The sequence below is a fragment of the Ziziphus jujuba genome, chromosome 1 (assembly GCF_031755915.1).
Source record: "Ziziphus jujuba cultivar Dongzao chromosome 1, ASM3175591v1".
NCBI lineage: Eukaryota > Viridiplantae > Streptophyta > Magnoliopsida > Rosales > Rhamnaceae > Ziziphus > Ziziphus jujuba.
Window position 1 is genome coordinate 17,557,089 of NC_083379.1, and position 72,089 is coordinate 17,629,177.

The 72,089-nt window shown below is 33.4% G+C and overlaps 1 protein-coding gene and 1 pseudogene across 1 annotated transcript; both read left to right on the forward strand.

The window, feature by feature from the left end:
* Positions 1-3,850: 3,850 nt before the first annotated feature.
* LOC107418118 (cysteine-rich receptor-like protein kinase 5) lies at positions 3,851-13,069 on the forward strand (annotated as a pseudogene).
* Positions 13,070-35,914: 22,845 nt separating this feature from the next.
* On the forward strand, positions 35,915-40,129 carry LOC107418126 (cysteine-rich receptor-like protein kinase 44). Its single transcript, XM_016026804.3, has 7 exons — positions 35,915-36,784; positions 36,971-37,090; positions 37,392-37,531; positions 37,649-37,859; positions 38,004-38,241; positions 38,381-38,531; positions 39,615-40,129. The coding sequence occupies exons 1-7, from the start codon at positions 35,965-35,967 to the stop codon at positions 39,960-39,962; spliced, it is 2,028 nt and encodes a 675-aa protein (XP_015882290.3). The 5' UTR covers positions 35,915-35,964; the 3' UTR covers positions 39,963-40,129.
* The last annotated feature ends 31,960 nt before the right edge of the window (positions 40,130-72,089 follow it).

The window sequence follows — 72,089 nt, forward strand, 5'->3', positions numbered from 1 at the left end:
ATTCACATATTGGAACCTTTTGTAATTGTATCCCAAATGGAGATCCAATCTGGGGAAGTATTAGGCTTCATGCAACTCATCCAACAGCTCATCAGTAACTAGAATCAGAAATTTATCCTTCATATTAATGTTGTTCAAGGCATAATAGTCCACATAAAACCACCAACTACCATAAATCTTCTTGATCAATAACACTGGAGATGAGAATGGACTGCTGCTTGGGCTAATAATTCTAGTCTGAAGCAACTCATGAACTAATCATTCAATTTCAATCTTTTGATAGTGTGGATACTTGTAAGGTCCCATATTAATAGGGTGGTGGGTGGGCTAAAGAGGAATTTTGTGATCATGAACCTTTTACAAATATAGTCCTTCCAATTCCGAAAAAAGTTCTTAGAATTGTCCAAGTAGCTTAATAAAACCTTTAGGCATTTCTTGTGGTTGCTGTGCAGCATGGGTGAGAAAATTTTCATTGGAAAGAGCCCCACGCCATCAAGATGTTGAAGTTCCTTGTCAATTAAAGCTGCAACTAGTCTTGAATGGATACCTTGGAATATATACAGCTTCCCATCTGGATCAAAACTCATCGTAAGCCTTTTATAGTTGGTGCAGATGGGTCCTAAGATTTCCAACCACTATACTCCTAAAACCATATTATACATAGTCATTGGGGGCACATAAAAGTTGGCCTTCACTTGATAACCATGAATTTAGATCATGAGACTTTTACACTTGCTAGAACAGTGAACCTTCTCATAGTTTACCACCATCATATGGAATGGTTCCCTTGAACTACAAGTAATCCCGACTACTTAATTAGAGCTTGATCAATCAAGATAATGATCGGTCAGTTAAGCAATCTCTCAATGATTCGCAATGTCTATGGTTTGGTTGCACTAACCATGGCTTGGAAACAAATCCCCATATCAATTTTAGGTTCCAAAGGTTCCTCTGTAGCCTCAGGCTGAATCTTCTCCTGGTTATCTTCTGAATCCTTAACCATGAAAAACTTAGGATATTGACATTTATGCCTTAGTACAAACTTTCCATCACAATTCTAGCATAAACCCTTTGTTGGATGTTCCCTTACCTCTTGATTAGGATGTTGTCTAGCGTTGGTCATTCTTTTAGTAGTTATGACCTTAAAAACAGATGGGGGGACCTAAAATCTTGACAGTTGGTGTCAGAATCATTTGCAAAGTGTTCGATGAAACAATGATCCTATTCATATGTTAAGTCCTTTCGGGAAATGTCTCTTTTTCTTCCAATATCCTGACCATACCGATAGCTTATGAGAGAGTTTGTGGGTGTTTCATTTTAACTTTCAAGCATACTTCTTCCTTAAGTCTCGTAATAAAGCATACAATTAAATAACTCCCAAGTAAACCATTGATGCATCAAGAGAGATGCTCAACTTAGCTTGATAATTAGGTATTCGTTGTTATTTCTCATAGGTGAGTGAGGGCTTTAGTCGAATCTTCATAATTGGTTTCTCTATAATGGTTTGGTAAATTCAGTTCAAAAGAGAGGTCCCTTAATCTTGGTTACCACCGATGCCATTGGAGTACCGTTCTTTCCAAGTGGAAAGAGGCCACCTAAGCCTTCTAAGGTGAGGGAACACTTTGAAATTCAAAGTATTGCTCTGCTTTATAGGTCCACCTGCTAAGATTGTCACCGTCAAAGGTGGGAAAAGAGAGCTTGATACTTGAATGGGACTAGGTAGCATTAGTTTATCAAGAATTTTGGTTCGATGATGTCTCCCCAACTGCAAATGGGTTAACTCAAATTTAGAATGAACCATAGATTGACTAACATGTAGTGACATCAAGTCCGATAAGACAGTCTACAACTTCATGTTAATCTGCTAAAAGTTGGAATCACGTCTGGCCAAAATATCTTAGACTTCTGTCCCAAACTCTACATTTTTCTTCCCACGGGTATCCATAAATCGTTGCTTTGATACCAATTGATACAAGCCAAAGAAAGTAAAAAACAGATAAAAAGAAAAGAGGATAGATCTCAAAGGGAGGAAATATACTTCATTGATGCTTAATGTCCACCATTACAATTAGAAGGATATTTACATACCACTGCTTCAATATTTTAGGGGAATAACCACTAACTATAGTTATAAAGAACATGGGCCACTAATATAAGTAACAAGGAAAACAAATAATATACAGAACATCTAATAACTGCATATGATAAGTCACCACCACACTCCCATCCACATCCACATTGCATGAGACATTGCAGAGGCCCTTATAAGCTTGTTTGGCCAATTGTATTTAAAACAGTTTTCTATTTTTGAAAACAAAAAATTGATCTCTAAAATGCTTATAAAGTGATTGGCAGTTGTTTTTTGTGAACACTATTTGAAAACAAAAACAATGAAAAACCAAAAATTAGGAAACAATATATTGTTATTTTCTCTTACTCTGAGAACAATATTAACACAATAAAAGGTCATCCAAACCACTAATTTTGTATCATCCAACGAGATCAAGGCCCTGGATTATCCGAACAGGGTTGAACTCCGGGACCATCCAAATGGGATTGGAGCCCATATACACCCAAATGGATCTCGATCTATTAGGACTGCCTGAATAGACTTAGCGCTTAGAACTATCCAAATATGTCTAACGCATGGAACTTCTCGAATGGGCTAGACAGTTGAGACTGTACGAATGAGCCAAGCACCTGAGAGCGCCACAAGGGGCTCAAGATCCTGGATAGCAAAATGGCCCTTATCTTTCCAAAATAGTAGAAAATTATTTTTTGTTCTCCATTTTAAAAATAGAAAATTGAAAATTGACCAAACATGTCCAAGTTTTTTTTTTTTTTTTTTGTATTTTATTAAAACAATTTTATCCTCAATTTAAATATAACGGTTTTGAATGGTTTACAAACTAAACTAACTTGACTTGATAATTACTTGTAAGCATTAATACTTTGTTATTAACCAAATAATATGAAAAATAATTTTGAAAAAATTGATTTGGGAAAGCTAATTTTCAACCTCATAATTTTATTGTTTTATAAACGGTGCCTACATAGCACGTCTTGCCTAAGTGGGCTCGGGCTATTTTAGTCTGTAATGCGTAGATTGGAAAGTAACTGTCCGTAAGGAAATACAAGACTCAAGTGCATAACAGCTAGTAAAAATGAATTCATTCAGACAGGCTTCATCACGCAGTCAACAAGTCAACCCCATACGCTTTTTTGTAGATTAGTGTTAGATTTGAACACTGAAGTCAACATGGACCAGTTCATGGATGCGTGGGCACGTAATGATGTAGGAGCACCAGCAGAATATCATATTCTCCATATAAATTCCGTGTACACGAATTCCAGTTTCCACGATGGTTTGAAAATATTGATTTTGGCAGGTTAATTTTCAACCTCATAATTTTAACGTTTTATGAACGGTGCCTCCATAGCACGTCTTGCCTTAGTGGGCTTGGGATATCCTAGTCTATAATGCGTTGAATGGAAAAAGTAACTATCTGAAAGGGCATACAAGACTCAGGAGCGTAAGAGCTAATAAAAATGAATTCATTCAGACGGGTTTCATAACACAGTCAATAAGTCAACCCGATATTCTTTTTTATAGTCTAGTGTTAGATATGAACACTGAAGTCAATATGGACCAGTCCATGGATGCGTGCGCACGTGATGACGTAGGAGCATCTGCAGAATATCGCATTCTCAATGTAAATTTTGGGTATACAAATTCCAGTTTCCACAAGGGTTTGAATTATGTTGTATGCAATGTATTGTTTTCTCCGTATAAAATTTTGGGTTTGCAAATAAAAATCGATTAAGTTTTATTTATTTTGCCATAATTTCAATTATATCTAGTATTTTTTAAAAATATTAAGGCTTATGCTAAAAATCTAAAAATATATTTTCAATAGTTTTACCATTAGGTCAATTTACAAATTTAATTCATAGGAAATTAGTTTGATTCTGTTTTTCTAATAACATTCTTTCACTTATCTCTAATGCACGCAAGTTTTTAATTAAAAACTATGAAAAAAAATTGGTACCCATTAAATGCTTAATCCAGAGGAAACTAATTATGGGAGAATGGTTTCCTACAAAACTTTACCATGAATCCAATAGGTTCCATACACTTTCAAATTTAGGATTTAAATATTTTACCATGAAAGTAGTTTCCACAATTTTTTAAAAATAATTTTATATTAGCCTTGCCATTATTAAAAACGTTTTAAATTTTACTCTTATGTGAAAACTGTATAACGCATTTTGAAGTGTTAAGTGTTCCTTCTTTTGTTTTTTTGTTTTTTCGGATATATATATATATATATATATTTTTGATAAAAGTGTTGGGCATTTTTAAAATCTGTTTTTATTCCTCACAAACTAAAAATTCCTCCAAATATACAGTACGTCCAAAAAGAAAATCCAAGCAATGAGTCCCAACATTTTTTTATCCAAATATATTTTAAATTTTATATCAATACTCCATTCATACGTACATCAATCAAATAGCTAATGGAATTAGCTTAGTTAATAACATTGGGGTGGGAGAAATTGGTGTAAATGATCAAAAATCAAATAGCTAGTGGTCTTGTCTGTTTCTTGATGGTAGCATGAAAATATGTAACTGATTTTTAGTTATTTTAATTTTATTATTCTTTATCCTAAATTAGCGACATTTTTGAAACAGGGTAGTTTAATAGCAAAATTATTATTTTGTTAGACATGACGTCAAGTTAAAATCCCTCCCCCAAAAAATAAATAAAAAATAAAATAAAATAAAATCCCTCGTTTCCAATAAATTGCCCTTTGATCGTTTGAGATATGCGAAATAATCACTCAAAACTACAGAACTACGAATTGGAAGGGCAAATTTTTTCATTTTTGCAATATCAGAAGACCTACATTAAATATTTTAAAACCATATAAGCATTAATAGAAATTACTTTAAAAATCCAATTACAAAATAAAATGTAATTTTTTAGAATTATTGTACAATTATATTATCGATAATATATATTTGGCTCCACACTAGTGTGATTGTGAACACTATGAATGAAATGAACATTAGCCATGAGCTATTTTTTACTTTATATTTCATTTTATATATATATATATATATATTATAAATTGTGAAAGAAGACTATCTTAAAAGTTAGGACCTGAGAATTATCACCTTGATTATTGAAAATTGGGTTATTCCAAAAGAACAACCACAAGCTTTTAGCCATGATGAAATGTTGAGGCAAAAATCACTTTTACCCACAACAATTAATATTAGCTATAACAGTAATTGTGGCTAATTGAAAGTGTTTTTAGCAGCAATATGCAAACTTTTATGTAGAGAGTTATTGGCCACAACATAGTAACAATATTAATTATGGCTAAAAACATTTAGGCACAAAACATAGATTTTAGGGATTTTATCTCAACTTATCAATTTGTTATTTGTCCATTTATACTTTATAATCAAACTTATAATTATGTGTAGAGGCAATTAATTTAATTTTTTTTAATAAACATTTTCTGGATCCAATTATAGATTTCTTCAAAATATACTTTTCGAAACTTATATATTATCCCTACTGGGACAATTTAGTTTTGTTGGCAATCGTATTAAATTCGAATTTCCAGAATAAGGATTATAAGTTGGCGAAGTAGTATGTGTTTCAAATCTACACTTTTATAGTCGTGGATTCGAGTCATGCTTTCCTTACTTTTTACTTTGGATTATATTTTAATCTCAGGCACACATAAAGTTGATATAATGGTTTTAGCAGCATGTATTATTTTATTAGCCTTTAAATTGCTTTAAAAAGTGAGATTAAAAAAATCTATTGGTGGTGAATATGGATTTAAAGACATACATACTAAAAAGTTATTTGTGGAAAATAAATTATGTAGAAACCTATTAAATTATAAATGTATTTCAAATTTCACCTTTTAAAACAATAAAATATGGTTAATAAAAGAAGTTATAATGGTTTTACCATCATACCAATATCATGTAAGTTTGTTATAGGTATATGTATATAAATATTATGTTTTCAACAGAAATACCTAGCCATGAATGGCGGCTTTTTGGAAGGCTTGCAATAATAACATTTTTATCTCGGTATCTTGTCAACTTTCTCGTGTTACTATCTACTTTAATGGTACAATTAAAAATATCCAATAGTATAACTTCATTTCCGTGGTTGGTATTAAATCATTATCATAAAAGTGGTATTATATTTAACTTCCAACCGAGAAAAAAATCGTAGTTAGTGCACATCCGCTCAAACCGAACCTATTCAGAATCAATAATCCAATAGTATAAGTAACATCAGGCCTGGCGATGGTTGGTAGTCATTTGTTATCATACAATGATACGAAGTGCTATTTTATTTCCACCGAGAAAAAATCATTATAGTTGTGCTCAGTGTTCACAGTAATCCCTTTAAGTCTCTTCAATTTCGTACATAGGGTTGTCATTGATTACATTGTGGAACCGAAAAAAAAATGCGTTCCTCCATGCTACTGGGAGTTTTCTCTGTTCTAGCTATTTTCATGCAGCTCCTAATCACTACAACCATTACCCTTGAAGGCTGTTCATCAAAAGCTGAATACTGCTTGAATTGTAATTCTGATGCGGAAAATTACATTAGTACCACCACCTACAAAAACAACCTCAACAAACTTCTTACCTCCATCTCCTCAAACACCCAAAACAATTACGAATTTTGCAATTCCTGTTTGGGAAACAACTCCAACAAAGTCAACGCAATTGATCTGTGCAGAGGAGACATTAAATAACTTATCAAATTGTTATTTGTGCATTTAAACTTTATAGACTAACTTATAATTAGTGTATAGAGGCAACTAAATTAATTTTTTAATAACATTTAATTATTAATTATAACATTTTGTGGAATCCAACTATAGTTATTTCTTCAAAATATATTTTCCCAAACTTATATACCATCCTCTATTGGGATAGTTATTGTGTCGAATTTGAATTTCTTAAACAAGGAAAGAGGTTGGACATGTGATATGCTCTTTGTACCCATATTTTTTATAGCCATGGATTTGAGCCATACTCGTCTTACCTTTTATTTTAGAATATATTTTAATCTCAAATTCAGATAAAGCTTATTTGATGGTTTAACATCATGTAATATCTTATTAGTATTTGAATTTCTTCAAATGAATATTAAAAAGATCTAATAATAATATAATATAGATCTAACGATATATTAAAATTCTATTTATGAAAAATAAATTATGTAGAATCATGCAGAACTATAAATGTATTAATGGTTTTACAATCATATAAATATGATGTGAACTTGGTTATATATATATATATATATATAGATAATATTTTGAACAAAAGACTACCTAGTCATGAATGGCGGCTTTTTTGGATATCTCGGAATCTTGTCAACTTTCTATTGTTACTAGAAAGTGGTATTATTTTGTGCACTTGCGCTTACACCAAACCCACTTAGAATAATCCAATAGTCTAAATAACGTCAGGCCAGGCCCTGGTATTCATTTGTTATCATACAAAATGATATTTTATTTCCAAAGAGGAAAAATCATGGGTTTCAGTGCTGACACGAATCCCTATAAATATCATCACTATCGTACCTACGGTTGTCATAGAGTGCATTGTGGAACCAAAAAAAGGGGGGAAAAAACAAATGAGTTCCTCCATACTACAAGGAGTTTTCTCCGTTGTAGTGATTTTCATGCAGCTTCTAGTCACTCCAACCATTGGCCAATCAAAAGCTGAATAATGCTGGAATTGTAATTCCGAGGACGGAAATTTCACTAGTACCACAACCTACAAAAACAACCTCAAAAATCTTCTGACCTCCATCTCCTCAGACACCCAAAACAGTCACGGATTTTACAATTCGTCGTTCGGAGAAAACTCCAACAAAGTCAATTTAATTGCTCTTTGCAGAGGAGACGTTACAGCGGACAATTGCAGGACTTGTCTGAATGATACCAGTTACAAGTTATTGGAGCGTTGTCCTAACAAGAAAGAAGCAATCATTTGGGACGAACGATGCATGGTGAGGTACTCCAACAACTCTATAATTTATAAAAGGAAAGATGCCCCTCTAAAGACATTACCGAGCCCAAATGCAGCAGCCGATCCGGAACTGTTCAAGCTGGTGCTGAAGCCTCTGTTAGATGGCCTAAAAATCGAAGCTGCTTCAGGTAATTCTACTGCCAAGTGTGAATTCGGAAATGATACCGTCCCTAATGCTGAAAGAATATTTGCACTTGTTCAGTGCACACCGGATTTGAACGAGGGGGAATGTAACGGTTGCCTAGATGACGCTATCTTACAAATTCCAGACTGTTGTGGTGGAAAACAAGGGGGACGAGTCCTTAAACCAAGCTGTAACCTTAGGTTTGAGTCGGGACCTTTCTACAATGAGCCTAAGGGCAATTCAACACAGGGAAGTGATGGTACTTGTTCCTAAGATGTCAAATATTGTTGGAAATGCACCGAAAATGGCAACTCTTCAAACAGAACCTGAACACCCTCCTCTTCTTCAGCTCACTTCTAAAACCGAAATAGGTTACGGGTATCTGCCACAAATGCATCAACGAGTCGAGCCGTAGGCTGTTAGAAAATTGTCCAAACAGGATGGAAGCGATCATATGGGAAGAACTTTGCATGGTTCGATACTCAAACAAGCCCATATTTTCAGTAATGAAAGATGAGCCAATCGTGAAAGCTCCGAGCACGAATAAAGCATGGGATCCAAATAAGTTCATGCTGGTGCTGAAACCTATGCTGGATAGCCTGACTAGTAAAGCTTCATCAGGTGACTCCCAGAGGAAATTTTCAACAGGAAACGAAACTGTTCCTGGATATGAAACAATATATGCACTTACATAGTGCACTCCTGATATAAGCAAGCAAGAATGCATAGACTGCCTCCAAAGGGCTGCCTTAACTCTTCCAGAATGCTGTGATGGAGTTCAAGGAGATAGAATTGTCAAACCCAGCTGTAGTTTAAGGTACGAGGTATATCCTTTCTACAATCATACTGCAGATGATTCGCCAGCAGCTTCTCCACCTTCAAATGGTATTTGTGGATCACTCTGATTTATGCCTAACACACAAGTTATTTTTCTTGCTTAGCTTTCTGTGTCCCTTAAACCCTAAGGCCCACTTGAAATACTGAGATTGGATTGGATTATATTGGGCATTTTGAAATGTTTAATAATATTGGACTAAACATGAACGAGGCTGGATTTAAAATAGTTCACCCAGTCAGTGTCGCATCTCAAATGAACACACCCCCGTCCCCCTCCCCTTTTTTTCATTCACAATTTAATTGTTTATTTTTGTGTAATTATTACCGCTTAACTGTGATTTTTCAGGAAGCAAGAGTAACAAAACGTTAACCATTGTGCTTATTGTTGCTCCGAGTGTTTCTGCTTTAATCCTTTTGGGCATATGCTTCTTCTTAAGAAAGAGGAGATCCGCAAAGAAATATTCCCCAAGTAAGTAATGGATTTAATTTGTCCTTTATATTCCTCCTTTTTTTTTTTTTTTTTTTTTTTTGCCCTTTTTGGTTAACAAACGGTTTTGGGCGAAGCTGCTTACGGTAAGGATCATCGTGTCCCGAACATCTATCACCATAATATACATAAGGTCCATAACGAGTAGAGGCATGAGATCCAACAACTTATATATTACTTTTCGTGTCCGTAACTAATTGGGCCGATTCTTTCAAGTAAAAAGGTCCAGTTGATCATCATCCAATTGAAAAGCAGGATGGCTCTTTCTGCATTCCGAAAGAATTATATACTCACAATTTTTTTTTTTTTTAAAAAGACCAAATACCAAAATTTTTCACCACATACTGTAATCCTTCCCCCATTTACTGTTGCATTTTGTAGGTTGCCGGCCCATGGAGGCTTTAAGATTTTTGTATTTTTATAAAACAATAACCATAAAAGTATTTGCTTAACCTTTCAAAAAACAAAAAAAATATACTTATAGTAGTTTAGATAATAATGTTATAGTTACTAACTCTTTTGCAACATATGTGGCAATGTTTTTGGCTCATATTGACTTTATATTTTACAAAATGAAGTTACAAAATTCATATAAATTTTGGATACCAAATAATGTAATATCATGTAGGGTTACTTTCTAAAATTTAGGTTATGTGTCATTTTTTTAATATATATATATATTTTTTTACCTAAATTGCATATAATTTGGTATCTAAAATTTGGTAAGATGTTACATATATATAGTTTTGATATGATCATTATTGTATGCCTTTCACATTTGAATCTTATTAGCTTTTAGATTACTTTAAAAGTTGAGATTTAAATATATATTCTAGTTTAATGCTTAGATAGGTTTCACTTTACCTTTTTAAAATTTTAGCATTTCATTAAACATATATTGTTTATCAAGACATTTTTAAATATTAGTCATTGAAGCAATATAATAGCTAATCATTAAAGTGTTGATGGAAAAACTATAACAACATTAATATAGGAGAATGATTGATATTTATATACTATAAAGGATTGAATTAATGTGTTGTAAGAAAGGAAAAAAAAAGTTTAACCTTTAAATTAAATCTTATTATATGAAAAAAGATCGCTTTTAGATTGTATTCAATATTAATTATTCTAAGGTTATCTTTCATTTGATATTCAAAATTATGCATTGAATTTATGTGATAGAATACATGCTTACTTGTCCCTACTTTATTACGAAGGTTCTAATGAAATAAGTTGGATGGAATCTTTGCAATATGACTTTGGCACTATCGAAGTTGCAACAGATAACTTTTCTGATGCAAATGAGCTTGGAGAAGGTGGATTTGGAATTGTTTACAAAGTAAGACTATTCGAATAATAGATAAGAAAAATAATAGAGGAATTTCTAATTAAAACCATTATCTTGAATATCATTGTCATTTTGGATTGTTTCTTTTGTATATTTTCAGGGAAGGCTGTCTAACGGACATTCATAGCCGTGAAAAGGCTGTCCATGAATTCCAATCAGGGTGATCTCGAATTTAAGAATGAGGTTATGTTAGTTGCCAAGCTTCAACATTGAAATCTTGTTAGGCTCTTTGGTTTCTACTTAGAAGGATGTGAAAGACTTCTTGTCTATGAGTTTGTTCCAAATGGAAGTCTTAATCACATTATATTTGGTATTATTTCATTTCTATATTTGTTTCCTGCTTGGGTGGCATGCCATTATATGGTGTTACAGTGTGTGTGTGTGTGTGTGTGTGTGTGTGTAACATTATTTATTAATTTTGACAAAACCATGCTTCTAATGTAGATCCCATTAAAAGAGGAATTTTGGATTGGAAGATGCGTTACAAAATTATAGGAGGCATTGCTCGTGGATTGGTTTATCTTCATGAAGATTCTCGCCTAAAAATCATTCATCATGATTTGAAAACAGGTAACATTTTGTTAGATGAAGATATGAATGCTAAAATAGCAGATTTTGGTATGACAAGGTTATTCATGGTTGATCAGAGTGAAGAAAGCACAAAACAAATTGTTGGAACCTAGTAAGTATATCACACAATAGACAACAGCTTGGCTATTGAAATACATATTCTTATGACTGAAACAAAACAAAATTTAGTGTTTTGTTTAGAATATTAATGACTTAATATAATCATTATGATGAAACCTCTACCCTTAATGTTTTGTAAGCTGACATTGTTTGTTGGCAGTGGATATATGGCTCTAGAGTATGCAATGCATGGACAATTTTCAATCAAATCCAACGTATATAGTTTTGGGGTGTTGCTTTTAGAAATATTGACTAGACAGAAAATTAACACTTTCCATCAATAGGAGAGTAATTCAAAAGATCTTCTAACCTATGTAAGTTCACACACACACACATTATATATATACTCTTTTTTGGCTATGATAATATAATTTTATAAAATCAAGATATATATCAAGTAATAATGTTGTGAGAAGTACACCTTTATACCATGTTGCCTGATATTAATATCTTAACTTATAAAGGCAAGACTTGAAAGTTTTTTGTATATATAATAATGTTATGCTCATGCCAGGTCAACGATGATTTTACAATCATGAATTTTCCTTTACGAATTAATATTGGACATTATTAAGTAGTGGTCTAATATAAGTTTAGTAAAATACTAAAATCTTACATGTAAAACTATTAATTTCATATAATCTGAGCTTAGTTGTATATGTATATGTATATACGTATGCTTTTTCAAATTTTCATGTCTGGTTAGGCTGCAATATCATTGGCTATTTGAACCAAGGATATATATGTATGTTTTTTCAAATTTTCATGTTTGGCTAGGTTGCAATATCATTTACTATTTGAACTAAGGATATGTTTAGGTCCTTAGTTGTTTTTCATTTATGGTAAAACAACAACTATTTGAACCATATAAATTTAGTTAAATTTTTATTTTGCAGACATGGTTAAATTGGAGGGAGGGGGTAGCTATGAATATTGTATATCCAATGTTGAGATCAGATAGCTCAAGAAATGAGATAATGAGATGCATCCACATTGCATTGTTGTGTGTGCAAGAAAATCCAGCAAACAGACCTACCATGAATTCAATTGTGGCGATGCTCAGTAGCGACTTTGTCACTCTTGCACGACCTTCAGAACCAACATTTTGTATTCATAGCAACACTTTACCCTACATGTCTTTAGAAGCATATCATACTTCCATGGCCATAGAATCAAATACATCCAAAAGTTTACCCTACACTTTACCCTACTAGCCTATATCCTTGCTAGATCTCCAACATTGAAGCTACAAATATAATATGTATTTGTGATACCAGTTTTCAATTTTTCCTATTTATTTCTTTAATGTCTTTATAATAGAATAATTTTGAAAAATTGCATGCAATAACCATTAAATGTAAAAGCTAATTTCCTTTATCTTCACCTCCATTATCTATAGAGTTTTTGGAGATAAAAAAAGGGATTACAATTGGTTCTTGATCTTTCTTTCCAAGATTGTTTTGTGAAAGTGATTCTTCCTTGGTATTCAATGTGGCTCTACAATGTGATGAATGTGTTGCTGTTAATGGTCCCCTGTATGAGTGTTGGAAGAAGAAAGAATGGAAGATATAAAATTCTAGAACTTTTATAAAGAGAGCTGCTGAAACACTCATTTTGTTTTCTTTTTATTTTTTTTTCACTACATATTTTGTTAAAAAAAAAAAAAAAGCACATACATATCATAGTGCTTTTTTACATCCCACAAAAATTAGTTAATTCTAGACGAATCTAGAATATGGACCTGTAAAACGATACAACCCATTACAATAAAACCCAATGCGTAATTAATCCAATAGTGAGTCCATAGATAGAAGACCCAAATTACATTTACATTTCAACACCTCCCTTTTAAACTTAATTTTCTCACCCAAAGAAAGTTTCATAACTTGAAGAAATCTTCATACATTAATGGTTCATTGAAGATGTCTGCAACTTAATCTTGATTAATTGTATATGCTTCAATTTAACCTCCATTCCAGCAATCCTTTCTCTCATGAAATAGTAGTTTGTCTTAATGTATTTGTAATGACCATGGAAAACCAGCTTTTTGACCAAGGCAATGATAGACTTGTTGTCAAATAGGATGTCAATTGGTTGTTCCTATGACGTATTTTGCTATTTCATAAGATTTTTGATGTAGATGTGGTTACAACAAATACAGCTTCAGAAAATAATTAAATGACTTTTTTGCTGTGTCAAAACGATGAGTTTTATTTTCTTTAGTTTCCTTTGCTTATGTGGCTATTTGTTGTCTTTTTTCCTTTTCGCTGATGTGGCTATTTTGATTGCACCCTGCATGGTGAAATGGAATATCCAAGAAACTGATATAAGACAACTTATTTTCTTGTAAGAAAGGTAGAGATCTTTATTTTGAAGAGAAAATAGAAAGTTGAGTTTTCTTTTTTTCATTTCTGCCGAAATGGTTATGGAATTGGACCAGAGCGAGGTATGAATAGGCTGAGGACCTGAGATCCACTCCTTAGTGATTTCACATTTGACTTCCTACCTCAAATTGGTATCAAAGCACCGGCCATCCTCTTAAAATTTCAATGGCCAATTCCGACGAGAGCTCTCAATGAAACTCCAGTGAAGAACAAAAGCTCGAAAATGCTTTTAACTACTGTTGCCAAACTAGATAAGAAATTCAACACCATTTCAAATGAGATTTGACAACTTTGCGTAGAAAGCTAAAGCTGCTGGTTCTCACTTCCCTGAGCATTCCGATGACTGATCTATAACTGATCTATAGCAACCCAAATACAACAGACACCCATTCCATTGGCACATCCAACATATTCGGACCTCCAGGACTCCCCTCCCTTTTTAATTCGAAGACAATTCCTAAATTTACAGCACCATATTCCACTTTCACTTGATTCGGACTTAAAAGATGAGTTGGAAATAATGACCATGGGTTGAGCCAATCAAACTATGACTAATAGGTATGTTCGAGATCACCAAGCTTCAGACTACCGAATTAATGTTGATATTCCAAATTTTGATAGGTCTTTAAACATTGAGTATTTTTTTGATTGGGTACAAACTGTTGAGTCTTTCTTTGAGTATATGTTCATACCTGAGAACAAACAAGTTCGTTTGGTGGCTTATAAATTCCATGAGGGAACTTCAGCATGGTAGGAAAAAGTCCTGAGTAATAGACGAAAACAAGGAAAAGGTCCAATCCATTCCTGGCCACGGTTACGTCGAATGCTATGGGCCAGATTCCTTCCAGCTAATTTTGAGCAAATACTCTATCAGTAATACCACCGTTGCCACCAAGGTCATCTCTCCATTAGTGAATACATTGAAGAATTTTATAGATTGAGTGCTCGGGTGAACTTGAATGAGAATGAAGGTCAAGTTGTTGGTAGATATGTGGCTAGGTTAATTATTCCAATTCAAGAAAGGATAGAGCTTAGTCCTATTTGGAACCATAGTGATGCTATCAATATTGAAAGCAACTTGAGAGGCACACAGCAAAGGCATCGGTTAAATGGAAACCATTGAGTGAATTTTACCCAACCAAAACTAAACCCCTGTCTCCACAAGTACCTTACTATAAGACCACCCTTATTGAAAGCTCAATGAAACATGCCGGTAGACCCCAAAATCAACCCAACAAGCCCTCAAATCCTTATCCCACTAAAATCCTTAAAATGTGGTTAACACGGCCATAAATCTAATGAGTGTCCATTACATAAACAAGTTAACATAGTGGATAACAAAGAGGATTTAGGGGAAGACATTGCCACCATGGAAGATGAAATTGAGTTGGTGGATGAAGACCAAGGAGAACCAGTAATTTGCATAATTCAGAAGCTGTTATTGATTCATAAACACCTCAAGGGCCTCAATGCCATTCTATTTTCGAAACTAAATGTTTTTTCAATAAGAAGGTGTGTGAGGTGATCATAGACAACGAGAGTAATGAGAATATAATTTCCAAGTCCTTAGTTAAAGTCCTGAAAGTTCCTACCATGAACCACTCAAATCCCTATGATGTGGGTTGGATTAAAAAGGGGATTGAAACTAAAGTCACTGAGTTTTGTAAAGTTCCTTTCAGCATAGGAAAACATTATGCTGATAAGGTTATTTATGATGTGTGGAGATGGTTGCATGCCACATCCTCTTAGGCCAACCATGGCTATTCGATAACTCCATGTTGCATGTTGACTGGCATAATACTCATTTGTTTCAATGGAAAGGGAAGAAAATTGTATTACTTCCTTCCAAGCCACAACATGACCCTACTTTTCTACCTGTACATGGAGTCCTATCCTTTTAACAATCTTCGACAAGCACTTTGAGCTTCAATCAAAACATTCACAACTCTGTTTTGGTATCATCACTTCGATTCAAACCACCGCAGGTTTTCAACTTCCACAACCAATTTAGTAACTCCTTGAAGATTTTTTTGAAATCTATCCAAGTGAGCTCCCGGATTCCTTACCTCCCATGAGAGATATCTAGCACACTATTGACTTGCTACCCGGGGCCAAACTTGCTAATCTTCCTCACTACTAAATGCCACCGAAAGAAACTCAAATACTATAGTAAATGGTTAAGGACTTGCCAAAGAATAACCTTATCCAAGAAAGCTTAAGCCTTTATGCTGTACCAGCTATTATAGTCCAAATGTGCGTTGATAGCCATGCTGTTAACAAAATACTACAAAGTATCGGTTTCCCATCCCTTGATTGGAAGACATGCTAGATAAACTAAGTGGGGCTCAAGTATTCTCCAAGTTAGATCTTGGCAGTGGATACCATTAAATTAGAATACTGTCTAGTGATGAATGGAAAATTGCATTCAAAAATCCTTTGGGTCTCTATGGGTGGAGGGTCATGCCCTTCAGTTTGTGTAATGCACCAAGTACTTTCATGCGCTTGATGAATCAGATTCTATAGCCTCTCATCGGAATCTGCATGGTGGTATATTTCGATGACATCCTTATTTTCAGCCACTCAACTGAAGACAACTTTGAGCATGTGAAGCAGGTTTTTGTGATACTTGAGGAAGGCCATCTGTATCTAAATCTCAAGAAATGTTCCTTCATGAGTCCATAACTTCTTTTCCTTGGATTTATTACGGGCAAGCATGGAATCAAGGCCTATCCATCAAAGGTTACTACAATCTGAGATTGGAAAACACCCTCAACAGTCACTGATGTTCGTAGCTTCCACAGACTCGTAACTTTTTATAAGCATTTTGTTAGGAACTTCAATTCTATCGCAAGACCACTGACGAATTGCCTCAAGAAAGGAAAATTCCAATGGGGACCTACTCAATAGAAAAGCTTTGAAGCTCTGAAGAAAAAACTCACTGAAGCTCCTATGTTGGCACTTTCAGACTTCGACAAAGTCTTCGAAATAGAAACAGACACACCTTCCATGGGAATTGAAGTTATCCTTATGCAAGAACAGTGTGCTAATGAATTTTTCAATGAGAAATAGTGCCCTGCCGGTCAATTGTGGCCTGCCTATAAGTAAGAATTATATGCCATTGTGAGAGCTTTAAAGCATTAGAAGCATTACTTGGTTCAACGGGAATTTATCCTTCATTGTGACTACCAAGCTTTGCAACATTTCAACTCATAAAAACACATCAACAAGATGCACATCCGCTGGTCCCAATTCCTTCAAAAATTTCCTTATACATTCCACCATAAAGCTGGAAACCACAATTGAGTGGCGAATACTCTCAACCGTAAGATATGTCTTCTCAATAAGTTGCAACTTGAGGTTGTGGGGTTCTCTACAAGTACCCATATGATCCTGACCTTCGACACATTTGGCATAAGTGTCATTTGCATGAGTCAGCATGAGATTTTCATGTTCACAATGGATATCTCTTTAAAAGGCTGCAGCTATGTATTCCTCGAACTTCTCTTCGTTTTTAGCTTATTAAATAACTTCATGCAAGTGGTTTAGTTGCTCACACTGGATGAGACAAAACAATTTCTTTACTTGAAGAGCATTATTTTTTGCCTTACCTCAAATGGGATGTCACTAAGTTTATTAAGCATTGTGCTATTTGTCAAACTACCAAAGGCCAGCAACAAAATACAAGACTCTACACTCCCCTGCCCATCCCCAACAATATTTGGGACAATATTTCACTCGATTTTATTCTCGGTCTCCCTCTTTCACAGCTCAAAGTTGATTCCATTTTGGTTGTAGTTGATCCGTTCTCCAAGATGGCTCACTTTTTCCCTTACAAGAAAGCTGTCGATGCCTCTTATATAGCCAACATGTTCTTTTGTGAAATTGCGCAACTTAACGGCATACCAAAATCGATCAACTCCAATAGGGATGTAAAGTTCCTTAATTATTTTTGGAAAACTTTATGGCACAAGTTTGATACCGCGCTTCAGTTTAGTAGTGCTTACCACCCGCAAACAGATGGCAAACAGAGGTTGTGAATTGTACTCTTGGCTCTGTGCTACATAGCGTTGCTGATCACTCTCCCAAACCATGGGACTTATACTTGCCCCAAGCTAAGTTCGCTTATAACAACATGGTCGATCGTTCAATAGAATTTAGTCCATTTGCTATAGTCTATACCAAGCCATCCAATCACATTGTCGACCTTGCTTCAACTCCTTTCCTCCTCATAAGACAGCTAAAACTTTGGCAAACATAATTCAGGATATTCATACTCTAGTCACACATAATTTGAACACCAATAATGCTCGTTACAAGGCTGCAGTTGATCTTCATCGCTGCCCCAAGTCTTTTGAAGTTGGTGATCTTGTCATGGTCCATCTTCGACAAGATAGATTCCCTACTGGCACCTACAACAAGCTTCAAGCTAAAAAGATTGGTCCCTTTTGAATTATGAAGAAATGTGGAAATAATGCCGATCAGCTTGAGCTCCCTTCACCTTTAAAGATTTCTAACACTTTTAATGTTGCAGACCTCTTTGAGTATCATTCACCAGACTCTGTTACTTGTTCTTCTTCTTCTTCGCTTATGGTTGAGCTTTCTCATAGTGGGAAGGACTGATGCAAATGTGCTTGCAACAAATACAGCTTTAGAAAATAGTTGAATGACTTTTTTGCTATGTCAAAATGATGAGTTTTATTTTCTTTAGTTTCCTTTGCTTATGTGGCTATTTGTTGTTTTTTTTTTTCCCTTTTTTGCTAATGTGGCTATTTTAATTGGACCCTACGTGGTGGAATGGAATATCCAAGAAACTGGTATAAGACAGCTTATTTTCTTGTAAGAAAGGTAAAGTTCTTTATTTTGAAGAGAAAATAGAAAGTTGAGTTTTCTTTCTTTCATTTCTACCGAAATGGTTATGGAATTGGACCAGAGTGAGGTTTGGACAGGCTAAGGACCTGAGATCCACTCCTTGGTGATTCCATGTTTGACTTCCTATGTTAATTTCTCAATTAAATGGCATACAAACATATGAAGTTGCTGCCAGACATTCAACTTCACAAGTTGAAAGTGTGACAATTGGTGGCTTTTTTAAACTCCAAGTGAATGCAATGTTATCTATGAAGAAGACAAACTCAGTTGTGCTTATTCTATCATTCAAATCCCCTACTCAATCACTATCACTATATCCAATCAGCTGGTAATTGTTAGATGATCAAGAAAATAAACCAAAACCAAGTATACCTTTGGTACAATGAAGAATCCTCTTTGCTAACTTCAAATGGATAGTAGTAGGTGACTCTATATTATGACTCATAAGACCAACTACATAAAGGTCTTATGCATATGAGATACCTTAAGATTTGATCTAATCTCTTGAAAAGGTTGGTTTCACTTTTCTCCACCACCATGTTTTGATATCTTAACTTTACATTCTATAAATGTGCTGACTAGTTTGTAATCTCCCATATTGAATTTATTAAGTACTTCATTTGCATACCCTTCTTTAGAGATGAATATGCCTTCTTCATTTTGCTTCCCTTCTATGCCAAGATAATATGATATAGGTGTAATATCTGTCATCTCAAACTCTCTAGTCATAGTTTGAACTTTTGAAACATATTTAGGTTACTTCCCATGAAGATAAAATGATCAACATATAGACACACCATTAACATATCTCCATTTTCATTCATCTTGACATAAAAAGCATGTTCATATGGGCATTTTAGAAAAGTAATTAATTTAAAATATCTTTCAATTCTATCATACTATGCCCTTGATGCTTGTTTTAAGCCATATAAGGCCTATCTTAACTTTAACACTTTATTTTCCTCTCATTTCAACAAAATCCCATTGGTTGATCAATGTAAACCTCTTCTTCAAGATATCTAATTAAAAATATATATTTGACCTCTACTTGATAAATTTTCCATTTATTTTGTGAAGCCAAAACAATAAGCAAATCACTGACGAGAGCATAGTTGATGCCATGCCTCTTGTTGTATCCTTTTGTGGTCAACCTTGCTTTATACCTCTTGACTTCACCTTTAGCATTTCTCTTTGTTGTGTACACCCATTTTACTCCCATTATTTTATGCCCTTTAGGAACTGTTGCTAACTCCCAAGTGTCATTTTTCAAGATTACTTCAATCTCTACCTACAGAGCTACTATTCATTTTGTACTTGACATTGGTTCTTCAAACATAATGGTTCATAGCTGTTGAAAATGTGGTAATCTTGCCACTTTGTGCAAGCCAAAGTCCACCAAGGTTTGCACCATTTTTCTTTCTTCACAATAAATGTTTTGTTAAATGTCATAAAGGAATAATTATATCTATGTGTTATTCTCTTTTTGATGTCTTCTGAATGCCTAAATTTTGTTCTATTTAGCTTAGGAATTGTTTCTTGTTGGATGTTGATTTTGTTTTATAAAATGGCTATGTGCTAGAAATTGTGTTTCCAGCAACATAGGTATATTATGGGAGCTGGCATGTTCTGTGTTGCTTAAACCAGGTTATGAATTTTTGATTTATGGTAATAGACTTTTAAAGGTAAACATAGCAAAAAGAATGACTGAAAAAGGACTTTAGAAGTCCAAGATATGCAGGTTACAAGTTGGCATAACTTCTGAGATTTCTAGTAGTTATGGCCCATGGGTTTGAGATGAATTGGAGGCTTTACCCCAATTCCTTTAGGCCTGGTCTTCTTTGGATTTTATCCTTAATATTTCAACATGTCACCTGTGAAAAATCAAACAATTTGGATGAAGATATCCCAACCTTTCATTAAGTCAAATAAGCATTATCCGATTTGGTGGAGACTGTTTTTTGAAGTTCAAAATCTCATCAACGTTTGCCATATTTGTACACTCACATGTGAGCTGGTGGTTGAATGGTTATTTATCAGAATTTTAAGGAGGAAATGTGTAATTTTTTAATTTTAAAGGCTTTTATTTGCTCTCACACACACTTCACATGTGTGAGACAAGTTTTGTATCTATATAATGCAACAAATGGATGGAAAGAAATAATCAATTGAGCTATCTAGTGTGTGTGGCCCATCCTCGCATCTTCTTTTCTTCTTCATCTTCTTCTTCTTCCTTCCAAACAAAAGCCCTAACAAACCTCAATATTACCATGCCAAAAACAAACACAAAAATCACCTAAACACCAAACCAAAAATTGGATTAAAAGTTGTGCACAAAACTAACACCTTGTGTACAACATTTTTGGCCAAGTGAACCCAAAACCATACCAAACTCCAAAAATAAACAACAAAAAGACAAAAACATGTAGTTCATTCTAATTTTTTGTTACCTTATAAATTTCTATTATACTTCTCATTTGTTGTCTCCTTGGAGGTGTGCCATTGGAACCTTCACTTGAAGAGGATGATGGTGAGTTTCCATAACACTATCAAACTCTTGATGACATTATTTAGGTGCTTTTTTAAGGCTATACAAGGACTTTACTAATCTGTAAACTTTCTTTTCTTGTCAGGAGAGCAAAAAAACCCTTTGGTTGCTTCATATAGATCTGTTCATCTAAATCTTCATAAAGAAAGGCCGTCTTCACATTCATTTGATGGACTTTAAAATTATGCAAAGCGAAAATTTCAAGTACCATCCCTATGGAATTTATTCTCATCAAAGAAGAATATCTATCAAAGTAATCAAGGCACTGTCATTGTTTATAACCTTTAATTACAATATTATCCTTATACTTATCAATTGTTTGATCGACTTTCATTTTTATTTTGAAAATCCATTTATATCCTAGTAGCCTACTACCTAGAATAAGATCCTGTAATTCCTAGGTATAATTCTGCAAGATGAAATCAATTTCACCTGTAGTAAGGTTTTTAGGAGATTTCATAACTTTTTAAAACATGATGGTTCAACTTCCAACAAATAGGTCAAAAAATTTAGACCAAAAGATTTTTCTATCATTATCCACTTGCTGCATCTAAGTTTATCCTCAACCTCTTGTTTTTGTTCTTAGTCCTACCTATCTTTGTTCATAATCTTATAAGTTCATTTTGACAAACTTAATCCCTCTTCAAACTTACATGGAAATACATGTCCATAGAATGATACATTCCTTGATTTTATTAGTGTATTGCTGTGTATATAAAAGATTTTAGACTTGAACACAAGAAATCATTAAGCACTAGTATTTTACGCATAGCCAATGAAGATGTAATTAACTATTTTTTGACCTATTTTGACCTTCTTTCGTGTAGGTACCACCACTTTGACATGACGTCTCTACATTCATAGGTATTTATAGGAATACTATCTCCCTTTCCTAGCTCATATGGTGTCTTTTGTTCTATATTTTGGGCACCTTATTTAAAAGTTAATTTGCTGATAAAATGATTTTCCCTCTTATCTTTTATGGTAATCTATAGCTTATCAACATTACATTATTCTTTTCTTTCAAAGCATAATTTTTTTCTTTTAGTTAAGCTTGACAATGTGTCGTGTTGAACTGTATTTGTACCCTATTGTATTGTGTTTGTGTCAAAATTTTATGATTTGAACACAATCCATTAAGCTTTCTTACTAAGATATGTGGTCCTAAAGTCCTTCATTAACTTTTCGTATAACGCATCACCCAACTTGTTAACCCATTAAGCATAAACGTCAAATTTTGATTAGATACCAAAATGATAAATAAAACCTTTTTTTACTTTTTAAAGAAAAAAAAGATTAAATGAGCGTATTTTTTAATAAGCGAAACATCTCCGATAAAATAAAAAAAGAAAAGAAAAGAAAAGCATTCACATACTAAAATTCTACATGCATTAATAATTGTCAATTAAAAATATTATAAAACAACCACATACTAAACATTAATCGTAGGTAAGGAATGGGCATTGTTTGTTTAAAATATTCAAAAATTACATTAAAAAATATTAAATCTAGAACAGCATCTATTTTAATTTTTATAAAGTTGTATCTTTCCACCATTACTATGCAATAAAGGATGAAGCTCATAATTCCGTAAAGAAAAAAAAATATTAAAGAATATACAAAGTAATCTATAAAGAAATAACTAAATAATTATATGCGTAAATATGTATACATCTATATATATATATATATCTACCTTTCAGATATCAATGCAAACACTATTTCAGCTTTGTTCGGACTTAGATTCCTTAATATTCAAATTGAACACATCTTGTGTTAGTTCTTCAAAAGGAAAATCTTCACATCTTGAACTAGACAAATAGCAAAAATAAAAAGAAGTTGCAGTGGTGTATAATAGTAAGACATATTAAAATATATATGTATGATTATTTTACCTCCTTTTCCAAAATGCCAGTCTCGAATACAAAGCAAAGCTTACACATTTTTAAGCATTAATGAATTGTGATATTGATCCAACACTCTACCACTAATACTAAATGCATATTAAAAGGAAATTATTGAAATTGGCATGGCTAACACATCACGGGCTAAACAAGAATGTATTGGATAGCGAAATTGCTCCACTTTCAACCAACTAAGAACATCTAAATCTTACTTTCTATCTAGCCTTTCTTCATCAAAGTATTTATCAAGTTCAGTGTTTTTACTCGAAGAAGTCGGATCCTTGAAATATCAAAATCCTACGTAATACAAAATACTTTTAATGAATGCATAAAAATTCAAAATTTTTAGCTTTTTTTTTTTTTTTTTTTACATATAATAAATAAAATAAAATAAAAAATTACCTAACAAAAAAAGGTATTCACTATCCATCTGCTTAGAAGTCTTATTCACGATGGTACTTGTGTTAAGAACATGAGATAAATTCTCCATATACACCTGAAAGAGGGAAATTAATGTGCAACGACATGCTGAAACTCATAAGAATTCTTACTAAGAAACTTTGTATTAGTCGAATCAACAAAATAAAATTTTTATTAGGGTTCTAAGATAATAGCAATTGCAAGAATCAAGCTACACTCTAACCATTATCTTTTCAAACTTCAAGTTCATATAAGTTCTCATCTTCCTCAAAAGGCAATCACTTCCTTTTCTGGCTAATTTGACGTTATGTTGTATTATGAACATTTGGGGGAAAATAAAAATGCCCCAAATACTTAGAAATCCTTTCTATTTTTTCCCACTCTTCTGGAGATGAACAGTAATTGAAATTCGATTTAGACGTTCCTAAATTGATTAACGCATGACAATAGAAAATAGCACTCTCAAGCATGATATAGGTGGAGTTCTATCTAGTTAGCACATCTTGCCTCAAGCCTTACTTAGTACTTACTATCCTTACTTGTGCAACACAATCATAAAATCTATGCTTTCTACTAGAAGAACCTCTAATATGTTTAATGCATTATCTCATTTTTTTAAATTGAATCATTAATCTCCTTTAGTCGATTTTGGACTATCAAGTTTAAAATGTGAGCACAACAACAAACATGAAAGAATTGACCATTCATCAAAAGTACACCTCTAAAGTTCAAATGATTTTTTAAAATCTCAACATATCAATCATTAACAGAAGCATTGTCCAATGTGATAGAAAATATTTTCTTCTCAATTTCCCAATTGGTTAACAGTGAATTAATTTTATCAGATAGTGAAACACTATGTATTAGGAGCATATAACAAAAATTTAAAAATCCTTTTTTTGTGATTTCCGTTCTTGATTAATGAAGTGGGCTGTAAGAGTAAAATAACCATCAATTGATACAGACGTCCATAAATCTGATGTCAAACTTATCCTACCTTGAACTGAATCTAATAATTGATGACGCTTTTGTTTTTCAGTTTTAAACATCCTTGACATGCATGCCTTAACTATATTCCTACATGGCAACTTAAGGTCAACATAAATATATGAAAAGATAGCTCTTATGCCTTTATATTCAACAAAGTTAAAAGGCAAATCATGCTTGATAATTGCCTTTATGACCAAATTGTGAAAAGTTCCATAATCAAAATTTGAATATTTCATCAATACATGTCTTTAAGAATTAGATAAAAGCATTTGTTTAACATCACCATCTAATTTTTTTTTCAGAACAAATTGGAATATGATGCAACATATTTCCCATTCCATGAGAACTATCATATAAATATGTTATCCTACATTGCTTACACTTAGCACGTTTCTTTTTATCCTCACTAAGTGGTAATAACTCAAATAAATTCCAAGCAGGTGACCTCAATTTTCATTTTGCACCCTTACCTGCATGAAAGACCTTAGTCTTCTTTTTTGTATCAGTTTCCTCAATGCTCTTTATATTGTCTGTGGTAGCATCTACTTTGGTTGGAGTCTTGATAAAATCTTCATCAATATTGATTGGATCCATCTACATACGATTGAAAAACCTAATATATTATTAATTTAATATAAATTAGTGTTAGTACCTGATAGTAGTATTGAGTTTATGATAAACAATATTTGACTAATCAATACAAAAAATAATAAATGATTTCATATTTCGATTTTTATAAAAATTGGCTATGAGTTAAGAAATTTCACTCCTAGAATCATTTTTGTATCATTAGAATATGCAAATAAAAATTTGATTAAATGGCAGCTATGAAAAATTAGTTTCTATGAAAGCCAATGAATAATTAACAAAAAAGTAATCAAAATAAGCATTCAATTGGCAGCTTATTTGAATGAGGGAATGGCATTTCACCTTCTCATCCCATTTATTATATATAGTTTAGCTTTTAGATACTTTATTTATACACATATTCAAAATATTTATAATCTATAATATATACATAAAATATATATAATCTATAATATAGGACACTGTCTTTGGATTGTCTATTCTTCTTCTTCTTCTTTTTTTCCCCCCTATATTTCTAAATCCTTGTTTATCTTAGCCTACCTATTAGCCTCCAAAGTCTTCCTATGCACATTAACTTCACCCCACCACCACCCATCATAACATGCATGTGAGCTCTATTTTTCAAAGCCCGAGATTCCCCACCGCCCCTATCTTAATTAATCTCTACTTTCATTGTATTATTTGCGAGGCATGGAAAATTATTGCTTTTAGCCTTAGGGACCATTCTTTCTATTCCAATCCAATATTGGAAAGTGGAAAAAAATTAATTTTATTGTTGAAATCGTATGTTTATGTGTGTATATATTAACTTATATTATAATTTGGAACAATAAATGCTATAAACTTATAAAAATATAAATTTTGATTGTGTGCCATGCTGTTCTTATACATAAATAAAGAAACTCTTAGAAAGCTCATGAATAGTAATCTTATCTCTATAACGAACAAATTTGGTACAAAGGCATTGAAAAAAAATAAAAAAACAGCATGTAGAATCTTACTTTGTTACATTTAATCAACTATTTTTTCAGATCTATCAACTTCCAAGTTCCAATGATGCTAAAATAACTTTCCAAATCGAATGAATCTTGTTGAGTAAAAGAAAATAGAGATGGAGAATTCTTTGATTATGAAATTGAGAGATGAGAGTAAAATAATGTTGCAATTTAGAGCAAATGCTAAAGAGGTAGCAAACATTTTACTATCTTAGTTTTAGGACAAATTTATTATATCATATAAAATTATAAAAATATCCTATATAAATGGGTTTGATGGGTTTATTGGGTCCCACCCATTAGCACCCGTTTTCTTAACAGGTCCTATTGAATGATAATAATAAGGATCCAATCCAATATCGTGGACTCAAACCCGTAAATTATCATGCAGGTTTGTGTTGTGTTAATGGGTCTTATAGCATTTTGCCAAGCCTACTTTCAGTTACATCATTTGATTGTGGTGAATAAGGTAATAAAGTGGCATCACTTCACATCTAATTCCATGTTCTACATAGAATTAACCAATTGGTGTTGCATATTAACCACAGTGGTCACTTTTGATCGATTTAGTTTTCTTGATGAGTTGATTCTCAACTTCAATTTTGTGAAGAACAAATTTCTTTATAACTTTATCCTCTCTCTCTAGCAAATACACATAGAAGTATTTCATGCTATCATTTACAAAAGTAATAAAATAGTTCATGCCAACCCTCATTGATGCGAACTTTAAATCGCACATATCACTATGGATCATATTAAAAGGTTCGATATTCATTTCAATTGTTTGGAACGATAACCTCATTATTTTCGCTTTAACGTAAGTCTCCTACTCAAGTTTTGAATCAATTTAGAATGTAGGAATATGATTTAAGTTAATAAATCTCCTTAGATAATTATAATTAACATGTCCCAGTTTACCATGCCTTAAGTTGGAAGACTCAAGCAAATAAGTAAGAGAAGAATTTACTTTATTCATAGTTTTATGCCTTACAGTTATAACATTTAATTAAAATAGCCCATTGGATACATATCACTTTTCCCATACACATCCCTAACTTTGATAATACAACTTTGTTAGATTCAAACACCATGTAGAATCCACGTTTATTTAACAGTGAACTAGGCACAAGGTTTTTGCGGATCTTTGGCACGTACAAATGATTGTTCAAAGTCAAGATTGTCGCAGAGGTCATCTTCAGGATTACCTTCCGTTAATCTTAGATCTTAGATGTAGTAGAATTTCTCATAAATACCTTCTCCCCTTTCTTAATTTCTTGGAAGGAAGTGAACAAATCTCTATCTAAGCACACATGGTAGGTCACACTATTATCGATCAATCATTCTCTTGGGTTTGACACAAACAGAGTCACTTTAGAGACAACAACTAATAGGTTCAAATCATATAGCTCTCATGTGATTTCTTCCATCATGTTTGTCTCCTTATTCTTCTTCTTCTTTGATAGTCTACAATGTAATGCTTTGCGACCCATCTTGTCATAATCGAAGCACTTCCCTTAGAATTTATGCTACTTCGATATCTTTTTTTCCCCCTAAGTTGGACGCCTTGATAGTTATCTTCTTTGACTTGGAGCCTTGAGCATGCTTCACAATATTCACCTTAACACTAGCCTGAGATGAAGTTCTCCTATCTAATCCTTTTTTGTGTTTTACATTTCAATGTCTAACTATCATAACTTTAACATTCATCTTATTTCGCTTGTTCTTAAAGTAGTTTTTGAAGTCATTCAATCTAAAGGGTAGCTCCTCAATGATAGCAATTACTCGGAAGACTTAGCTCAAGACCATTCCTTTGGCATAAATCTCATGCAAGATCACTTGGAACTCGTATACTTAACTGACAAAGGCCTTCAAGTCTACCATTTGATCATTTATGAAATGATCCATAATGAATTTCTTAGTACCAGTATCCCCAGGCTTACACTTTTTAGGACTCCCGTAGTTCCGTAACTGTCCTCATCACAATGTATACATTATACAACAGATCAACTAAATTGTTCAACACATAATTTCGACATAGATTATCATACCTTTTCCATTAATCAAATGCTCTAGGAGATTCTCTGTCATCATCATTTATTATTGGAGCATCATCAGTCAAGAACCGCACGATGTTTAAGATAGTTAGGTAGAGCATCATCCTTTATTACCACCTCTTGAAATTTAGCCTATTGAATTTCTTTCGCTCCTCAGCAAGAATCGTCACAATAGGAGTAGGCACTTGTGCCACAGTTTTAGGAGTTGATACTTGTGCCTTAGGAAAATTGTTGTCTCTTTAGAAGAAACACTTACATAAATTATTATTTTTGGTATTTATTACAAATTTTGCTAAATACTAAAAATTATAGCAAATTAATACTTAGGAGAAAGGAAAGGAAAACAAGAAAAAACTCTAAAAAAACATTAAAAATAATTTTGTTTTTTTGCTTGACATTATCATGCTTACATCAATTAGTGACTTTGTGGCTAACGATAGCATCAAGCCACCAGCAACTAGGACCAAAAACTCAATGCAGCCCAGCTCAGGCAAAAGCAGCCCAATAGAGTCGAGTTGAACTCAACCTAAGCCTAACCCAGGCCTAATTCACCCTCTTGTAAACTCTAGCCAGATCGTGGGTTGACCTGATTACTTGATATGCGAGTCACAAACCTGTTGAAAGATTTGGTGGTTTTTGACTATTGTGGCCATCATTTTCTCGTAGACTGGTTCCATTTTCTTCATATCATCATGAGAAATCAAAATTTGTGGTCAACTTAGCCAAAAAAATGTCAACCAAGACAAAGTTCCAAAAACTGAATACTTACTAGGCCAAATTGAACCCCAATTATATTTCATTTATCTCATATAATATAATACAGTCAAATCCAAAATTTGATTTTTCCAAAAAACAAAACTTTAAAGTTTTAGAAAAGTTACCGAGTTTTCTTATACATATGTATTAGAAAATTGGTCATGGTTTAAGTACAAATATTTAATATTCTAATGATCAATTGAAAGTCCATTAAATTTGAGATACAAAAAACTACAAATATATATACATATATAACCTTGCAAAAACTGTTTAGCACATATAGAGTATGGAAAGTTATAAACATAGATTCCAGTAAGCAAAATTTCTACTAGTTATTTGATAAAAAAGACCAAAACTGGAACAAATAAAACATACATAGGTAAATAAACTTCAACTAAAAATTAGTGCAAAAAATATAACAAGCAAGCAACAAAAACATATATGCTTCCACAACATAAAAATTGATAAGGCAACAGATAAATAATAATATATACATATACAGCTCTGCTATGGTATATACAACTATGCACCATAAAATATATATATATATATACACATATATGCCTAAAGAAAGTTAACGTATAGCAAGTTAAAAACATAATATTCCAGTAATGTTTATCAGTTGAAAATTAAACCACAAGCACAGATGCATCCAAAAAGCAAACCAAGCAAAACAAAGACTGAAAAAATATAAATATCACCCAAAGCACATCAAAATATATAAAATCTAGAACAAAACCTTGGGTACATAATAATAAACTAAATTAATGGTTTTTGGAAAATTTTAATAGAAGGAGGAAAAACAGCAATAATTTCATCGATTCATTAGTTTTGTGGATGATTTTGTCTTAAGCTTGTAACAAAAATTACAACATAAAGGTATAAAATAAAAGTAGGATGAACAGGTAAAAATTATTTTTAATAAAAATAAAAATGGGATGAGTAGGTAACAATTATTTTTAAGTTCTTTATTTCTAATATATAAAACGAGACAAAAACTATTAATTAAATAAAATTACAACCATACAATATAAGGAACCTGGTAAATCTCAAAAGATCGAACCACAGAGTCCTTAGGACAAATTTGCCCTTTCTAGTGCAAATGCTTTTGCAGCATTTGTCTACCAAGGTAAACGAATCTTCTAAAATTATGAAACTATACATCCTCAAAATACTCTACTTTGAACTTGAGTACCTTCTCTTTATCACATTGAAGACTCTAAGGCCAAGAGTATAAGTTTTTCTTTTAATTTTTTCTTTGCTTTTTAGGATGGATATAACACTAAATAAAAGCCATCTATATATAGCCCAAAAGAGTTATATAAGTTAAAAAAATTTTAAAACAAATTAAAATTTTTTTTAATACAATTAAATACAAGAAAGTCAAATAAAACTATTTGTTTACAAAATCATTCAAAACCATATAACTCTATATAACTCTTGTAACTCCTAAATCAAAAACAAAATTAAAACATTTGTTGATACAAGAAATTTTCCAACATAAAAGAGGTAAGACTCGCCAATGATTTCAAACATTGGCTGTGGAAGATAAGACTCCCCATGATCACAACTTGCAACTAGATAAAAGAGGTCAAGGTGTCCTGGTGGTATCCTTTGGCCAAATTCCAACAGAATAACGATAGAAATGAAGGAGAAGAGTTAGGTTGAAGATTCACACTTGCACCTTTCATATGTCCCATTGGGTTTTTGGATCCATGTCGTGTGGCATGTGAGCTTGTGGATGATCGCCAGTTAGACCTTCCATTAGCTTCTTAGAGATTCTTTACCAGGTGGACTAGCTTTTAGCATATATTTTTCTTCTAACTGAAGGCCATGGCAATCTTTGCTTATCTCAGCTTTGCGCCTTGGCACCCAAGTCCATGTCGCTTTTATTCACATTATTTTCTCCTTGCTCCTCAAGTTGAGTGCCTATCACTTGCTTGGTGATGTGGCTTTTATAAAAAATTCGTTGACTTATTATGCTTTTCTAGCTTACCTTCAGGTCATGTACACTTCATGTTATGATTTAGCTTGGAAAATTTACCTGGTCTAGCTTTGACTATGACATAATAGGTCATCACGCGACTCATTGATCATTTTCGAATTAATCTCTTCAACTTGACCTATTCCATGAAATTAGATTGGGTTTAATGGGGTCTGGTTAAACGAGGTGGAGAAAATTCACCTATAAAAATATCAATAGGAATAATTAATTCTTTTCCCTTTTTCAATTCTTATGAATAGGTATTTAAATTTCATCAGGAATAATGACAAGACCCGCCCCGGGAACCCTCATAGGATTTCTCGGGTAATTCCACCGAGTGAAATCCCACTGGACAATCCCTAAAAGATATGCAATGGAACCTCACTTAAAACGTAGACAACCGAACACATGCATTATCAATAATACCTCAATATATATATATATATATATAAAACCACAACAGCATAAAAGTTCACAACTATGGTCCATAACCAGTCTATCGTACTACAGGCCATAACTACATATGTATATAATATAGTCTCTACTGAGTCTTATATCAGAGCATTCTAAAAGTATTTGCAAACTTTAGATGTACCAATAAATAATAAATAACTCCAGAAAGATAAAGATAAATAAAGAAATATTGATACTGCTACTGCTGTGGAAAGAACGAAGTGACAAGTGGTGGACAAGGCAGACTGCCACTAACTGCCTGGACCTAGGGGAACAAATTTAAAAAATAAAAAAAAAGTGAGATAAAGAAATCTCCATGAGTGGCATTGTATAATAGAAAAATAATAATTTATTTTCGTAAAACTTTCTCTCAAGATCTCTCATTCCACTTGATTGAAAAGTTTTCCATTTAAAAATCATTTCATAAAACCCAAACTGATACCCAAATTCAATATCATAAAGCCGATGCTAAAAAATGTATAAAGTGAATGATCATTATAATATTATAAAATATTTTAATCAATGTATAAATATTGGGGATAAAATATTATAAACTCAATTTTACAAAATAATTATGAAAGTGTAGTAATAACCATAATATATAGAAAATCAACAATATACTCAGAATATATACGATGTACCACGATATACCAAACTATAAATCGTGGGATACACCCACCTCATGACCTTTAATGTATGAAAGGTATCATGGCAATATACCAAACTATAAACCATAGGATACACCCACCTCATGACCTTTAATGTATGAAAGGTATCATGGCAATAATAAACCGTCAGGATGAACCCAACCTCATGGTCCGTGGCAATAATAAACCGTCGGGATGAATCCAATCTCACGGTACCATGGCAAACCTATGCGTTAGAATACAATATTGATCCGAAACCCTGGTACTATATGGTACGACAATTAAAAATAAGGAATAAATTATCCGTAAAACAATTTTATGAGATCATACTTTTCCAAACAATACTGTATAATAATTCATGATTTAATATTCAAACTCAACCACTTATTTAAATATTTCAAAATTTTTAAATCAGCATTTCATGCTAAAACTAGAAATATCACAGTGAAATATATATCATCACAACTAATTTTAAGAACATAAAATTGTAAAATAGTTGAACATGCTTAAAATCATATAATTTTCAATTTGCTTTTTCAAATCAATTATTTTCCAAAATGATTTAAAATCTCAATTCAAATACCATGATATTTAAATACCACAAGTCCATTTATGAACTCATTAGAATTGAAAATCATTTAAAATATTATCAAAAATCACATAAAATGATAACGCACATATGTACATATGTAAAAGTAGATATTTATATATGCATAAAATGAACATTTCAATCAATGGAATATATGTAAAATATTCAAACCACATATATATTTTACTATAAACCCAAAATATTTTAAAATGATATACCTATTCACTGTACTACAGATGCTAACTCCAGTTACCCTGCAAGATTGTCTCCAGACTCAACACGAGTATCTGTAATATAATAAAAATATTTCTCAAGCTCCAATAACTAAACCAAAGACATTGGTGTGTAATAAAATGTCTTAGAATGATTTATACCATTACCAAATTTATATAAATTGGACACTGAATGGTCTAATTATACTGTGTACCCTTAGGATTTGGTACCCAAAATTGGGGCTTTTCACCCGAAGGCCAATCTTTCAAAACTGAACCTTCCAATGGATTATATTAATATCCAATTTCACTAATCTAAACCCCATTTTTGTCCAATTTGACTAATTTTGTCTAAACACTGTCCTAATTTTCTCAGCATTAAACTAATTGATCAAAAAATGGAAAATTTATCAAAAGACATCCAAAATTCAAAAATTTTATGTCAACGGAAAGCCCAAGAGATAAGAAACACAATGGTGTGCTCATCTTTATCCAAAAGTATCTCGGTGGCCAGAAAACTTGATGGAAATCTTTGGTCGAAATCCCCGTTGATGTCTTTCTCAAACGGTGAAGACTTTGGGCAAAAGAAGTACGAAAACGAGTTCATAGGGTCCAAAAATGGGGGGAGGGGTGTATGGCTTGGCCTACGATGGCCCGAAAACATGAAAATTCGATGACCCACCTCGTCGACAGCAGTCGAATTCGCCTGCCCGATTTGGGCATGTTAGCTGACCATTGACCATGAAATTTTATGACCGAGCTCGTCGTCATGTGGGCTTAGGTATGGTGTGTGCATCAAGTTGGTAGCCGGAGTTGGGCACAACGGCGATGACCTGATTGGACGTTAAACTGGTTTGTGGCGACCCTGTTCGGACCCATGGGTCTGGAGAGAAATTTCTTGGGTTTGGGGGATAAAACGGGTATTCTAGATTTGTTTTATAGTGGACACGCTTATCAAGGTTTATATAGAGCCTTGGGTCACTAACAGATAAAATTTTGGGATTGGTTTGGACACTAATATAAAACTGATGTTTAAAACTTTTCAAAACCATAACTTTTTATCCGTAATTCAGAATTTGTCATGCCGCCAGTCTGTGAACTCGTATTGATGAGCTCTACACAATGATATATCAATCAAACCAAAATATTAACCATAGAAAAAGTCAACCTTGGATCCACATACTATCCACTTGGTCAAACCTAATTAAACTTGCACAATAGGAATATTTTGGTGCGGGTTGTTACAAATAATCATTTTGTATCTTTTTTTTTTTTTTTTTTTTTTTTGGTTCTCCTTATATTTTTTAAAGAAATCTCTGTTAGATTTTTCTTTTTGGGCCAACAAGCTTTTAAGCCTTTTTTTTTTTTTTTTTTGAACTAAGGAAATCCGTTGTAGCTATTTAAATGATGTCCAAGCATCACAGGAAACAAAAAACAAAAAAAGAAAAAAAGGCCCTAAGCTGTAGAAAAATAATTATTGTTAAAGATTAGATTATATAATTATAAAGAGTTCAAAAGATATAATTAATTATTTAATTAATACGAGTATGTTTCGTAATGCTAATTAAGATATTCCGCGACTCCATCCATGATCCACTTGAAGGGTGACGTGGCTGCTTTTCAATTAAAATTATCAAATTATGCTGTCTTATACATCATTATCTTATATACTTGCATAGTTTAGTAGAGTGAATGTGCATTATGAAACTCTTTAAAATCAAGAGTCACCGATACCAACCAAACTTATTCGTAATTAAAACCATAAACCTTTATTGATTATCAAGCCACGTTCGGTTGTTTTACCCTCCACGTTAAACCCCGATCATAAAAAATTGAAAAATTAATATTTGCAGTATTATTATTATTATCTTGTTAATACTTAATAGACATGTATGGGAACCATATTTGTCAAACATATAATAACAGTGGTATGCATCATATAATAATAGTGGTATGCATCGTATTGTACCTTTTCCCATAGTTATTTTTATTATTTTCTGATTCAAAGAGTCAGTCCCTTCTCAATCAACCTTTCTAATTTATTAATTATTAGTAGGGAAGGAAAATTCTAATTTATTAATCAATCCGTTGATTGCTAACTTTTCATATACAATTAAATGTACGGCTACGACAGTTCAGTGAATTTTATTTCATCGATATTTTTCGTATTCAAGATGAAATAGTAAATCCATTGGTCTAGAAGTTTTCTTCAGGTTTTGAAAGCAACGAACAAAAAGCTAGAGATTGATTAGCAAACTAAGAAATTCCATTTTAGTTAAGTTTTCTATCATATTTAATTTTTACCCGATAAAAAGTTTGTCTACCATACTCCACATCTTTTAATCTAGCAAATGATATTTATTTATTTATTTTGCCGATGTTAATGCAGGAAACTTGTATAACGTATTTCACACTGTTTCATACACCAAAGAGAATTGTGATTTACTTGGATCGTGTAATGAGGAACAGGAACGAAATATGAAAATTAACAAACTTCGCTAATCTTCTTTTTAGAGTTGAAGATCCGATTGAATTCCAAATGTTTGGAAGAGGAAGTACTAGTTTTCCCACTAGATTGTCTCCGTATAAACCGGGGTGCTCATTCTTATTTTATTACTGTTTCAAATGTGCTCTTTCTTGTCACCGAATACTAACCCACCTACATTATTTTCTAAGACACTATTTTAGTCTGGGGTAGACTTTTAGAACCACCAGCTACAAAATTTCCACATATTTCCACATTGACCATCTTTATAATCATATAAATTTCATGCATCAACGCTTAGGATAAAAGCTATTTCCACAACCACCAATAAAATAAAAAATAAGTTGATTGGTTCAACGAAATAAGATTAAGATTTTCCCGAGGTGATATCGAGGAAATGTCCTATACGCTATTGAAATAAATAATAACAATCAACAGCACAAAAAACCTAAAGCATGACCACAACAAAATTTATAATTTTCTTATCACACAGAGACAACATAGGCCAACACAAATGGCAATGGTTTCTTCAAGAGTGACGTTTCTCTTCCTCTATCTCGTCTTCATGCTCTTGATCGCCCAAGCCACTGCTCAGCCAACCTTCGTATACAATAATTGTGACAACAAGAAAGGCAACTACACCAACAATAGTACCTACCAACAAAACATCAACAGCCTCCTCTCCTTGCTCTTCTCTAACACTGATAACGACTATGGCTTTTATAATTCCTCCTATGGCCAAAACCCCGACCAAGTTTACGCGATCGGACTCTGCAGAGGAGATATTAAGCCGGATGCTTGCCGCAGTTGCCTCAATTACTCCAGAAATTCCATCACACAGCGATGTCCTAATCAGAAGGAAGCAATTGAATGGTACGATGAGTGTATGCTACGGTACTCATACCGCTCCATATTTGGAATTATGGAAACCGGTCCTGGTATCTCTCTGCTGAACAATCAAAATATCTCGTCCAACGTGGAGGCTTTCAATGACGAGCTTATGAACCTGTTTGATAAACTAAGAAGTCAAGCAGCTGGTGGGAATTCCCTTCGCAAATATGCAGCAGGAAATGTGTCATTTTCCCGAAACTTCCAGACGATATATGCACTTGTGCAGTGCACACCGGATTTATCGAAGCTAGAATGTGAAAATTGCTTAGGTGATGCTTTTAGTAGAATTTCACAATGTTGTATTGGAAGGAGAGGTGGGCAAGTACTTTACCCCAGCTGTAAAATTCGGTATGAGCTCGGCCAATTCTATGAATCTACACCACCACCACCACCACCACCACCTTCTCCTCCTCCAAATTCAACCACTACTACCACTTCAAAAGGTATGCATTCTCTATTGATGCTTGCAGATATCAAACAACTTGACAAGTGGGATTCGTCTTAACTTTGATTAAATTCCTTTTTTCATATATTTATGACTAAGAAGTTTTAAATTTTTGAATTTATTTTATTTTTATATTTCTTAACCAGAACCCGAAGTTTACCGGAACAGAGCTTTGTTTTTGCAGGAAAGTCGAACACATCTCTACTTATCGTCCTTACGGTTGTGCCAACTGTTGTTTTCGTGCTGCTAATCATCTCTGTCTGCGCCTACTTAAGATTGAAAAAGGCAAAGGAAAGAGTTGACAGTGAGTGCAGATTCCTCTGTTTTTGCTTCTAATTTAAACATCTGCCTTTGTTACCCTCCGTTAGTCAAACGATTTTTTTTTTTTTTTTCCTCTTAACTAATTTATAGATAAAATTTTAGTATAGAAAGGACATAACTTAATTTTCTAATAACAAATCTTATCTTTTAAGTTATTCTACATTAAAAGTCACAAGCTCTTATAAATCTGATTTAGTTGATTGTGTTGACTTCTCCTTTATAGAGAGAGCAAGTATTGGACAACTTCTAAATAAAGTAACTTATATTTCATCCTTGTTGATCAGATGGTCCTTCGTGTGAAGATGTGGAAGAAATTGCAAGTCAAGAATCCTTGCAATTTGACTTTAGTACCATTAAGGTTGCCACAGATAACTTTTCTGAGGCAAGCAAGCTTGGACAGGGCGGATTTGGTCCCGTTTATAGGGTATGGATTTGAGTATGAGCTATATTGAAAGAAATATTGTTTCTTTATAAAATTCTAATTGGCTTAATGTTGTTGCTGGTGACATTTGATTTATTTATTTAATTTATACATTTTCAGGGTAGGCTTTCCAATGGGCAAGACATAGCGGTGAAAAGGTTGTCCAGAGACTCTGGCCAAGGAGATAAAGAATTTAAAAATGAGGTTTTGTTAGTCGCAAAGCTTCAACATCGGAATCTGGTTAGGCTTCTTGGGTTTTGCTTGCATAGAAGTGAAAGGCTTCTAGTCTATGAGTTTGTCCCAAACGCAAGTCTTGATCAATTCATATTTGGTACTCCTACATTTCTGATTTTGTTTCGATATTTAATATTTAAAATATATTTCATTTGTCAAGCATTCTAGGTAATTGAAAGAGTAATGTTTATAACCTATAGCATATTTTGCTTTAACAAAAGTTACTCCTAAAAATATGTAGATCCAGTCAAGCGTGCAAATTTGGATTGGGATAGGCGTTACAAAATTGTCAGAGGCATTGCTCGAGGAATTCTTTACCTTCACGAAGATTCTCGTCTCAGAATTATTCATCGTGATCTCAAAGCTAGTAATATATTGCTAGATGAAGAATTAAATCCCAAAATTTCAGATTTTGGCATGGCAAGGTTGTTTATAGTTAACCAAACTCAAGGTAGCACCAGTCGAATTGTGGGAACATAGTAAGTTTATTCATATTTCAGCTTAACCTTTTAAATTGAGATCCATCACGTTTCTGCTATATAAGTATGGTAAACGCAAACCAAAAACAACTTTCATTCCATGTTAATGTGATTTAACCAGCTAACTCTATTTTAACAGTGGTTACATGGCTCCGGAGTATGCAATGCATGGGCAATTTTCAGTTAAATCCGATGTCTTTAGCTTTGGAGTACTACTTTTAGAGATTGTGAGCGGACAGAAGAACAATTGTTTTCATCATGGGCAGAACACAGAGGACCTCCTCAGCTATGTAAGTACAATTACTTTTGCCTTCATTTTCTTGTTAACAAAAGTGCTTGTAATAAGTTTAGGTATTGTTTGGTTACATAGTTAGCTTTTAATTTCTTTTTTTTTTTTTTTTTTTGGCTTAATTGTGTGTAATTTGCTTATGTCAGATATTAGCTAATAGTAGTTATAGTTTATTAAACAACTTAGACAATTATAAACTTAAAAGAAAGACCAAAAAAAAAAAAAAAAAAAAACAAAAAAGGAAACAAAAATCCAAAAATACAATTTGAAGCTGTATGGTATTTGATATATATATATATATATTTTTTTTTCTCACTTTAAATTAATAGTTAATTTAAATATCTAACAAATCCTACCTACGGCTAATACACACTTGACAAAAGCAAATTATTTATTATTAGGTGGAGAAAAATAAGAAACAAAAACTAGACACACAACTACATATACTAAACAACACCTTTACTTTTTAAGTTTTTTCTTACAAACATTTACCTTAGTTGTTTATAATTGACACTTCATTCAAATGACAGTTACGTTGCCTCACATTATTATGAGCTTTAAAATAATTTTATCAAATCATATATAATTATTACTTTATGGTGAATTACTATTTTTTTATTTTTATTTATTATTATTTTTTTTAAGTTTGAGCGATTAGTATATGCATCATCATTACATTTATATTAGACTTGATTCTTTCCTTACAGGCAGACTAAGCCTCTTTTGATTTCACTTTGGATTTTTGATTTTGGATGGAATTGTCTAGTTTGAACCAAAAATTTTATAAGAACTTTGGCTTTTAAAGCATGCTTGAATTACCAAAACTAGGAGAAATAGTAATTCAACATATACTTTCCACAAACTTAATCTACTGAAATGTGGTTATTATTATATTTATATTAGTATATTTAAGACTTTGAGTTAAAAATAATCAATGTTAACCTTTTTTTAATTTTTTTTGGTACTAATGTAGTAATAAATGTTACTTTTTATTTTTATTTTTACATATTAGAGTAACGGGGATTCAAATAAGAATCATATAGAAAATTACCACATTAATATTACTTGTAATTAAATGACGCAGGCATGGAAAAATTGGAATGAGGGCACAATTTCAAACATCGTAGATCCCTCCATGAGAGTTGGTTCAGGAAGTGACATAATGAGATGTATCCACATAGCATTGTTGTGCGTCCAAGAAAATGCAGCCAATAGACCAACCATGAATTCAGTAGTAGTGATGCTTAATAGCAACTCTCTCACTCTCCCAATACCTTCTCATCCGGCGTCTTTTATGCCACCCAGCTTTGGATCGCACATGTTCTTGGATTTCGAGTACAGCTCAGGAGTGACAGAATCAGATAAATCGAAAAGCATACCAGAGCAAGCTTCTGCCAATGCTACTTCAATGACCGCGCCGTACCCTCGGTAGTCATGTGCGTGAGCGAGGATTTACAATACAAACAATTTCAAATAAAAGCCAATTAATGCTAGTATGGTTGCTTCAATTTGATCATTATTCTTATATTATTATTACTTGTTGCAAACATCCAACTTAACAGTTATGGTATTAATCTAAACTTTAGAAGAAGAAACCAGTGCCGTAGCCATATATCGGCCTCGAGCCATCGTCAAAGTTTTTTAAGGCTGCGTTTAGTATACAGAATAATTATTTTTGAAAAGATAGAAATAGCTATTAACAGGAATAGAAAATAAGAAAAAGAATAATAATTCTTATTTATATGTTTGATAAAAATATTGATTTAAAATCAAAATTTAGCCTTTATAAATATTTTTTTCCAAAAATGTTCAAATTTAGTAAAAATTAATTAAAAGTTAAAATTTATATTTATTTATATATTTTTGGTATGTGATAATTAATGTAAATCTAAATATGTTAAGAATGTTTCAAAGTTTATCCGGATTAAAATATGGAAATAGGAATTTTGAGATTTTAAAAAGAAATTAGTATTCCTTCAAATGGAGGCTATAGAATAGGTATTGCCAAATTCAAAAAATAACCAAACATAAGAAAAATAAAATTTATGGAATAGGTATTCTATTCCTATATTTATTTCATAAACCAAACGTGCCAAATTTTATAAAATAGCTATAGTTTTTCTTAGATAGTTAAGAAAAAAAAAATCCATTCAAATAAACAATAATGCGATAATTATCCAAAAAATTTAACAAATGATGTGGTAGAAAAAATAATGTGATAATTATCAAAAAAATAATTTACCAAATGATGTGGCAGTGATATGACATTATCCAATTGATTTATATTTTTTATTCATTTATCCATTTAATAGTTCATTTATTTATATTTAGGGTATATGAATATGTCAGCCAATAGTATCTTAACACGTAAATAATTTTGATAAATATTTTAATACTTATAACATTATTATTAAACCTATGTTTGACCCTTAATTAAAGAATTAACTTATAAAAATATCTTTTTGTAAGAATTTCTTATTCTAAATGATAAACTCTATTAGTTAAAAATAAGATATTATTTAAATTATAGACTTTTTCTTTTGCAAACATAATTATTTACTTGATTAATTTAACTATAAGATATTGATGTAATTATATATTAAATGATTGGTGATATTTTTCGAAAAGAACTGATCAGTGAAAAGTTTGCATATTTTTATATTCGTTACTTAATATTATCCATAAAAAAATTTAATGAATATTTAATTGACCATATTTCTAGGAACTTTTAGTGTTAATCTATTTGGATTTCTTCGATTTCTAGTTAGTCTAAATATTTGTTATTTGTGTACTCTTTCAATTTGGTTATATTATTTTGTTCAATATTTGATTTTTTTCTGTGTCTTATTCCATTTACGTAAATAAATTGATATCTGACTAATTTATGAAAAATAGAATTCACCTATTCCCCAAAAAAGTAAATTAAAATAGATCCAATCTAAATGATGTATTAGAGAATTAAAAAAATTTTATGTTAGTAAATATTTAATTGCTAACAATGATACTATAAAATATAATTATTTTTTTCTAAAAACAAAAAATAAATTATAAGTTATGGCTTGAACCCTTAATTTGATTCTAAATATTTAGCCCTCCTAGACTACTTTCTGGCCCCGTCCCATCACGGTAGAACCTAGGTTGGCCAAAGTGATTACCCTGTGGTAGTTGTCTCTCACGCATTGAAGGTCAACCCCACTACGTGTTTTTTTTATTAACTAGTTAATAGCTTACATTAAAAACAGGTCTATTAACTATACGAGTATGCTATACGCTAGGTTTCTATACATTGAAGAATGGAATTTTAGCATCAGACTTTGAATCTAAAAGCTTGTTAACAATAATCTAACACCGGTCTAGAAATGTCTAATTCAAATATACAAATTTATAATAATTTTATGGTTAAGGCTGCAAAGATTTTGGGGAAGTTATCAAAACATTGGATAGGACAACAACAATGGATGGGCGGGGTTTCTTTCATTATGGCCTTATCTGCATAGGCATTGGGTTAAAAAAAAATGGAATTATGATTTGCGGCTTTCATGGGCAAAATAAGGACATATGCCCTCCAGTTTGTAAATTTTTATTTCTACCATTCTAAACCGTTCGCTATGCATTCAATTTCCCTTTAAGCCCTAGAACATCAAATGAAATCCAAAAAACCTTGTATTCAACCTTGCATAGCCGTCCATTGTGATGACCAATATGGGCAAATGCGAGACACTGGCAAGCTATCCGATGTGCAATTTCATATATCCCGGATGTCGATTAAGAGATGGTTCAAATGTAATGACTGTAACACCCCATCCCAAAGTACACCGGAATTTTTTCAAGTTGGCCGAAGTTGATTGGGATTGACAGTCGTTGATCGAAAGTAGGCAAAATTTGACTTTTTGATTCAGATAGAATTCTATGTTGATCGAGGCACTATTGTGAAGTATGGATCGATCCGAGTCCGTAGACTTGTAGTACGTCGAAAACGTAGCTATGGTTTGGAAGCTATGAACAAAACAAGTTGAGGTCCGAATTGTCCGAGGGTGCTAGAGTTGACTTTTTATTTTTGTAAAATTGAGCTTTGACTCATGTATGGTTATGAAGTACTCGTCGATACGAGTTCATGGACTAGCAACACGTCTAATTTGGACTTATGGTTTGAAAGTTATGGACCCGTGAAGTTTTTCCGAGATAGTTGTTACTATTCATCGATCGTGAGTGTGTGTGAACAGTGGTGCCATGTGTCACAATTTTAGGCAAACCTGTGAGTGCATAGTGGAACCTATGGGGGGCATTTTGATTGGGTGAAAGGGGGCTTAGGTGGTAAAAAAAGAGAGAGGTATAAGAAGGATAAAGAGGAGAGAGGAGGAACCGGCCACTGCCATTGCCCATTTTCTGGCCACCCAACCCATACATGCTCTTGAACATTTTGTAACCCACCTCACTTTCGGTTGGCTAGCCAAAAATCAAGGCCAACCAGCCGCGAAAGGGCCCGAATAAGAGCTTTTTCCATCGGCAGTGTCGTTTCCTTCCACCGCCAATTTCTTCCAAACAAGCCACCCTTTTTTGACACCGTCGATCCCATTGGTTTACCCACCCTCCAATCTACCTCTCCACCAATTTTCACAGCCAGTGGCCACCGAACACGCCGCTAGCAGTGGCGAATTCCGGTGACCATGGCGGCTCGCAGGAAAACCCACCTCCGACAGGTTCCCAATGACACCTTCCATCCTTCCCTACTGTTTTGACCTCCCTGAATCCAAATCCAATGTCTTTTTCCTCTATCTCCCAACGGTTTATGAGATTTGAAAGCCTAAAACATGAAACCTTTTCGGTAAAATTCCAGCCACCACAGGTCCGATCTCCAGGAGAAACACGTGTGAGTTATGGAAATGATCCCGTGTCGGATCCCGGTTAATACGTGTGCTCAACGTGAGTGATCCACCTTCAAAATTATTTTGGGTTGATAAATTATATATATTCTGTGTTGATTATAAATTTGAAAGTTATATTTCATGTGTTAAATACTTAGCAAATTTCTATTTGGAATTTCGATGCCAAAATTGAATGAATTAGAATGAAATTAAATCTGACAAAATGCACCTTTGAAATCCAGGGAGGAATGTTTCTCAGTCATGTCGTTACTCAAAGAGAGATTAAAGCAAATCCGAAACAAATCAAAGCCCTAATTGGCATGCCATCACCTCAGACTAAAAAAGAAGTGATGAAACTAAATGGCAGAATTGCTAATTTAAGTCGATTCATATCAAGGTCCTCAAACAAGAATGATAAAATTTTCAACATCCTGAAAGGATGTAAAGATTTTGTTTGGACCGACGAGTGTGAAGCAGCATTTCAAGAGTTGAAGGTATATTTCGGTTCACCTCCTTTTTTGGTGAAGCCGAATCCCGAAGACATGCTTTAGTTATATCTTGTAGTATCAGACAAGACAATTAGTTCAATTTTAACAAAAATCGAGGGCAAAAGAAAGCATCCAATTTCCTACATCAGTAAAATTTTGGTTGTAACAGCATACCGTATATAATCTCTGCTACATAAACCTGATCTAGCAGGACGAATGGCAATTTAGGTAGCGGAATTCACAAATCATGGGATTGATTATGTCCCAAAGTTAGCTATCAAATTTCAATTATTAGCCGATTTTATAGCCAAATTCGCAGTATCTGAAGCAAAGTCACAAGAAGGGTCGGAGCAAAGAAACTCTAAGATATGGAACCTGTTCGTAGATGGATCTTCAAATGAAAAGGGTTTGGGAGTAGGAATACTGCTAAGAACACCAGCTGGAGAGCTTATTGAACATTCTTTCTGATTTGGATTTGAAGCCTCAAACAATGAGGCACGATATGAGGCTTTGATCGCAGCAATGAATTTGGCTCACAAATTTGGAGCACAGAGACTGAAGATACACAATGATTGGGCATTGGTGCTAAACCAAGTAAATGGAAATTTTTTGGCTACTAACCCCATGATGGTAGCATACTTGTGAAAGGTGAAACAACTGATCGAAAAGTTAGAGAATATCGAGATAAAGCAACTGCCAATGGATGAAAACAGTCACGTAGATGCTCTACCGAATATAGCCTCCTCAGTCAAAACTAATCATGAGAGAACCATCCCCATAGAGTATCTTTCAGACAAAAATGTATCCGAGGAATAAAATGTCTCGATAACCGATCAAGTGGAAGAGAAAAGTTGGATGACGACAATCTTTGAATATATTAACAGTGGTGGTCAACCGTTAGATAAATCTAAAGTAAGGAAATTGAGAATGAGGTCGGCCATTTACTGTATCCTCAAGGGAGAACTTTACAGAAGATCCTATCTAGGGCCGCTATTGAAGTGTCTGGGGCCAACAGCAGCGTTAAAAATTATGGCCGAAGTACATGATGGCCATTGTGGCAATCATTCCAGGGGAAAAGCACTAACTAGAAAAGTAAGGCTACGCGGTTTCTACTGGCCAACCTTGGTGAGAGATTATGAAAGGTACGTGAAGAAATGTGATAAATGCCAGAGGTTTGCTCCTTTAGACCATGTGCCAGTGAACGAACTCACACATGTATCAAGTCCCTGCCCTTTCATCCAGTGGGGACTTGACATAGTGGGTCCCTTTCCTGTGGCTCCGAGACAACAGAAATTCATCTTGGTAGCAACTGATTGCTTTTCAAAATGGATCGAAGCCGAAGCGTACCCAAAATCAAAGAGTCTCATTTAATAAATTTTGTATGGAAATTTATCATATGCAGGTTTGGTCTATTGAGGGTGTTAATCCCTGACAATGGGTCCCAGTTTATCAGCAAAAGGTTTAGAGACTTCTGCAAAGAATGGAAGATAGATCTCTGATACTCCTCACCCAGACATCCACAAGGAAATGGCTAGGCAAAAGCATAAAAAAAGAGTATATTGAATACTCTAAGAAAGCAACTAGAGGACGTGAAAGGATTATGGGCCAAAGAACTCCCAGAAATCCTATGGGCTTATAGAACAACAATCCGAACCTCGACAAATCAAACCCCATTTTCTCTCATCTATAGAACCCAAGTAGTCATTCCTGCCGAGATATCAAAAAGGATTTTGCGTACAAGTGGAAACCCTGGACAGCATAATGATCAATTAATGAATCAGGTGCTTGATGAAATCGAAGAAATGAGAGAAGCTACTTCTATCAGACTTTCACAGCATTAGCAGATAGCAGTGAGACATTATAATTCAACAATCAAGCCTCGGATCTTATGAGAAAGGGACTTGGTCCTCAGAAAAGTTTTCATAGGGGTGAAGAACATAATGTTGGGAAGTTAGGACCAAAATGGGAAGGACCCTGCAAAGTTACCATGGTCGTTCGGCCAAGAACATACAAAATTCAAAGTCTTAAAGGCAAAGTTATCCCAAGGAATTGGCATTTAGATAATTTGAGATTTTATCATTCAGTGTCATTCTTCTGAAATTGAAAAGCTACAAAATGTAATCAATGTATTTGCATTCTTTGAAAGTAATAAAATTGCAACTGGATTTATTCGGATACAGTAGAAATTAAAAAAAATATATATTTATTCTCAACAAAATTTACAAGAAAAAGCTACAAAACCCTAAATGCTAGGTATACATCAGATAAACTTAGACATCGGATATATAGATAAAAAAAAAATTTCATGTCTTCTACGACTTTCTACTTCAGACAAAAAAGGAAAAAAAAAAAAAAAGAAGGGGATATGTCATGTCTTCTATGGCTTTCATTCCGAACGGTAAAAAGGAAAGGAGAACCTCCTTCCCGAAGAAATCCCTCAAAAGATGAAAAATGCAAAGCCAAGGTTGATGTCACCTCCTTGTACGATCAAGAATACCCCCTTGGCACTTCTGGAAGGAGTAGCGAATACTTTTGATCTAAATTCTCTAAACTCTAGTAATAGTCATGCTAGAATTCAGAGAATAGGTAGACGGTATCCCAGAAGAAAAGTGCGATAAAACCATCCACATTCTCCACTGGAATAACTACCCACCCAAAAAGACTGGAGACCCTGTTACAAGTCTCCAATCGTTGAGATCAACATTTCCAGTACCTAAAGGCATTCACCAAGAGAATAAGATCATCAGTGCCAGCATCCCCCAAACAACTCCACAACATAGTGAAGATGCAGAAGATACTGGCAATGATGATTTCATTGCCTAGACAAGCCAAGAAAACCCAGAATAACCACTTTCCTCTAATTTTTTGAGATTAAGAAAGGAAAAGAAAAAGAGAACAAATTAGAAGGTGTGCTCAAAAAACGTGAGAAGTCACACCCTATTTATAATAGAAGGATGGACCGCATCCATCTTGCCTGTTGCTTACTTTCTAATCTACGGCTCAACACATACCTAGAAAAAAAGGGAGAAAAAGAACTCCTCTGTACACGTAAGTGATGTGTTTTTCACACTATAAATAACGTATGTCTTTTCCTATCCAGATAAGCATATCTATTGTCATGATTATCTTCCAATGGTGATAAATGAAAATTAAATAATCCTTAACAAAATAATCATCATGACACTTCAATATTATCAAAATAAGAGACTTGAAACGTTACGCACAAGGAGAGTATGACTCCCATGCAAAGGTTTCGAGTTTACAAAAACTACAAACTAGTCTTGGACTAGTATCATTGGGGATAGATCGATACATATCAAACGAAAGATAATTCGGCACCCACCGAGCAATTACAACAAATCAATCATAGGCTAACTCGGAAAATTGACACATACAAACCAAATAAGAGATAACTTGGCCCGTAACGAATTAAAGCTTCAAGCTAAGCTCAGACTAGCATGGTAAATAATAGTTCTGCTCATATGTATCGGGCAAGAGATCATTTGGCCAAGGCCAAAAAATGGCAACAACCTAGCCGTGGGGTTAGGTCGATCACAAATAACATGGTAAATGCACATTAGTTGAACTATAATTCGGTTCTGCCGAAAGGGAATAACTAGAAGTCGTGAACATGACAATAGACAGTGCGAGCTCGGTCTGGTGTTCAACCCAAAGGCTTTATCCAGACACAAACGAGAAAAAAAGAGTTACATTCAATGTCCCACACAAAGGACAAGTAACCAAGTCAAAACGCTATAAAATGTTAGGTCATTATGTGAATCACTTTCCAAGTTTGAACACATAGAACCAATGGGTTCAACAAAGTTCAGCAAATGGAAAAGGAACAATTCCCTTCAATTAATTCAACCTTCCGACTCAAAGTAAAAATCGAAGAACACCATAATGCAGATACAATAACATCATAACAAAGTCATATACGACGAAAGTGCAATTTTATTCAATTTACAGATAAAATTACAAGACTAGATCGAATGACATAATACTTCTTAAAAGCTATAAAGTCTATAATGTAAAAACAAGTTTCGAGAAGAAGGGATATAAGGTGGCATAAATTTTGATGCCATACAATTTTATCAACTACCCAATGGTAAATATGGAGATCAAAAGACAAAAGTTCACCATCCTAAAGTGGGTGATTAGATCCACTCATCAACTGGATCCCTTCTCTTTGAGAAACCTAAACACGAAGAACCTTGGAGCCTTCTCCAAAAGATGCTCATGAAACTCGAAGAAGAACCATTTGAAACTAAAGCATTGATCTTCAACTGAATACTGCGACAATATTTTTATTATCCAATCAAGTTTTGGAAGTTAAAAAAAATAAATAAATAAATAAACAATGCAAATCAAAAGATCTTGTTATCACTTTATTATCCAAACAAGCGCAAGAACAAAAAGTGGAACTTTATAAGTTCCATCACATTTTGCCAAATCAAAAGCTTGATTGAATAATAAAATGAAAACCAAACTTTCGTGGGAATACTGTGTAACAAGGATATGGCAACGAGGGTTACAAATATATACATATATATATATATATATAAATATATATCCGAGGATGACAAGCAATGTTTATCCATGAGCGATAAAGGAGAGTAATAAAATCACGTATATCTACAAACATAAATGTTTATACTTAAGCAAGAGTAACAAAATTATGTTTATCCACAAACATAATTGGATGTGTCAACAAAATTTATCCAAAAAATAAGAAAGGAACATCATTTATCAAGTTTGGAATTTTCAGCTACAGCATCAGGAATCTCATCTTCGCCAGTAGTGACGAAGGACTTTGGACCTGCAGAGTTATTAGGAACCGAGCTATGTGGCATGATATCTGAACTGGGATCAATAGTAACCTTGGATCTTCCTTTGATGGTGTTACCCAAAATCAAACCCAAGACTTCATCCTCATCCTCGACGTTCGAGCGTTTAAAAATAACGTCACTTGACAAAGAGGCGGTAAGAGATGCGGCTGGAAGATTCTCAACTATGTACTTCTTCTTGCACTCATTCCAGCCGCAATGATACCCCTTTTCCGAGAAATCTACTTTGATAATACTTGCCAAAACCATGACCCCCTTTAAATCCTTAGAAAGTTTCAGGGCTTCCTAAGTTTTCTCTTCCAATGCTTTAGCGGCATTCCCAGCTACTACCGTTTTTTCTATCAAGTATCTCTTTGTAACCTCAAGCTCAGATATTAACTTGTACCTCTCCTTCTCCATCTTAGCAAGTTTTTCCTCAAATACAAGCAACCTAATATCGACATCACTGTTCTTCTAAGTTAAAGAAGTATTTAAGATGGTTAACCTCTTCACATTGTCTTCCAAAGGCTTAACCCTTTCAGTAGCCACGACACAGTTCTGAGCCATCAAATGCATATGAGTAGCAGCTTACTTCATGAGAAACAAAAATGGATAAGTTACCATCTTATTCTCATCCTCGGGAAGAAGCATGGCCATGCTAAAACTGAGCAAATCCTATTCCAAGTTACTGATTGAGAAACCTTCAAGAAAAATAACCACCACCTTTTTTCCATTAGATGATTCTGATTGAAAGATCCTTTAGGTGTTGCCTATCCCCTCGGATCTCACCTTCTTTGAAGATTGACTTCTCTCCCCTTGGTTTGAGGAAGAACCAGCCAAAATTGTAGAACCAATAGGAGGGTTAGATGTGATAGCTTGAGCTCCATTAGTAGTTTCCAAAGCCAAGGGAACACCCTGGCACTTCTCACGCACAACCTCCTCAGCATGGGATGCTTCAAGGGCTTCTTTCCTCTTCCGAGCCTTGGCTTTGTTGGTTTCCCTAATCTTTTGAAGCTTCAATGGGTCCATGTCAGCGACAATTCTCTCATTTTCCATGTGAAAACCAACTTTTTCAAAATTCTCGACAGTAAGAATCTTGGGTAAAGAAAGAACTTCTATAGATGCAAGTTGAATTGAAGCTGCAATTTAATCCTTGGTTTGCAAAGAGAATCGTACACAATCAACAACCAAAAGAAGGAAACTCGCACATCAAAGTGGAAAATGGCAGAGAAGCTCACGAAAAAATAAATTCTAGTCTATCCTAACTGGCCTCGAATCCGGGACCTTGCAACCCCATTCGGCTGAAACAAAGAAATATTTTTTCTTCCAATATTTGTCACCAGAAAAAGTATCAGTGAATAATTTCTTATTTCGGTGGGCATGCAAAATATAACGATGATAGTCCCAGAAATTCTCTCTTACTTCATACGAAAATAAAAGAGTATTTTCTTGTAAGTTAATGTTTTGAAGGTTAATTAAAATTTGAGTGGCTAGGAGAATATGCCTTGTGTTGGGCATCAACTGGCCAGGAGAAAGATTGAAGTATGAAAGGAACTCGTGAATAAAAGGAGAAAAAGGAAGACGAAGACCTAAGTTAAAAAAGTATTCATATAGGCATACACAACTAGGAAGACGCAAGGGCGCATGTTCTTCCTTTACGGCCAGAGTTAACCTAACCGAATTGTGTACCCTATATCTAATTCGGACACTGCTTAATGCATCTGCAATTTTATAAATAGAAATAAAGCTATTTGGATCGGCCTTCTTGTTCTTGGCCAAAGGAACAAAGGATTGGATCATGAGTATGTTTCGCTCTATTTTCAGCCCAAAAGGTGTATGAATCATCACTAGAAAAAGACATATCACTGTTACTAACAGGTGAATCCGATGAAGGAAAGCTTGTGCACAACATAAAAGAAAATCAAAATCAAAAGTTATGGCTAGAGAACTAACCAGGAAGTTAAAAGGAGCACCAAATGCGAAAGCAACTAGATGAAAAAGGGAAGTTAAAAGTTTAAGGACCCACGCCAAATCTTCTTCAGTTCACACAGTTTCTGGAATGAAATAATAAATTTCTTGTTAGGGGCTCCACACTCGTTAAGGCTCCAATAGGCTCCACAAAATATTAAGTTATTAAATAAGGACAATTTTTTTTGTTTTTTTAACCTTCATGAAAGCTTACAACTGTCCTCTGTGCATCTAAGGGTTGGAATTGTTAATGTCATTTCAGAAAAAAATTGAAAAGACGGAGAAGTCAAAAGGTACGGATAAATGAAACGCTTAAAAAAGGTTACAACTCTTCCAAGTGATGTAACTCTACACTCGCAAAAGTTCAAGGGGGGCTAACTGTATGGGTAAAATAATTTAATAGGGGCACATCAAAAGACACATCAATAAAGTTTGTCTAATAAGCAGCAACGTCAACGGTAGTATCCTAATAACGACAATACCTCAGTTAAAAAGGGGATGGCTCGGGTTAAAAGTCCGATACATCCGAAAGAATTAATCTCAAACATCTTAGCCGAGACAAATTATTCGAAGGTAAGACATAATATTGTAGGATTCAGTGTAAAAGAAAAACTACCCGAAACCTGAAAGAAGTACAGAAACAAAAACAATACTCAAGTAAATGTCGGGATTTCCAAATCCTAAAAGAAAGGAGAATCCAATAAAGATAGGTCAAAATATCGCACAATCATTTCAAACAGAATTCAAATGGAAGCCAAAAAGGGATAACAGAATTCCCAAAAAATCAGCCTGGGATAATATTATCAACCAAATAAAATCATCCAATTCATGATTAAAAGAGGGTGGAGGCACCTTTGTTCAAGGTACATGCTAAAAAAATATTCAATCAACTGCAATTGTTAAGAGGATTGTAAGTTCGAAATCTAACTTGAGCGTCAGAGTGCCTTTGGCAGGTACCATGCCGGTGCCAAGGTTACCTTGCTTTTCTGTCCTTTGTTTTACAGTTGTATGACGTATATTCTAGTTGCCATGTCAGCATTTCACCTAGCTGGAAGCTGTCAAAATTTCAGCATCAACAGTATTGTCATACTATTATTACTATTATATATAAGATGATTAGCATCTCATGTTTTTAAATTCATTCCCCTAGACCCAGGTTAATAGATGTTGATCGTCCAAGGCATGCTTGACGTTTGGCTGTTGCCAAATTCCAAGGAGTTCTCCTTTCTTTTCCTTCCTATCTTGTAATATTTATTTTTATCTTTTGTTGTATCCAATTTCATATTCATTTGTATCTTATAATGCTCTATATACTACATTGGACATTTATTTATAATATTAGACTGGTTCCCTATTTATTTATTTGAAGTGCTGTGAATTTGTGGAAATAAATTGTAGTAAGGTGGTAGGAATAAGGAGATATTGTTAGAAATATGTTTCCTATGCATGAAATTTTAAGGTAAGTTTAACCCTTAGGGGAGATCTTGTTGGATTTTTCATTGGAAGATTCGGTAGGATTTTCTTGGGATTAAGGCCCTTTAGGGTTCCAGTAAGGGATTTTGGATGGGTCCTGAGAATGACAATCACTTTTATAATGCTAATGCCTTTTCAAAGCAGAGTACTTCAAGGTTCGAAAGAAATCCAAAGTTAAAAGTGCTCGAATAAGAGCAGTCCAAAGATGGTGACCTCCTAGGAAGCTCAACAAAAGACCCTATACAAAGTGCTATGGCCAAATTAAGACAATATTGGTAGAGTATGACAAGTCCTCTAGTGAAGATGGGGTATTATAAATGGTATTAAAACCAGTACCCAGTTGGAATTGTACCAGTAAGGATTGTAGACTCTAAGGGGGTGGATTATAATGACCAATGTGTGCGAATGCATGGCACCAGTAGGCTATCTAGTATCCAATCCCATATTGCTTGAGTGTCGATTAAAGCATGATTCAAATGTAATATGAAGGCCTCTTCAAAGCACTTAGCTTCAAAGCTTGAATGAACTCTGATGGAGACAATATCAGCAAAGAGTGAATGATAACAAACCGTATGAAGTTGAAAACAACTAGTCTCGAGTATGAATAAAGATTAAGGTTTCTGCAGTCCAAGAATAATAAGAATATAACATTACTCCAAGCCAGCTTATTCTTTTGTTTTGTGTTGCTATCTGCTATAACATGGAAATTTCTATTTTTATGAACATATTGTAAAAAGATCTATCTAAGTTGTAAACACATAATGGCCAATCTTACCAGCTCAATAATCCCTGATTTTAATTTGGGATTTTAACTTTATATTTTTTATTCCTGACTTTAAATCAGGAACATACTTGTTGTTTATTTTGATATCGTTAAACAACTGAAGGATTCTAATGGCAAAAAAAAAAAAAAAAGGATTGGGTTCTAAAACAAATTCACTACAATGGAAAATGGAGCAAGGATAAAAATGTCATTTGGGTATATGAAGGTGCAAAGATGAAAGCAATGTGGGTTAAAAAAGGGGACTCTTCTAAATTAAAGGATGATATGTATGTATATATATAGGGTCTTATCAATATGAACTAAATTTAAAGCTTTTTTCTCAGTCTGAATTTTCCAAATTGCTTACCTAACTCATATATTGGTCTCCATTATTTGTTAGCATAGTCTTTCATAAAAGAATTTGTAGCTCATCATAATAATACACTTTCAGCTGAAGGCAACATGCAAGAACTATATGTAACACTTCGAACCTAGAAAATGCTCCGAATTTGAACTTTTAACCAAGTGGATCCTATGGTTGACTTTTTGTTATTGTGTGGTCCAAATTCCAAGTCTCTAAGAGATATAAAGGTTTGAAATTTGGTTGAAACATTCCCTTCACCAACGGCAAGTTTGGATCTTTTAAGCTAAATATCCTTAATTCTTATCTTACAAACTTTCATTTGGTATATGATTTGCTAATTATAGTTAAGTATTTAAAATTTTTGGAAGTTCCCCCTAAGAAAATTATTGCATATAGGTTCACAATGGCTAATAGAGGTTAATGGAATAATCAATTTCATCAAATTGAGCGTAAATAAGAGAAACCCCTAATTTTAGGCAATACTTCAATTGGGGTTATTGTATAGTTGGACTTTCTCGGAGTTCAACTTTAGGAACACAAAACAATGAAAATGAATTTTAAATTATTTAGTGTATTCCGATACCCTTAAAGAATGTGTGCTATATTTAAATAATATAATATTTTTAGTGTATGTTATATGTACACCCGACCAAACTTATGGTGAACTCTGCAGTAAAGCAAGAACGGATAAATGTCAGTACTGTAAATGACATTTTTCTAAGTTTTATTTTGGAGTAAAATAAATATACATATATATTTTTTACTTATTTTTTATTAAATTAGGTTTTAAAAGTGTTATTTAACAAACTATGATGAATGTAGTATTTTATAAAATTCCAAAAGGGTTTAAATGCTTATGTTTAATTAAAAGAATTTCATTTATTAAGTTATTGTTTTAATCACCGATTTACGATTTTGGGAACTTTAAAAGAATTGGGTTGGTTATAGAATTAAAAAGATATTAGTTTATATGGTTTCTCCATAAATGCTTTCGTGCGTTAATTTTGGACTATAACCTATGTTCAAATTCGCAAAATTGTTTATCATTAATTTTAATTTTGGTAAAATAATCATATTAGTAAAACATGTCTATTTATGTGTGTATATATATGTGTGAGTGTGTGAGTGTATGTTATTAAGTAAATGTACATGATATTGCAAGATTTTTTTTTTTGCCCATTTTTATTTATTTGTTTATTTATACGTTGATCTATAAGTTGAGAAAACCTAATTTTGGTAGTAATTATTTTTCTTTTTTTTTTTAAACAAAAAAACTATAATTCTTCATTTATAATAGCAACAAATAATAATAATACCAATAACAATTAATAATAATAATTACAACAACAAATAATTATAATAATAGAAAATTATAATTATTAATAGATAAAATAAAATAAAGTAAAATAAAATTTTAAATTTTATAAATATACTATAAAATTTGCACACTGATATGCCATATACATGCTAATGCACGGTATTATGAAATTGGCTATCGTAAGTACACTGCTGCCAATATGGTCTGAAATGGTTGCTTATAATGGTCATCTAACCCACTAGTCCCGTAGACAGCAGAGTTACATGACTAAGCTATTCATGGGCTGAATCAAGTCTTTGCCCCCGCATGGTGTAGTACACATGAACATAACATAATATATATATATATATATGATATTTGATGCACCATACGATTTACCAATGGTGTCAGACAGTACTCGATGTTCCAAGCACTACTCTGATGGGGAGGTTAACGAGAGAAACCTGCAATTTTGTCACCTTGGCATCCAAAGAGACTGATTGCTAATAACATGGCATGGCTAAACCAGTCATCTTTTAGCGAAAGGGAGGTTTGTTAATTCTCATTATGCAAAATACTTACTAATTCTTAGGCCCAAATCTCTCATAAAATGGCCATACATATATGCGCGCTAATCCATAATAACCAACCATCCTTTAGCCAAATGAGAGAGGGGGGGAGGGGGGGGAGAACTGATGCTCATTGTGCAAAATAGTTTCCGACCCCCACTCACCACAGCTCACAAAGGACGACCATATATATAACCTGCCCACTATACCATGATATAGTAACCAGCATTCTTATAGCCAAAGGGAGGCCACTAATGCTCACTATGCAAAATACTTGCCAACTTCCGGATCCATAGCTCCCATAAGATGACCATACATACTTGCGCACTAACCATGAATACAATACAGAACACCAATACAGTATAGTGCATCTAAAAGCTATAAAATTTTACAATATCATAAATATTGAAATTTGATAAAATACCACCGGATTTTCTTCACTTTCGCTAAACCCATAAAAATTCCATATTTTGTTTTAAACAACCACATAAATCCAACAATTTTATAAAATTAATTGTCACCATAATAATATCAATGTCACAAATATTCAAATATACAAAATATACACTAAAAATTATTATTTTTCTTAAATTCTTAAAATTAATTTATGTAAAATCATATTAAATCATATGAAATTCACACATGAATAAATGCATGTAAATATATTTTATTTCGCATAATAAATTTAACAATAGAATATAACAATAAATCTCACAATAATTTAATACAATAATTTCTTTAAAACCATAAATATAAATTTTATGCAACAAATATATTTAAATCACATAAGTTCTAAACAATAAAATTAAATAACAAATTTTCTTAAATTTTAGAACATACACAATACTTTTCGAAATTTTAAATAACACAAAATATATATACATATGCACATCTTTATGTACACAGGTATATATATTCATCTGTATATGTTCATATATGTTCACACACACAGATATATATATATATATATATATAGTCATATACATATAAACACAATCTTTTTAACAAGCGTATACATACTCACCTACATATTTATACAAAAATATAAATAGTATATAATCACGTTGACCTGGGTTTCACCGTCCTTGACCGAGAATGGTCAAACTTTGACTTTTTGATTCGGATAGAATTCTAGGTTGATCAAGGCACCATTGCAAAATACGCATTGACCCGAGTCCGGAGACTCATAGCACATTGAAAACGGAGTTACATTTTGAAAGTTATAAGCGAAACAAGTTGAGGTCTGAACTGTCTGAAGGTGTTGGAGTTGACTTTTTATTCTTGTAAAATTTGGGTTTGATTCCTATATGGTTGTAAAGTAATTGTTGATACGAATTCATAGACTAGTGGCACGTCTAATTTGAACGTGTGGTTTGAAAGTTACAGACCCATGAAGTTTATTCGAGATAGCATTAACTGTTCATCGATCTGTGTGAGCATGTGCATAGTGTCACCATGTGTCCAACTGCTGTTGACCCATTTTCGGGCCACCCCTCGCTACATGTGCCTGACCAGGTTGTAGGCCACCTGAAAATGGGCCAGCCATCTAAAAATCACAGTCAGATAGCCGATGGCTGTGCCGCCAGTTTCCACCATCGATTTCTCCAAAATCTGACCTCCTTTTTCTACACCGCCAGTCTCGTTGCCTTATCCATCCCTTGATCTACCTCCCCACCAAATTTCACAGCCAGTGACAGCCGAATGAGCCATCGGCAGTGGCAGATTCTAATGACCATGAAGGCTCATCAGAAAAGCCAACCTCCGGCGAGTTCCTAATCACCCCACCTACCCTTTCACACTAATTCGACATTCCTGAGTCTAAATCCGAGGTTGGTTTCCTCCAATTCATGGGCAGTTTATGAGATTTGACAACTTTAAATCTTAGAGCTTTTCGATGAGATTCCAGCCACCCTAAGTTCGATCTCCAAAAGGAGCATGTGTGAGTCGTGGGACCAATCCCGTTGAGGATCTGGATTGATAAGCGTGCTCGAGGTGAGTGACTCATCGTCAAATTTATTTTCGGGTATTAAATTATGTATATTTTATATTAATTGATTAATTTAAAAATATGTTTTATGTGTTAGATATTTATGTTTGATAAAAAAAATGGTTATATAAATTATATTGCCCATTTGTGATAATATTAATATATGAGATGCTACCAAATTATATTTTGGGGTTGTGAAAATATATATATACGGTGTTAATTGACTCGTAAAAAATGTGTTATTTATGTTTAATATTTAAGGAAATTATTAATTTAAGTTTGATGGTCATTTATGTGGACTTATGCATCAAAAATTTTATTCTGGGTTTTCGAAGACATTATATTTAAAGTTATCGTTGAAATTAATTGCAGATTATCTATCTTTGATAAAAATATATTTATATGAATTTATTCATTTATGGATTTTTATGCGAATTTCAATGCGATTTCAATTGTATTGAAGCTTACCCATCCCTTGATCTACCTCTCCATCAAATTTCACGGCCAGTGGCTGTGGATGAGCCGTCGGGGGTGGCAGATTCTGGTGACCACAGGGGCTCATTGGAAAACCAACCTCCGGCGAGTTCCTAATCACCCATCTACCCTTTCCCACTAATTCAACCTCCCTAAGTCCAAATCTTAGGTCAGTTTCCTCCAATTCATGACGGTCTATGAGATTTGAGGACTTTAATTTTGAGAGCTTTCTGGTGAGATTTCGGCCACCATAGGTCCGATCTATGAAAGGAACACATGTGAGTCGTGGAACCGATCTCGTTGAGGATTTGGATTGATATGCATGTTTGAGGTGAGTAACTCACATTCAAATTTATTTTCAGGCATTAAATTATGTGTATTTTGTATTAATGGATTAATATAAAAATATGTCGCATGTGTTGGATAGTTATGTCAGGACCTGTCTAAGACCCCTCATTAGAACCCTGGACAAGCCTTAATACTAGAGAATTACCATTGAACCTTCGAGTGGAAAATCCGGAAACATCTTCCCTAAAAGAAGGAATTACCATAAAATTTATCTGCACGAAAATGCACTCCTATATGGTACCACCTTATCCTTCCCTCTTTATTACAATAATTTCCCCAAATGGCAGTACTTCGATAACAATTTGTATAAAACACACACACACACACATATATATATATATATGCAATAAGAATAATCTACTAAATAAATAAACAAAATATACATTTAATCATTCACGTCCACCCACACCACCCACTCAGTGTCGTACATTTCAAATATCATTTTATAATACATACTGATGCATAATATAGGAAGCAAAGTAATACAATCACCACATCAACAATAACATTAATAATAATAGTTTTTTTAATGATAAAAATAGTATTAATATCACCTGTCATATTTAGTTGCAGGTAATCACTTGTCCAAGGGCTATCACATAATCACAGTTGTCCCAAGGACTATCACATCTGCCTAAAGGCTACCACTGTTCAAGGATTATTATACTTGTCCAATGGCTATCCTTCTTACCTGTAGGCTGTGATATTTGTCCGGATATACCATATGATAATAATAATAATAATAATAATAATAATAATAATAATAATAATAAAGATAAAAATAAATAATGTCAATAATAAAAATAAAAATAAAAATAATAATCATGACGATGATGATAATATTAGTAATAATGAAAATATTATAAACAATATTCTGATAAATAATCATTGCAATATTAATAACAAGAGTGATATTAATAATAGTAATAACAATAAAAGCAATTAAGTATAATGTTATAAAATCAGGTTATGAATAGATAAAATAGTACAAGGTCAAATAATATTTTACAATTCAAGATATATTATGAAATATACACTCGTATCAGGGGTACAAACGATATCCTCCAACATGCCGTGCAATCCATGATTCCAGCTATCGCTGGCACCCTATTACCTATATAGTCTGGGGTGGTTGCATAGATTGGCCATCCAATCCCCTGGACTCGTAGGCAACATAGTTATAAGGCTAGCTCGTCAAGGACCACATCGAAACGTAGTCCTTGTACGGTGTGATACATATAAATATAATATATATATATATATATATACGCAAAAGATACATGATGCACATACTATATACCAGTGATGCCCGACGATGCCCAGTGTCCCAAAGCACCACTTGACGGGGAGGTTTAAGAGAGAAACGGGCATACGATCGCGTGGCGTCCCACTGCGCTGCTGCTAACAGTCATCCTGGCCTTGAAGGGGGATGGCTGATGCTCACTGTGGATTATACCCTGCCTACCCTTGGTCCGATGACAACCACAGGACAACCCTATAAAAAAACATATGCGCTAATCATATCCACATGCGTGCTAATCACATCAGCAACTACAGAACACCAGTACATGTATGGTGCATCTAAAACCTCTAAATTTTTATAGTACTATTATTAGAATAATGAGTCTCAATAAAATAAGATAAAATCAAGTTTATGAATAAATTAACTAATTAATGAATAACTAAATTTTTTTGGAAATATTACATTTCAAATAAATATTTTCTTCAAATTCATGAAATCAGTTTACACCAAAACAATAATAAAAGATACATAAAAATTCATACAAAATTAAATTCACATAAATGTATTATTTATGCATCAAAATTTCAACATAGATATAATCTCTTCCACAATAATTCAATTCAATACAATTTGGCATCTCCAATATAAATATTAATTATTTAAATATCAAATAGATATAATTTTCAGACTACCACATTAAAATAATAATATTTTATTCAAAAATGGTGTTTTCCCAAATACTCCACCATAATTCACAAATGAGGCACTTGTAGAAAGCTAATGAGACAAGGAACACATTACTAACCTCCATTGGCTATAATCTCACCGGGTGGTGGCCGAAATTTGATTGGAAAGTTTCGGCCTAGCTCATTCTCCGCATTTCTCACAAATGGCTTAGAATTTGAGCAAATGGAGGTCATTTTTGGAACCAAAGGATCGAAATCTAGGAGGGAGGACCAGCCATACGACCGGTGGCCACTGGAAAACCAATCAACCGAGACCACACCTACCGCGGACTTTGGGCGCCGATCTTAGCCCATCTGCTGGCCAAGTGGTCGGCGATTCCGCAGTTAGGCTCATCCAGACATGGGCCACCATGCCATCCGGTGCGTGTGGCCGTGCGGTGGTTGGAAAGGATGCGAGATGGACCGATGGGAGGGATAGAGAGAAGAAGAAAAAAGAAGAAGAAGAACAGAAAGAATCCCATGGGTATTTTCCCACATGGGAAGAAAAGAAAATAAATAAACAAATAAAATAATATTAAAATAATAATAACAAAATAATATAATGTTTAATTATGGCCGACATGTGGCACTTTTATGATGTTACTTGTCGCACATCCCATTTGGTGACATGTGGCACAAAATCAAATACTCTTTGAATACTCCACTACCGGGTAAAATCAGTCTTGGGAAAAATAGGTATAAATTTACAGACTCGGAACTTCTCAATCGTAAGTCCAATTTAAGCGTGCTACCAGTCCATGAACTCGTATCAATGAGTACATTACAACTATACGTGAGTCAAAGCTAAATTTCACAAAAATGAAAAGTCAAATTCAACACTCTTGGACAGTTTTAACCGTAACTTGTTTTGCTCATAACTTTCAAACCATAGCTCGTTTTCGATGTGCTACTAGTCTACGGACTTGGGTCGATGCATACTTCGTAATGGTGCCTCAGTCAACCTAGAATTCTATCCGAGTCAAAAAGTCAACATTTGACCCCTCTCGGTCAACCTCGGTCAACATGAAAAAATTCCAACGTATTTCGGGATGGGGTGTTACATTTATGTTTGATAAAAAAAAAAATGGTTATATAAATTATATTCCCATTTGTGATAATATTAATATATGAGATGCTACCAAATTATATTTTGGGGATGTGAAAATATATATATGCGGTGTTAATTGATTCTTGAAAATGTGTTATTTATGTTTGATATTTAAGGAAATTATTAATTAAATTTTGATGATGATTTATGTGGACTTATGCATCAAAATTTATATTCTGGGTTTTCGAAGAAATTATATTTAAAGTTATTGTTGAAATTAATTTTGGATTATTTATGTTTGATAAAAATATATTTATATGAATTTATCCATATGTGGATTTTTATGTGAATTTCAATGTGATTCCAATTGTATTGAATTTGGAGGATGTGAAGAAAATATTTATTTAAATTTTATTATGCATTGAAACAATGGTGGGAAAATTATTTTATGGTATTGGAAAATTTTGGATATATATATATACTGTTGGATTTAATATTATGGATTGATATTATATCACTGGGATTTTGGTATATTTGCATCAATGAAATTATAATGGATTTTAACGTGAATTTATGGATGTGGAGAGAGGTATTAAATCCAGTTGAAATGATGAAATTTTGGTAAATGAAAATGGTATATATATATATATATATGGTTTTTAAGACGCAATATGCAGTACAAGTGTTCTGTAGTTATGGATGTGACTAGTACGCCGGTGGATTGTTATGAGCGTGCAAGTTTATACTCTCCTATGGTTGCCATCAAACCGAGGGTAGACAAGTTTGAGATTGGCCGTAGCTGCCCCCATCATAGTCGGGATTGAGGGTTATAGCATCGACGCTGCTAGGATGCCAGGGTAGCTTGGATGCAGTTTTCTCTTTATAACCTCCACATTAGGCGGTGCTTTGGGCAGCTGGGCACCGTCGGGCATCTCTAATATATAGTGTGTGCATCAAGTTATTTTTCCCGACTCGATTTTCAAAATTAAATGTTTTCAAAATTGTATTTGAAGTTAAAAGTATTTAATTGTGATTTTATTATTTATTTAAATTTGTGTCCAAAAATATATTTGATCATGTTTTAAAGGTTTATATAAATTTGAAATTTATATAAAATTGCGGTGGTATTTCATTATCCTTTTAAAAAAATGTTTGAATTTATTGGTATATATATCTCAATATCATGGGTTTATTTAATTACATTTTATAATTTATTTATGAGATTAATTTTACTTTGCATCAAGCTTGCTTAGTTACTTATTTGAATTTATTGCATTTTTTTTTTGCATTTTATTGATTAATATTCTTTTGATTACATCATTGACTTGATTAATAAATTTCATAATTATATGTTAAGTTAAATTTGATTTAGTTAATTTGATTGGTGCTAAATTCTTGTAAATATTTGTATTTAGTTTGTATTTATTTATTTATGGATTTCCTAAATTCTTGGGATATAAATGTTAGATGTTGTGAAAGGATTTTTAAAAGGGAAAAATTTCCAACTGAGTGAATATTAAGGGTTTTAAAGAAAAAAATGCTATTTCTTAATAATTATTAATTATTTATTTGTTATATTATTATAATAACTAGGGTCACTCATCAAAATAATTAGCATCTAATATTTTTAAATTCATTCCTCTAGACCCAAGTTAGTAGACTTGATCGTCTGGGGCGAGTTCAATATCTTCATTCATTGCTGCACTCCAAAAAGCTTTTCTTTTTTTTCCTTCCATCTTGTAAATTTTCTATCTTGTGTTGTAAGAAATCCTATTCTTAATTGTAGATAATGCGATACTCTGTATACTATATTGGATTTATTTAGTTGATATTGCACTTATTCTCTGTTTGTTATTAGAAGTGCTGGAACTGTGGAAATAAATTGTAGTAAGGTAGGAGGAATAAGGTATTGTCATTTGGAGTGCATTTTCTGTGCAGGGTAATTTTGTGGTAAGTCCAACCCTTAGGGGAGATTCTATCGGATTTTCTATTGGAAAGTTCGATAGGGTTTCCCTGGGATTAGGACTTGTTTAGGATTCCAGTAAGGGATCTTGAGCGGGTTTTGACAACATGATTTAGCATCAAAGTCTATATAGATTAAAAGTCAACTTCAAGCTCATCGATTAGTCTGGGTCCCATCTTGTTTTTACCATAACTTTCTAATCTTTGCTTCGATATCGACATAGTCTCGTGCCGATGAGTACTTTGCTATGGTACCTTGGTCAATGTAAAATTCTTCTCAAAGTAAAAACTCACTCGTAGGACCCATTTGGTCAATCCCGATCAACTTTAGTCAAACTTTGTCAAAAATTCAAATTGATGGCATTTTATCTAGTTGAGGTGTTACATTGGACAATGTTTGTATTAGCACCTTTGGGTAAACTGTGTATCTTATACCCGATTATAATATTATTTTAATCGATGTTGCATTTTGATAATATTTTAGGCACTGTATAATCACGAGACTAACCCTGTAGAGGATCTAGAATGATCCATGTATTTTAGGTGAGTGATCAATTTTCCTAAATTTACTTTTGGGCCATAATAATTATATATTCATGTTGTTTACAATTTTGAAAATTCTATGATTTGGTTTAAATTAACTAAAAATTGTTATTGTATTATTTTATGCAATTTATGTTATTTCATATATAATTGATGCATAAATTAATTTTAAGGATCTAAGGAAAATGATTGCATTAAAATTATTATGGCATAAAAATATATTTGTGTATTTAGATATTTGTGGAATTGAAATTATTGTGCTAAAAATTGAAAATTTTAAATTGTTGGATTTACAATGATGGTTTGAAAGAAGTCGTGGAATTTTATGGGTTTAGAAAGTGTACTAAACCCTATGGCATTTTAAGAAAATTTTGGTATTTATAATATTGCAAATTTTATGGTTTTAGATGCACCATACAATATTAGTTCGGTACTGCATTTGTAATTAGTGCACATGTATTTATTACCTATATTATGGGAGCTATGGGTGAAAGACTTGGTAAGTATTTTACACAGTAAACATCAATCATCCCCCTCAACCATAGGATGACAAATTATTAGTATCGACACCTGACACTAAGGTAATCGTTTGAAGATATTTCTTTTCAACCTCACCATTAGAGTTATACTTGGGTCACCGAGTTCTGCCTAACACCACTTCTTATATAGTGTGGTGCATCAGGTTTATTCCTGATTTGAGTTTTAAAAATTAAATTGTTTTGAAATTTATTTTAGTCATATTTAGCTATTTAATTAAAATTATGTTTTTGAATTATTTAAATTGTCGAATTTAATTTTTACCTCATTACATTATTTATATTTCCAAATTATTTCATCATGATTTTATTTTATTTTATCTCATTTTATTCTATTTTATTTTATACACATTTACCATATAATATTTTAATTATATTTTATTACATTTTGACTTAAATTTCTAATTGTTTACAAAATTGTTTCTAATATTAATAATACTTTAATTATATTTCTATTTGCTAAATTGATTTTTGGGAACATAAAAATTGTGGATTTTGTGAAAATAATTTTACAAAGTGAAACTTTTCTAATTGAGCGAAATGGTAAAAGTTTTAAAAGAAAATTCTTACTTTTTATCCATTTATTTATTTATTTATTTTTAATTGTCTTTATTTTATAATATTATATGTTATTTCTGTAGTTGGGTGCCATTCATTAGGATGATTAGCATCTCACTATTTAATCTATTTGTAAATTTGTTTCCTTACGCCCAAGTGCTAGTAGGGGTTGACTATTTAGGAGCGAACTCAATGCCTTCTGTCTGTTATCATATTTCGAGAAGAGTGTTTCATTTCTTTTCTTTTGCTTTTTTGTCTTACAATTTTTTTCTTTCATGATTTCTTGTATTTGCATCAAATTCTATCATTGACCTACACCTTTAGTATCCTTTGATTATCTAGTATGTTCGATTATTGTTATTTATTTACTTTTGCACCTATTGCTATTGTCATTTTTGTTGTTAAAGTGTTGTACATTGTGGAGAATCTTGTAGTAAGGTGGGAGGAATAAGATTGTGCTTTATTGGAGTGTATTTTTTTTTTTAAGGAATTTTGGGGCCTATCCAACCCTTAGGAGAGATGCTGCCAGTTTTTTTATAGGAAGGTCTGGTAGGGATTCCTCAGTTAAGACTTATCTAGCACTCTGATAAAGAATCCTAAATAGATCCTGAAAGTTTGATCCACTTTGACTAAGTAAGGCCCAAGCTTGACTTTTTTAGACGAGATTTAATGAAAATCAGCCCATACCCACACAACTGACAACCCGCTAGGATGCCGATCCAATATAGATGAAGACCGGGTCAATCACTAGCGCTCAAGCCAAGAGATTTAAGGACAATATGGCTGGATTTATACAGGGAGTTATCAATTCTCCAAAGGGCTTGTCAATAACCGAAGATACAAATCTTCTTTTAAGCATCCAAGTGGTGGAGGCCGATATGGACTCAAATAGCTGTTTTAGTTCATTTATGAACTCCGGGTAGCAAGGAATGTGTTCAACACTTCATGATCTCAATTGATATCCGTAAGAGTTTGTGGAAGCAAGTCAAGGTAGAAGTAAAAGCAATCAAAGCATCCATTTGCTCATAGGAGGACTTGTTGGCCGAAAATGCTCATTTTGGTGTTGTCTTTGACTTTTCTGATTGATCAAGCAAGTTTGACTTATTCTAATCAAGGGGAAATGTATGGAAAGCATTAATCCTATTTGACATCCTAAATGTCATATCAGAGCTGATTTGGAGCCTAAACTAGCTGAAAATTAGATAAAGACAGCTTAGTTGTCAACTAGTCAATCGATTTCCTAATTTGAGTTTGACTTTTTGTTTTAGGAAACTACCTTTTATTTTGGGTTTTATTTAATTATTTTCTGGACAAATTAACTTAGGAAAGTTTATATTTTGTTATTTCAATTGAAAATTAATTAGTTCCTATTCTCTATGGCCGGTTTTGACTATTCTATTAAGATTTTACTTTGTAATTTCAAAGCCTATTTAAAGGCTTATCTTCAATGAGAAATCAACTTTCATATTATGCAAAAATTTAATTGTGAGAAAGAATTCTCCTTATTCCCTTTGAACACTTAAAACACCATTAGAGAATGAGTGTTTAAGTTTGATTTATCAATAGGACATCCATCATCTATTGTGGTGTCTTCAATATACCAAAGTTTCTAATCATAGGTTGATTAGGGGTTGAGGTGACCATAAGAATTTGAACTTAATTTTTCGATCCGAGCTAATATAATACGGGTTTAGACGCAAGTCGACCTAGATTCGTATCATTTGACATCAAAGCCAAGATTTTTTCAGGTTTGATCTATCTTATTTGATTTATTTTGTTTTGTGATATTCTACAATTTTAACATTAGGTTCAGATTGTTCTCAGTTCATACACGTTTTGCATTAAAAAAAGAAAAAAGTTATTCCTAGTCAAATTAGGTTTTCTTGTTTTACCGTAATTTTTGTTTCCTAGTTTGTTTGTTGTTTTTCATCATTATTCTTGTTAATTTAGTTTATTGTTGATTTTTTTGTTGCAATTTGGAGTTTGAATTTGTTTGCTGGAAAATTGTTGGAGCTGTTAAGATTTTGTCTATGTATTCAATATTTGGTTGCTGGAAAATTGAATTTTGAGTGCTGAAATTATTTGGATTAAAATTGGTAAAGGATTTGACACAAAAACTTAAATTACAAGAACAACAATCAATAACTACTCCCTATTTTGTTCAAATTGTTTATTGTTTATTGTTTGAATCTCTTTTCTATATTTTATCCTTAATTTTTGGGTTTTCTTTATATTCTAGACTAGTATTTATTGTTTCCGAAATTTCATTGATATTTGACCTTGTTTTTTATTAGTTAGGTCGAGACTGGATTTTTGTCAATTCACTCGGTATTTGTTCTTTTTAGTTGTTGTTTTCGGATAAGTTTAATTAAGGAAAACTTGTGATCTAGTTGCTGTTTTGTGTGTGTTTAGTTAGAACTTTGGGATAATTCTTTGAGTGGAAAAAGGCAAAAGTGTGTGAGCTTAAAAAAGGGTTAAAAAACCGAAACTAGTGTGCAAACATGAGTGTTAAGACCTTGTTTAAGTGAAACACGTGATTGAGTGATTTTGGTAAGGATTTTTGCATTTTTTATACTAACATGGAAATTTCTAGAATGAGGAGAGGAGATGGATCATTTAGAATTAATGAAGAGGTCGCGTTCAAGGGTGATTCTAGAGTAACTGGAAGTGGAGGTGAACCTATTGACATGATAGCAATGTTGGAACAACTCCAATGGATGAATGCTCATTTTGATCACCTAGATAAAAAATCGATAGAGTGGAAAATTCTTAAGGAGGGCCGAATACAAGGTTAGATGCCCATGGAGGTTGAGGTGAGGACGAGGAGGTCATGGACAATCTAGAGAAGAATTCGAGGATGGTAATTTTAGAGATGATTTCGAAGAAGGGGTTGATGATATTTTTACTTACCAAGAAAGACCAATCCATGGGAGGCATGGTAGAGAAGAGGATGATGATCTTGGAAATATTAAGGTCAACATAACACCTATTATGGGAAAAAGTGATCTGGAGGCTTACTAAGAGTGGGAAGAGCGAATGGAGATGATATTCGACTGTCATAACTATTTGGAGGCTAAGAAAGTTAAATTAGTAGCTTTGGAATTTAGTCATTACGCACTCCAATGATGGACAAATGAGCAAAGTACCCAAATAAGAGTAGGTGATGAATTGATTACTACTTGGTGACAAATGAAAGGAGTCAAAAGGGAGCGATTTGTACTGACTCATTACCATAGGTTGTTGCATCAAAGACTTCAACCATTAACACAAGGTAGTAGGACCATGGAGGATTACTACAAGGAGATGGAGATGCTCATGATGAGATTGAGCATGAATGAGGATTGAGAAGCAACCATGGCAAGATTTTTGGGTGGTTTGAATCATGAAATAGCCAACGCAGTGGAGCTTAAACAATATGTCAAATTGGAGGAGATGCTATATGTGGCTATCAAAATTGAAATTCAATTTAAGAGGAGGGGAAGCTCACACTTGGAGATTTTACAAGCAGTGGGAGGACAAATCCAAGTGTTTGGAGAAGTAATCCCACATATGACAACAAGCCAAAACCGAAGCTAGGTGATGAGAGCACCAATAGGCCAAAAAGGGAAGCCAAGATCGAATCTGTCCAAGCACCAAGGAATGAAGGTAAAAATGATACTAAACCTTCTTGAACTTGTGACATTATGTATTTTAAGTGCCAGGGACAAGGACACATTGCTAGTAAATGCTAGAATAGGAGAATCATGGTGCTAAAAGGTAATGGTGAATTAGAATCCGAAAGTGAAGGAAATGAAGAAGAAGCCAAATTTGATGATGAAGAAGTTGGAGATGAAGAATAAGTGGAATCCAAAATACTCAAAGCTTTAAGGGCTGAATTGAGCTTGGTGGCATAAAGGGTTCTAACTATGTATAAAGAAGAGGATCAAATTCAAAGAGAGAACATCTTCCACACCCGATGTGAAATTCAAGATAACATTTGATGTATGATAATTGATAGTGGAAGTTATGCAAAGGTAATTAGAAATATTGTAGTTGAGAAATTAGGATTAACAACCATTAAACATCCTGAACCATATAGATTACAATGGCTTAATAAAAGTGGTGAAATGAAAGTACACAAATAAGCTAAAGTAAAATTCAGCATTGATAAATATGTGGATGTTGTTTGTGTGATGATGTGCCTATGCATGCTGGACATATTTTATTAGGTAGACCTTGGCAATTTGATAAAGGTACTATAAATTATGGTCGAGAGATTGCTATTGTTTTTAGATTTTAAGGTAAAAAGGTCAAGCTGGAACCATTGATTCCCAAGGAGATATTTAGAGACCAACTTCAAATATAACAAAGGAGGGAGGCCGAAAATCTTAAAGAAAGAACTAGGGTGGCACCCACGACTTCAACTCCAATCCAAGGGGGTAAGACCGAACATGACCAACCAGGTAAGTGTCCTAAACTCAAGCTTGAGTGGAAAGACAAAGAGAAAGCCGAGAGGGTGAAAAGGGATGAAAAAGCCAAGAGTGGAAAAAAATTGGAAAAAGCTGAGAATGATAGGAAAGGTGAGATGGTTGAGAGAGAGAGAAAGAAAAAGAACGAAAAGAGAAGAAAAATAAAAATTTCTATCTTAGGTTTGGGGATGTTAATAAAGAAATTTTGAATAAAAAACCATTGCTGGTCATGATTTATAAAGATGTATATTTAAATGATCAAGCTAATTTTGAAGAACTTGAATTGCCAAGTTCTATCTCTTCTCTTTTACAGGATTTTGAAGATGTCTTTCTGGAGGAGATTCCTAATGGCTTACTACCTGTCCGAAGGATTGAACATCAAATTGATATTATGCCGGGAGCTGCCATTCCTAATAACTTTGCATATAAGAGTAATCCCGAAGAGACAAAGGAGCTACAAAGGTAGGTAAGTGAGCTGCTTGACAAATGTTATATTTGTGAGAGCATGAGTCCATGTACTGTTCATGTTTTGTTAGTACCAAAGAAAGATGATTCATCAAGATGGTTCATGGCACATGTGTGTAGATTGTAGAGCTATTAATAATATAACCATTAAATATAGGCATCCAATTCCTAGGTTAGATGATATGTTAGATGAATTACATGGTGCATGCATATTTACTAAAATTGATCTTAGGAGTGGGTATCATCAAATTAGGATGAAAGAGGATGATAAATGGAAAACCGTATTTAAAACTAAATATCATTTGTATGAGTGGTTAGTAATGCCATTTGTTTGACTAATGTACCTAGTACTTTCATGAGATTAATGAACCATGTTATGCACCCATTCATTGGGAAATCTATGGTTGTTTATTTTGATGATATTCTTGTATATAATAGGCATTTAGATGAGCATGTAGAACATCTTAGGTTAGTCCTCGAAGTACTTAGGAAGGAACGATTATTTGCTAACTTTAAAAAGTGTGATTTTTGTAAAAATAAATTGATTTTTCTAGGATTTGTTATAAGTGTTGCAGAAATTAAAGTTGATCAATCCAAGGTGAAAGCAATCCAAGAGTGGCTGAAACCTACTTCTATCACCTAAGTAAGAAGTTTTCATGGTTTGGCTAGCTTCTATAGGAGATTTGTTAAGGATTTTAGCACCATTGCAGCACCTTTGATCGAAGCTATCAAGAAGAATGTGGGATTCCAATGGGGAGAAGCACAAGAGAAGTCTTTTAATTTATTAGAAGAAAAATTAACTAATGCTCTTTTATTGGTTTTATCGACTTTTTCTAAAAATTTTTAAATTGAATTTGAAGCCACGGGTATAGGTACTGGAGCTGTGTTGATGCCCAAAAAAATTGTCATCACCTGTAGAATATCTAATCCTTGTGATAATTTTGATTTCAGGGCAAATCTTTTTCAAGAGGAGGAGAATGATGAGAATCTGACCATACCAGCACAACCGATAATTCGCTGGGGTGCAGATCCAATACAGATGAAGACCGGGCCAATTATTAGAGCTCAAGCTAAGAGATTTAAGGATAACCTGGCTGGATTTATAAAGAGAGTTATTAATTCTCAAAAGGGCTTATCAATACCCGAAGATACAAAGTATGTTTTGAGCATTCAAGTGGTGGAGACCGATTAAGGATCCAGGTAGCTGTTTTAGTGCATTTTTGGACTCCAGACAGCAAGGAATGGGTTCAACAATTCATGATCTCAATTTAAATCCCTAACAGTTCATGGAAGCAAGTCAAGGAAGAAACAAAAGCAATCAAAGCACCCATTTGGTCATAGGAGGACTTGTTGGCCGAAAATGCTCATTTTGGTGCTGACTTTGACTTTTTTTGTTGATCAAGCAAGTTTGACTTATTCCAATCAAGAGGCAACGTATGGGAACCATTATTAATCCTATTTAGCATCCTACATGGCCTATGGAAACTGATTTAGACCGTAAACTAGCTGGAGATTGGATGAAGACAGCTTAGTTGTCAGCTAGTCAACTAATTTCCTAATTTGAGTTTGACTTTTTGTTTTAGGAAACTACCTTTTATTTTGGGTCTTATTTAATTATTTTCTGGACAAATTAACTTAGGAAAGTTTATATTTTATTTATTCAATTGTAAATTAATTAATTCCTAATTCAAAGTAGAGGAATAAATTAATCCAAATTAGTTTAGGAAAGTAAGCAAATTCAGCCAAGCTTGCTTTCCTATTCTCTATGGCCGGTTTTGACTATTCTATTAGGGTTTTATTTTGTTTTTTCAAAGCCTAGTTAAAGGGTTCTTTTCAATGAGAAATCAACTTACATATTATTCAGAAATTTAATTGTGAGAAAAACTTTTCTTTGTTCTCTTTGAACACCTAAAACACCATTAGAGAGTGAGTGTTTAAGTTTGATTTATCAATAGGACATCCATCACCTATTGTGGCGTCTTCAATATACCAAGGTGTTGATTAGGGGTTGAAGGTGACCATAAGAACTTGAACTTAATTTTTCGATTCTTAATTTTTCGATTTGGACTAATATAATACGGGTTTATGCACAAGTCGACCTAGATTCGTATCAAGATTTGGTGTTGAACAGCATACCATTGTGCAGTGCTTGTTGATACAAGTTCGTAGACTAGTAGCACGCTCAATTTGGAGCCACGGTTAGAAAGGTATGGTTTCGTATATTGCTATTGGCCTTTGGGCAGTTTTTATAAGAACGCATGTAAGCGAATGTTGAAAATATCCTTGATTGTGCCACGTGTCATAAATCTATAGGTGCCATGAGGCCAACCTTTTTTCTTTTCTTTTTCTTCCTCTCTCCCCCTCACTCTCTCCTCACCTTATACATCTGGTGGATCATAAGAAATTGCCATGATTCTTACACCTATAAACCACACAGGCCATCCCTGAGAGAAGCCCACACATAGCCAGCTGTCTCTAGACATGCCCAGATTGGGCTAGCGAAGTTGATAGCAACTGTTTTAGAATTTTAGACCATCTGGCTAACGAACCAAGCCCGACCCATACTTATATGGCCATTATGTTTGAAACTCTTATTCTAGACCTCCATT

What these genes read in the sequence shown, in the direction of transcription:
- LOC107418126 (XM_016026804.3), top strand. Translation starts at nt 35,965, where the DNA reads ATGGCAATGGTTTCTTCAAGAGTGACGTTTCTCTTCCTCTATCTCGTC. An exon ending in CACTACTACCACTTCAAAAG is followed by an intron (nt 36,785 to 36,970) that starts GTATGCATTCTC and finishes TTGTTTTTGCAG; the next exon opens with GAAAGTCGAACACATCTCTA. An exon ending in GATTTGGTCCCGTTTATAGG is followed by an intron (nt 37,532 to 37,648) that starts GTATGGATTTGA and finishes ATACATTTTCAG; the next exon opens with GGTAGGCTTTCCAATGGGCA.